The sequence below is a fragment of the Carassius gibelio genome, chromosome A13, assembly GCF_023724105.1.
Source record: "Carassius gibelio isolate Cgi1373 ecotype wild population from Czech Republic chromosome A13, carGib1.2-hapl.c, whole genome shotgun sequence".
NCBI classification, from domain to species: domain Eukaryota; kingdom Metazoa; phylum Chordata; class Actinopteri; order Cypriniformes; family Cyprinidae; genus Carassius; species Carassius gibelio.
The window spans coordinates 9,424,041-9,496,129 of NC_068383.1; the positions used below are offsets into that span (position 1 = coordinate 9,424,041).

The following is a 72,089-nucleotide window of genomic DNA, read 5'->3' on the forward strand; positions in this document are numbered from 1 at the left end:
CCAAAAAAAAAACAATATGCACTAAATGGCACAAAAGCTCTTTTAAATGGGAATAATATTTTTGTCCACATCGTGAACATACTGTATTGCTGGGATGTTATAGGTTCCCAGCATACATTGCAGGATTAATATATTTTGTGGTTCCGGTTATACAGATTTACTTTAAAAAATTTTTGTTTTGTAATTGTAATGGTTTGTTATTTGATGTGTTGTGATGTAAACAAACTATTTGGCTGAAGGAGGCATCTTGCTTTTAGTGAATGTACAAATTCAAAATGAGAAAATAAAATGTTATAGGACATTTATGCATCATATTGCCCTTTGTAGCATTTTCAGTTTACCCAACTCAATTTTGAGTTATGACAAATTCAAAGCAAAGTCAGTTTACAGCATATTTTCTGATTTAATTTCTTCCCTCTTTGTCATTCTCTCTCAGCTTATAAAACAGAAATGTGAGGTTCACCTCAAGTTGAGGTGCTGGAGGCTGTTGGCAGTACACATGTGTTCACTAAATTCTTTTCTTTATGTCTGTGCATGCAGCTCAGATTTTAAACTCTACAGTTTAGCATGGAGCTAACATCCAACAAATCAAAGCATGCTCACTCATACACTCATGCCAAAGAACCTACATGTAAACCTTCTGCTGTTGACATTGAAGTATAAATTACAGTATGGCAAGAAAAACACACTCCTGAAAAAGACACTTTTCCACTACCACAGACGTGTTACAGGATAAAGTAATTTCAGCCCAGAGTTCAGACCAAGGGCACCAGGCCACCTAACAGAACCTGACAGTGCAAAATCAGAGACTGGGGCTCTCCAGCTCCAGTTCTGGAGAGCTAGTGTCCTGTAGTACCAATCCTAATTTAACCCAATTTATTTGCAATCAGTTCCAAAAACATTAATTTCAGGTGTTTTTGGTTGGGTTAGTGCTAAACTCAGAAGGACACTGGCCTTCCAGAATTGGAATTGAGGAGCCCTTGATGTTGAACAGTGGTTCCCAACCACATTCCTGGAGGAATATAAGAATTAAGATTTTGATGCTTTTTCAACTTTAGTTAGTGTCTTGTGTTCATCAATAACTATGCACTGAGCCAGCTAACCAATCAGGGTACAATTCGTGTTTCTGAAGGAGGGGTTTCTCCTTCGCAAAGAGGAAGTAAATAAGTTGTTTGAGATTGCGAGACTGCGAACAGAGGTAATGCAATCTTGTGCTCCGATTTCTAATGATTTTGCCCATTAATAGTTAAATTAAAAAATATACTGCAGGGCTGTCCTAAGAATGGTGCAAGGAGCAACCCCAGCTTGGGACAGCCCTGATATACTTTAATATAAAACAACTCTCAAATGTAATTTCATTTATAGAGCCCAATAGCCCCTGTTACTTTCATTCTATGTGAAACAAGCATGAACTTCTTATTTTTTGACAAAATATTTTCGGGGTAAACTATAGTACCAATCAAAAGTTTTTTTTTTTTTTCGTTTTTTTGAAAGCACGCAACCCGATCTCATGACAATTCGTACTTTTTTGACGATGTGGCTTATTCATATGAATTCGTACGACCACACTCGTACAAATTCATGAGATTTTTGCCAAATCGTACATATTTTACGAGTTGCACAATTCGTGTGAATTTGTACGAATGACCTACACCTAACCCCGCCCCTAAACCTAACCGTCACTGGAATTTAGACAAATCGTATAAAATCGTACGAATGAGGTCATACAAATTCGTACGAATAAGCCACCTCGTAAAATACGTACGAATTGGTCGTGAGATAGTATTGAAGCATGTCTATTATGCTCACCAGGACTGCCAATTATTTAATAAATATACAGGAAAAACTGATATATTATTGCAAACTAACTCTTATCTTAATATATTTTAAAAGCTAATTTATTCCTGTGATGGCAAAGCTGAATTTTCACCAGTCATTACTCCAGTCTTCAGTGTCACATGATCCTTCAGAAATCATTCAAGAAACTTCTCAATACTTTTCTTATTGTTATCAATGTTGAAATCAGTTGTGTTGCTTAATTTTGTTTTCATCTTTACTGGTTGTTTGTCAATGCTTTACTTACAGCCTTATCCTCCAGAAAGATCCGGTAATCCAAGGTGAATAGTTTTGAAAAGAAATGGAGGAATTTTTTATGTGGGTGTGTCTTTCTTTTCCTTGGGAAATTGAAGCCCTGAGACCCGGGATGAGTTAGAACAGGTTAATCTTTAAGAGAGATGATACACATCGTTACTCTGACTGAGTCAAAACAAAACCTACATTATGTTATCAGTCACGTCAACTCCATGAGGATTTGTCTCTAGCTCTGTGGATTTCACTGTCATGCATGATGTCAGCAGGTGACAGATGAGGTGCGAGCTTGTGTTTTCGGGTCTTCTTTTAAATATAAAAAAGAAATGAAGACATCACAAATGTAAAACTGTAAACCTCATAGGTACAAAAGTCTTTAATAAATACTTGTTGGGAAAATCAGACAGATTTAACAAATGAAATGCCAGATTCAGTACGACCATCAGTGCATGCAGAACAAATCAAAGCCAGTAATGTGATGGACTTTCTTTCATGTTATGGTAGTGTTTCAATTCCTTTATATTATAATAATGAAACTTTCTTAGAGGAGAGACATGATTCAGAATGTAAATCTGATTTACTGTCACATTTCACTAAATAAAACACGAAAATGAAAAAACAAATTGTTCCCTTCATTCAGCCACAGCAACATGCACTGATAAAATTTTTCTCACCTTCCAAAAAACCGTAATTGCATTTTATTTGACCCCAATCAAATATGACAGAACAGGAAAAATACCCCAGCCACCCCAAACAAGGGAGGATTTCACATAACATAAATCTTTACTCATATTGTTCTTTTGGAAAATGGTATTATAGTAATATAGTACCATTTAAAAAAATATATAATCTGATATTCAACACAATACTCAGAAGATACACTTTGAACTCAAGTGTTTTCTGTCTTTGACGTGGGTCAATACTCTGGTCCATTTGTGGTTCATTTTGAATTGTAGCATAATGACAAGCAATGGTGCAATGAAAACATTAAGAAAATAAAAATCTTCCAAAGACTTCCAACTTAACACCCCGACAGTCTGGGACACTAATATAAACACAATTATATCAGGACTGACACTGGCTTGAAAATGCAAGTGTTGGACTTTTCTAAAGGAAAAGAAAAGTGCCACTCAAACATGTAGCATAGTTCTTTGAAGTCTTTGAGTCTTTCTACTGTGAAGTACTGTAGACCTTCAGAAGAAGTCAGCTTTTGATCAGTGGCAAAACATTCTTTCAGCAAGGTCAACGTGTCCAATCCTTAGTCGACATTCATTAGGAAAGTCATAAAAACAACACAGATAATCTATTCTAACATGAAAATAGATCTATCATTTAAAGTATTTCTTATTATGTCCCCACAGATAGACTACCAACCTGTGGCCATTCTCCATATTTATATATAAAACATTTTCTGACTAACATAAATAAAAGGAATGACATTGTTGAAAAAGAGAGCGACTGAAGGAGAGAATAAGAAAAAGTAATAATTCTATGACAATGATAAAAAAAGGTGTCACATAATTTACTAAACTCAAATATACACAGCTATGTCTATTTACATATGTACATACGAATATTTTTCAATTTAATTAATTATCTCTCAGTGATTGAAGAACTAAAATCATTGTTCCTGTGTTTTGGGACAACACAATAGTGTGTTGACTGAAGTGGCCCTTGATTCTTTACATCATGACTATTCTGTTTATATGGCTAGCATGTGAAAAAAACTAAAGCAATCATTTATAACCATCAAGAGCAGAATACTCTTACTGTCTGGACTGAGTACAAATTCCCAAAGAAGGTAAATTTCAATATAAAAAAGTAAGCTTTTTATACTTAACAGTTTACCCAAAACTGTTTACTCACCCATATGTATCTGTTCATATATCTGTTTAACAAAAATGAATGAGGACTGAGGCTGTCGAGCTCTGTAATTATGAAATATGTTTTGAAAATCTGACGTCATACAACAGATTTGTGAGAAGGACAATCTTCAGTCTTTATTCACATAATATCTTCCTATCTGCCCTTGATCTCCTTGATGAGAGCGCTAGAGATTGTCTGATTCATGAACAAATGATTCACTTTTTCAATTAATCAGTTGATCCAGTTTAACTCCGAATGGGCTGGTTTTCAAACTCAATGACAATGGTTAAAAGCCCAACAGCAGGTAAGATATTAGTGAATAATAATTATGCAAGTTTTGGTCTGTTCATCACACAAAGCTAACATATGGCTCCAGATGACTTGTGATATAACTTAGCAATTTTATGATACTCTTATGATACTTTTCATCCCTTATGAAGCTTGAAATCTCCAAAGTTTTGTCTGACTTCCTACACTTTTATGTAACTTTGTGTTACACAAAAGAAAAAAACTCATACAGGTTTGGAATGACATGAGGGTGAGTATTAAATGATAACAGAATCTTCCTTTGGGTGAACTATTCATTTAAGAGCAACATTATAAAAATAAAAAAAACACAAGGTAAGCGCTATCATGACGGTTGAGTGAGGCACTTGTGTATATATACTGTACCTCTGGAAGATTTAACGGCTTCTAACACTTAACTTTGGGCAGGTCTGGACATAATCAAAAACACCTTAAAGCTGCCTATCGTTGATTCCTCCTCAGCCCCAAGGGTCAAAGGTCTCGCCACAGTTCACAAACATAATCTTAAAGTTCAGCTTTGTGTAAAAATGTCCTTCTTTTCAAGGAAAGTGAGTGCAAGCGTAAAAAAAAAAAAAGGATTTTGAAAACCATTCTTTGAATTTCGCATTTGCTGCATTTTCGTGACACAAATCTCTGTTTCATTTGACTACACAATGAAAAAAGAATGAAAAGCCCGGCAGCTTTCAGATCAGACAGCAAAAAAATACTTATCCAAAATATTTTTCCAGTTCGTCTGCTATTTTCATACGTAATGATCTTTTGTGTGCTCGCTTAATCGCTCGTTCACATTGTTCTTGCAGCGGTTGTCTTTGCTGCTGTAGTGTGTCCTCTTTGGCTGATTTTGGGCTGTAGTGGGAATAGTGTACACTGTGTCCACTTTAGTGTATGCAAGAGATGAGCACTTATGCAGAACCACCCCTTTTTCGCTCTCTTCATCTCCCTCTTCCTCTTCTTCCTCTCGCTCAGCTCCGTCTCCAATCCGATCCAGAGGGTAAAACAGGTTCTTGTTCTCCTGCAGCGGGTCTGTGTTGTCTTTGTAAGGTGTGTGAGTGCTCAGTAGTGTCCCGCGCTGGTTGTTGATGCTCTCCTCCATCTGCGTGTCCTCTCTTTGTCTAGCTTTCCTGTGTCTTCTGAACCACCACACGCAGACGATGACACATGAGAGCCATAATACCACAAACAGCACACACAGCAATGGGATGAGGTAACCTGTAGAGAGAGACACACACGAAAAAAACATATTCACTACCATTCAAACATTTTGTGTAAACAAGATTTTTTAATTTTTAATTTTAAGAAATTAATATTTTATCAAAAATAAAAAGTAAAAAATTATGTATAGCAGTTTCCCTAAAAAAAAAAAAAAAAAAAAAAAAGATAAATGAATTAAGCAGCAACTGTTTTCAACACGATAATAAAAAAAATCATATATAATATAATATAAGCAATTTTAGATTGATTTCTGAAGGATCATGAGACACTGAAGCCTGGAGGAAAGGCTGCTGAAAATTCAGCTTTGCCAAATTAATTTTTTTAAATAAATTAAAATAGAAAACATCTTACCAACCTCAAACTTTTTTTATTATTATTGTTATTATACTATATACATTTAAATAATTTTACGACTAAACTATAGTTTAAATAATAATTATTATGTTAATCGTTAATGTTATGATGTCTAAAAGAGACACATCTGACTCACCAACTTGAGGACGCGGGTCCTGAGATTCAACTCTGACCTCTCTCACAGCCAACAGCAATGTGCTGTTGTGAGGTTTGGACAGAACATCAATGATGGAGTGGACTACATCCTGTATCTGAGCTCGTCCCTCAACAACGGTGTTTTGCTCATATGACTGCGAAAATCAAAAAGAAAAAGAGCAAATGAAAATTTACAAAGACTCAAGCCCTTTCTTAGATGTATAGTCCTGTTGTTTTACTTACATTTACATAATTATCTCACTTACAACAACAACAGAGTCAATGTAATGATATTTGGCCCTTAAAATTTGGCCCAGTACACAATGGTGGAATATTAGTCAAATAAAAAAAAAGCTAAGAGCCAAATTGGAAGAGACACAGCACACACAACCTCACTACTGAAACAGGCAGACACAGGAATAAAAATTACGACATCCAGGAACATTTAAACCACAAAAATAAAACAGATAAAACAAACATTTCATCATGTAGCGAGCAATGAGAAAGTCCCTGTCCTATTAGGATAACTAACAAGGGAAAATCTCATTTGAATCTGGAAATACAGTTTTGTGAACTAATAATATTACTTTTTTATTCACTTTGGTTTTATAAGAAAGCATACTTAAATAAAAAACCTGAAAAAAGGAAAAGTACAGTCAGAGAAAAGGGAAGGAGGAATGATGGAGACATACTGGAATGACAAAGATAGAAAGAGAGCATAAAATAGGAGGAAAGGAATTTAGATTGAGGAAGGAAAAAAGAAATGAAAGAACTTAGACCTGACTGGGCAAGTTATTCACCTTTCCCTTAAATTTCATTGACAGCCACATGTAATTTGTCTTTGGTAATAAGGTATAACCACCCTGGAGTTCATGGGGGACATCCCAATGCTGGGCTTCAGAACAAAGCACAGTCTTTTGAGAGCTCACACCATAAAAGGTTCCTGCTTCTTTTCCAGAAAACTCTCAATGTTATAACATAAATCTTAACAGCATTACAACATCACAGAAAGAGAAGAACTAAGATTCTGGCCATTAAGGGCTTAAGGTAGTAGAAGACCAGACATTTCCCCAAGAGTCTGCATTACTTCAGCAGTGGTCTCAGAGAGAGTGAAGGAGATAAAGAGAGAAAGACCAGAGTGTGTAGAGCAGGACAGGTGAGGTATGTTAAAGGTTAAAATTGAATTTCTGATGTGAAAAAAAACATTTAGATTATCAGATTATCACATTTTTACAAACATTATTTGTAAGCTGTTTGACTATGATTTAAAGTTTTTTAAAGAAGTGCAAACTGGAAGAAGGACATGGAAATGTTATAAAGGAGAGACAAGACAGAAAGAAAGAAATAAACACTTCAAAGTGAAGGAAAACAGATGTTTTCAGGAAGAGCATGTTGTTGGATGAAAAAAATTCAGTATTTTGATGCACACTGTTTTACACTGCAATTAGGTTATTTTAGAGTAAATCCTTTTATGAGATCCGCAGACATAAATGTCACCACAGTTGTGTTTGTCAGCATGAAACTTGCGGACTTGGTTTTCTTGAAGGCCCAACTTTTTTAAGTAAAACGTTTTCATTTGTTGCCATTTAAAAACAGCATCTAATAAAAAAAATTATGATCTGACAAGAAAACTCGGGTGACAAGAAGTGTTTTTATGTTATATGTCAAGATTTGTTCCTTTTTTTCTTAGCGGCTCTGAGACTGAACATGAGTACTGGTACTGAGCAGATGAGGTAATCTTAATGACTGATGATTAAAGAAAGTTAGCTCACCATAGCAACCTCCACTGCATTTCGGCTGGAAGGTGATTGGTCACAAAGAATGTAAAGGGTGTGGTCCTTGGCCAGGGTTCGTGTGATTGGCAGATATGTTAGCTGCCTGCAGACACCTTCAGCAGTAGTGCCCTGTTAAACAAGTCCAAAACACTTTGATTGGAAAAATCAATTGTATCTGAAATAAAGAGCTTCATCTATCTGTCTTTCTGTACCTGCGGGACACTGTCAGAGTCAAATACAAGCGTGACACGAGCACAGTTGTTATCTAGGTAGCCATTGTTGGGAAGGCACCGGGTGCTGAAGGGCTGTAGATGTTCACGAGTGGAGCAAACACCCAGATGATGGCATGGTGGATGAAGGCAAGACAGGAAATTATGCTCTACACACTCCTGTCCTAGTGGACACACGGGGCGCTGTTGCTCATCAGAGTCGGACTGCAACAAGCAGGGCTGACGACCACAATGCACCTGTTGTGACAATTAAACAAATCTTAAATTTAAATTTATATCTACATAGAGCTAAATAATAAATAAAAATAATAATGAAAAAAAAATAATAATAATTGTAACATAAGTTGCGGGTTCGAGTCTCAATACAAGTGTATACAAGTGTACAAGTGTAATAATACAAATATATATATATATATATATATATATATATATATATATACATATATATATATATATATATAATGTTATGTTTGTGAGATTAAACAAAATTGAACAAAATTATTTCATTAATGAATTTTCACCTTTTCAACTTATTTTACACTGCATGTGACTGCAATTGGTAGTACAGTAGTACAGTAGCACAGTGTGAGGTAGATTGCTGGACTCACTTTAGTACATCTGATGTTTCCGTTCATGCACTGACAGCTGTTGCACTCATCCTCCCAGCGATCACCATGATGAACCTGCAACCCAGAGCGATCGCATGCCTTTCCAAAGCCAATAACTAAAGATGAAGAGAAACATAGTGAAAGAAAGAGAGATCAGATCATGAACATTTCAAGTGTTTAAACGTTGGAGGTTATTATTATTATTAATACTTCTGTTCAGCAGGGATTCATTGACTTGATCAAAGGTAGTGAAGACATTTATAATGTTTAAAATAAATGCTGTTCTTTTAAACTTTCTATCAATCAAAAAATCCTAAATAACAATATTTTGGTTTGTACAATATTGATTTAGAACAAGCACAAAATCAGCGTATTAGAATAATTTCTGAAGGATCATGTAACACTGAAGACTGATCTCAGCTTTGCCACCATATAAATAAATTACATATTAATATAGAAAGAGTCATTTAAAATTGTAAAAAATATTTCACAGTATTACTGTTTTCGCTGTATTTTTGATCAAATAAATGCAGTGATATGGAGCAGGGACCTCCATTATATACTGTACATAACTGAATGTTGCAATGTAAGCCCATCCTACAATAATCTGCATCAAATAATAAAATGCCATCCCATCAATTTTCAATAAATAAATAATCATAACATTTTACTTAATGCATTTTAATTTGGAAGGGACAATGAAACATTTAGGTGCATACATTTCGCTGTTTTTGTTTGTTTGTTTCAATGCATATTTAAAAAAAATAATAATAATTCCCACACAAAAGTTGTCAGATCCCATGCAGTACCACTTCAGGCCCCTGTTGAAGCCACTGAAACAGGCAATTTAGTCTAGTCCAGTTTTGTTTGGCCAAAGTTAAGGTGGACTCACATGACAGTAGACAGAAAATATTTCCAACACTTCATTTCTCATAATGCAAAGGAGAAGGGTGGTCTGTCAGTGGCAACTCACACTCCTGGCAGCGTGGTCCAGCTCGTCCCATGGGGCAAAGACAGTGAAATCCATTAATCTCATCCACACATGTGGCTCCATACGAACAGGGAGAGGACTGACACTCATCTATGTCTAAGATCGAGTGAGTGAAAGAAGCAGAGTGTAAGTCTGAATGTACCAAAAGCAGCATCGGATCTATTCTTCTGTATTGTGACATACATCTGAGTGAAATGGCTCATTGAAAAAGAAAAGAAATGCACAACGAGGAGTTCAGTTCGTTGGTTTTTGATTGAATTGAGGAAGATATGAATGCAGTTATGTCACCAGAGAGAAGTCTGTGATTCCACAGGAAGATTAATATTTGATAAAAAATTATGTGCTAAAAACTTTTTTGAATTGAATTGAATTGTGAATTGTTCACAAATTTAATTTTCATTTAAATGCATTTATAACACAGATTGAATTCCTCTTCATGCTTTAAAGTTGAAATGTGTAATTTTTGCTCGACTAGTTGCACTAAATAAAATGTGTGTTCAAACAGGTTTTCCAAACATTCCACTTGTAGATTAATATTTAATATTAATATTTTTTATATAAATGTAATCTGAATCAGATTCAGAGATATCTGCATTTTTATTTACTCACTAATGCGACAGTCAGGTCCTGCAAATCCAGGTGCACACTCACAGCGAAACCAGTTGATCCCGTCCACACACTGACCCCCATTATAACTACAGAAAGAGAGAGACAGAGAGACAGCATCTGAGGAGTACAAACTTGATCTTACCAGGTTACCAAGATGCATTAACTAGCACCTTTACTTGCCCACATTAGATGTTTGGGTTTAGAGACATTTATATTCTATACTCAGATTCAAAAGGTCAGCCAAAGTTTTGCGAGTGAGTTGTTTACGGGTACTTCTGTACTTCACGTATGTTATCTGTTGCATCACTTACCATGGATGAGGGTTGCAGTCATCGACATCTGAAAACAGAATGAAAACATCTCATGAAGGCAGAACTACCAGATGAAATATCAGAACTCGACCTGTCAGGGCAAATCACGGCCAGCACACCCCGAAGCCCAATCGCAGGTTTACACGTGGGAGTATTCACATTTACTCATCCACAAGGTTTAGTTGGCAGATATTTTGGGAATAGTGGGAGAGTTAGAAGAAATTCATAAGTGGGCGTGGCCTTACCTTGAGCACAGGTAGGCCCCTCCCATCCATCTTTACAGATGCAGGTAAAGACGCTGCCCCCTCCAATACAAGTCCCGCCATTTAGACATGGACCAGATTCACAGGAGCTGTTCATGGCTATCGAGAGAGAGACAGAGATAGTCAGAAAAATATAAATGTCTAAATGAGGCCAACAAGGAGGTGTTCCGGTTTCTATCTCACCTGTGTTACAGGTACTGCCACCCCAACCAGAGGAACACGCACATCGGAATGAGTCTCCATGATCATAGCATGTTCCTCCATTAGCGCATGTACTGGAATCACACTGACTGTCTCCTGTAACAACAAATTTACTTTGGGTACTAATACATACATTTAGATGCCTGAAATGACAACTAAAACATAAATTCCCTTACGTGAGTTACACATCTTTCCTTTCCAGTTGTCAGTGCAGCGACAGTAGAAATCATTCAGCAGATCGATGCACATGCCTCCATTCAAACAAGGCTCACTGTTACACTCGTTCACCTCTGAAGAGAAGATTATACATCAATCGCGGTTCTATGTGATATACTATATGCTAGACCCTGAACTAAAGCAGACTCAGATCAGCATTGTCAGATCTTGCTAGAAAACTGTACTGAGGAAAGAAGCTAGAGGTTGGTAAATTTAAGCAAGACTGCATTTATTTGAACAAAACCGTAAAAATGTGAAATACTTAAAATATCATTATTTTTGTGGAAATAAATCTCTATCTAGGGACTAAATGTGTTTAGAGCTCCACTACTATTAAGAGACAACAGCTAAGTTAAGCATGTAGAGCTGATATTTTTACCCAGCTCACAGAGTTGCCCATCAAAGCCATCAAGACAGACACAGCGAAAGGAGTTAATGTCATCAATGCATGTTCCTCCATTCTGACAAGGAGATGATGCACAGTCATTTATATCTGAGTGAGAAATTAGAAAGAAACCCCCGTTAATTGATGCTTTGTGTACTGTACATACTGCTTATAAAGCTTTAATCATGGCTTGTGTTTGGATGTGTGTACTATTACTCACTCTCATGACAGTATGTCCCAGTGAATCCTGGTTGGCAGGCACAGGTGAAGTTTCCTCCCTCCTGACTGATGCAGCGCCCATGAGGACCACACACATTTGATAGGATGTGCCAAACTGCTTTTGCTGTGCCATTAGTTGTCACAGCAATAGTACAACTGTCAATCACTAATGAGGAAAAAGAACACCATCCAAAACAAAATTAACCAAATATTGGCATCATAGTGTAATATCAGCAACTATATCTAGTGCATTCCTTGCGAATCACACAGCGCTGTGCTCTACTAATTGAAACACAATGCAGGACTTCAGTGAGGTAATTTGTTTACCTTGGCAGGTGCTGATTTTGCAGTGGTCTCGCAGCTGACTACATGTCTTCCCCTCATATTCATCGGCGCAGGCGCAGTAAAAATCTACCTGCATAGAGTGACACTGGCCTTTATTCTGACACGGGTTTGGACTGCATAGATCCACTTGCACCTTAAGAGAGAGTAAGAGACAGAGAAATTAGGAAATGAGCTCTTGAGGAAAAGAAAGGTCTTTGTGTGCTTTGTATGTAATTATTGACCTCACCTCGCAGTTGGTTCCGGTGTATCCGTATAGACACTCACACTCATAACCATTGGCCAACGGGCGGCAGCGTCCACCATTTTGGCAAGGGGAGCTGGCACACCTGCTTTGCTGCACTTCGCAGTGTCTTCCCATGAAGCCCGGCTGGCACTGGCACATGTAACCATGACGACCATCCTAACAAAAACACAGGTGGAGATGATTTGCAGGTGTGCAAGGCAGAAGCCCAAGAAAGCTTTTAAAAGTCAGGGAGCAATTAACTAAGAAATGATAACTTCAATTTAAATTCCATTACATGGTGTTTTCTTAAAGGGATAGTTCACCCAAAACTGAACTAAGAAATGACTTTTTTCCAAAAATTGGTATTTTGAAGAATACTGATAATCAAACCATTCTGGCCTTTGTTTTATAGACAAAAAAAAATATCACCCGAGACATTTCTCAGAAGAAAATAAGTCATACGGACAGATATGCTTAATTATTTACAGAACAACACCCATTTAATTTATTTTTATCTTATCTAATATTATTGATTCTTTGAGAAAAGAAGAAACATGCACATCTTGCAATCCTTAATCTCCATAAAAAGTATGACTTTTGAGTTTAAGTTGTTTATGGTTGATTTCACTGAGTTCTGCTATTATATATATATATATAAAAAACACAATTGTGCACTGTTTTGAGTGCTGGTAGTGGAGGATGCCGTGCAACTGATTCCACCCAGATTTTCTAAATAGACATGCCAAATAAAACAGGCATATGCCTACCTGACAGGTTCCTCCATTCTGACACTGACCATAACAGCTGTTGACATCTGTAAAATAATCAACACAATCAGCACAACATTCTGGTCCAAACTGTGTAAAAACACAAAGAAAAAGAAGAAAACAAGATCAAAACGGCTTTTGGACATGCAAGAGCAGGCAGATTAGCAGAATACACAATTAAGAGAAAACTTGTTGTAAGAGACAAATCAATTTTGGGAAATACATCTTTACGGTCACTGCTTCTCAAAAACGACCGCATGTTTCTGTTATCTGCATTAATCATGAAGACTGTTGGTCAGTTTTTCTATGCAATTAAAGGAAGCTTTCAAGCTTCAAAAAGACAAAAAAAGTACAATGAAAGCATAAAAGTGGCCTTCTGAAGCTACATGATAACTTGGTGTGATAAACAGAGCAAAATGTAACAGACCAGAATGCTTTTCTTGGAACATTTACCAGAACTAATCTTTTATTTGAGTCGATCTTTTCTAAGAATGAATTGATCCAGTTAACAAAACTGGCCGTAATGAATAATGACTTACAATTTAGCCTTTTTAATAGTACGGGGGAAGACAACATTTTATATGGGTTTGGATCATTTTTTGGGTGCACTATTGCTTTAAAGGGGTTTCTGCTTCAAGAAAAACAAAGCAGCTTCAATCAGCATTAGAAAAGAGGAAGAAGAGCAAACGTTTGCTGCTTTGCAGAAAAAGAGTGGGAAATGTATAAGGGATAAATACTTTGTAGACTTCATAGAGTTTGTATACTGACTGATAATACAGTTCGGTCCCACCCAGCCCGGGTAGCAGTTGCAATGATATCCACCAATTAGATTTTTACAAGCATAAGCGTTTAGACAAGGTCTCCTTGTACACTCATTCACATCTGTTTGAGAGAGAAAAGAAGGATGAGGGGAGAAAGAGACAGCATGACAGATCAAGCTCCACCACCAAGCTCAAGATCTCGGTTATGTCAAACCACATAAAAACTCAGATTCCCATGATGCATTGTGGGATATTCAGATACTTTATACTAAAAGCATTACATTTCATTTCCCGTGTGTGTGTTGTTACTACAGTATCAGTTATATCACACCTCCAAAACACATACCAGAAGTTCATAAAATGAAGGTCTTCTAAACATTCATGTTCTCTCATAAACGCATTGAGTCCCCCAAAACAGTAGGAGGGCAACAAGGGGGACTTCCAAGGAGGCCTCAAGATGACTTAAAATGATTTTATATAAGACATAAGCATTAAAATAAGGCAACTAAAAATAAACTATTTAAATGTTTAAATGTTTATTTTTTTTTATAGAACCGGGGGTTCTTAGAAAATGGGGTTAATTTTGAAAGTGCGATTTCTAGACCTGGAAAAGTCTTAAAGTTAAAGAATATAATACAGTCTTTCATGGGTATTTTTTTATAATAATTATAATACATTTATATTATCATATTTATGTATATATAATATATAGTTTATATAATAACATTGAATATTACTAGTAGTGTAGTATGTTTTTAATTAAATTATAAAAATAAAGACCACAATATATAACAACTGTAAATTACCAAAGTTTTCTTATTTGATCATTATAATAATTAAATGTGCAGTATAACTTTGAAACATGCAGAACATTGGACTATATCCCATTTATTTGCAGTATTTTAATTTTACATTCAATACCATTAATTATTAGCTTTTTTAACATTTAACAACTAATAAATCATGTGTAGGTCCCTTGCAAACTCCCATTTGGTAAACCCTGACAAAATGTTTAATGTGTATACGTAGGTGACTACAGTAGGTATAAAAAGCGGATAAAAGTTGTGTGTGGCGTTGTATGCTACAGTATATGGGACTGATGTTATGCAACAGATGAAATCGAACTCTCTTCTCAATCCTGCACAGGTAACCCTGCCTGCTCCACACCTGAGACCGGAGTGCAACCTGGGAAACCCGACCCGCCCTCTATAACCAGACACCACGGCTACAATTCCACAATGCGCTTGTTTACAGGTTATTAAGCATTTCCTGTAGCACTATCAGTGGAGTAAAATACTTCCACCACACCCCTTTTGGAAGTCTTTCTCCACCCCATAATCACTCTAATATAGTCCCGCAAAAAGATAAATTTAGCCCCCGTCTTGGCAGTTGCTAGGCCCGTTGATATATATATATATATATATATATATAGCTTTACTTAAATCACCTGGGTCCGGTTGCAGATAATATTCAGCTATCTGCCATGACCACACAACCTTGGACGAAATTCCATATCACACACATACAGTACATACCCACAAACTCAGGTTAAATAAACATACAAGCACGCAATGCCAACATATATACATAGTTGCAGGCATATCACATGCTCATGCGCTCACAAAAATCAATCAAAGTGCATAAATGCACTGTAAAACAATCAACTGTGAGTAATTTGTGGTGTAAGATGTAAGCGTGACATTCAGTTACACACCTCATTACATTAAACAAGCAATATGTACACTCAGAAAACTGCTGATATTTGAGAGGTGCCATCCAGCCCCCTATTTTGACATGTACGATCCAGTTAAACGTAGTACTGTTTTGTGGCCCCCAGTAGATTTCAGTAAAAAAAATCTATCATATGAATTCATGCACACACTAAGTCTCACCTATCTGGCAGGTCTTGCCAGTCCACTGTGGCGGGCATATGCATTCAAAGTCATTCTCCAGATCAAAGCAGGTCCCCCCATGAGTGCACGGGTTTGGCATGCACTCATCTATGTCTGAAATGTGCATACACAAACAAAAAACATATAGAAAATTAAAATAAATATGCATAATATATACATTTATTGTACAGTTTGCCTCATCTAGATTCAATAAAATGTGATTGACTTCTGACCTTTAGCACATGTTGGGCCATCCCATCCTGGGGGACAGTGGCACTCAAACCCTGATGCCAGCTCATGACATGTCCCAGCATTTGCACATGGGTTTGACATGCATGCATGCTCGGCTGTAAGGTACAAACACACACCCATTTTGCTATACCTTTTTAAACTCAAATCACAGGTTGGGATAAGCATTTCTTTTCTATATATTATTTTTTACCATTCCTACATTTCTATATTAAGATTATTCTATTAAAAATGAGAATTACATAACAACTTATGTCAGAGTTTTTGTAAGCTTTCTTACCGATTTGACAGTTTTTCCCGGAGTAACCCTCTGGGCAGGAGCAGAAATATTCATCTGGCTCTGTATTCAGACACGTGCCTCCATTTACACAGGGCTTGTGTGTGCCACAGTAATTTAAATCTGTGCAGAAACAAAACAAAATCAGTCTTTTCTAGCAAGAAAGCATATGGCAGATAAGTTGTAACACTCCATTCAAGAGCAGAAAAATGTGTGTGGATGTCAGTGAATGTCTAAAGTGAAAGGGAACAGACCACAACTGCATTCATTTACTATCTTAAAATATTTAACGACACCAGGAATCTCATATAAAAGGGTTATTTTGTGAATGTGTAAGTTTGCAAATTTGTTTGGGCTAACTAAGATTTTTATGTTCATCAATATTGCGTTCAATTAAAGTAATTAAATTAAAGTAAAAACAGTAATATTGTGAAAAATTATTACAATTTAAAATAACTACCTTCTATTCTAATATATTTAAAATGTAGCTTCTTTCATTCCTGAGATGATAACGCTGAATTTCCAGCGGCCATTACTCCAGTCTTCAGTGTCACATGACCCTTCAGAAATCATAATAATATGCTCATTTGGCCCTCAAGCAACATTACTTATTATCATTGGTGTTGATAAAAGAACAACATCTATATGAAATAGAAATGTCCTATAAACATCTTTACGGTCTCTTTTATTCGAACCTTTTAATGCATCCTTGCTGAATAAAAGTACTAACTTATAAAAAAAACTTTTTGATGAACTTTTTAATGTTCTTAATTCAAGATTCAAGATTACAAGAAAAATGTAATCCAATGTCCCCTTTAAATGTAGGCAATCCAACCTACCTTTGTCACACAGAAGTCCTCCCCAGTTCTTCTCACAGGTGCAGGTCCAGGGTTTCACACAGGTGCCATGCACACAGCCCGGGTGCGGCAAACACTCATTGCACAGTGGGCCCTGCCAGCCGTACTTACACCTACAAAACCAACAGAGCATGAACAGGAGTGTGTGTGTGATATTTCTGCACAAGCCTCCCTAAACTGAATCTATACCATTGAACACACAGCATCAAACAGCAGTTAAACCTCTTACATCATGTCATCATAGAATAATTTTCCACTTTCTTTTTTTTTTTTTTAGCATATTAGCATTTATGGCAGTGTCACAAATTGCACATGTACTCTACACCGGTTACTGTAAGAGAGGGAAGTTTGAGTATCACAGAAACAGGAGTGTAAACTTCTTTCCAGTAGCAGACATAGGTCATGACCTATGTCTCTTTCCTAATCTTAGAAAGCAATGAATTCCAGACAGACTGGTGGCCGAAGGTCATTTCCACCTCACATACTTTAAAAGATGGCTGAATAAATACTGAGGAAAAGAAACATAATATAGAGACACACCCATGAGAGAGGTGACCATTCAAAACAGCATACCACCATAATACCCTACTATTTCTTTACTATATTGATTAGTATACTGCATGTAAAATTTCATGTACAGTAATACTGAGTAATACACTTAACAATGTTCACTTTATCAAAGAGCATACTTTTACTATGAACTACCATTTTAAACATTTATTTCTTTACTGATTATTTAATTTAACAGTCAAATTAAAAAAAAAGTTACAAATATTATTTTTTTTAAAGGTGATCACTGGCCAGGTTAAACATGCGAATGTGAAAAGATCATGTGACAAAACATAGTGAGCTCATGTTATAATTGTAAACCGTACGGTACCATAGAGAGTACACTCTCTAATGTGTTTAATGCTTTCATTTTCATTAATAATAACATCCAGTATTTACTGCAGAGTAATCGGTAATAAGCTAATATTCCATTCTATATATAGACATTCATGAGAGAGGCGGAGCTAATATTATCATATTATCCTTCAGTTGTCTGCTCAGCTCATTCAAGACTATTTAAAGCTGCTGTGCATGCCAGAAAATGTGTGTGTGAAACAATTTTACTCTAACGAACAGACTCATTAATCTCGTCGATATGAATGACCTGAGAACAGAAAGAGATATCAACTAACACTTACACACATTCTCCCGGAGATTCACAGATTCCGTGAAGTTCACTGCAGCCTTGCTTACAGAGAGCTGAAAGAAAAAATAAATATCAATGAGCTTTATTATATTTCTTTGCTCTGCCTTGATTTACACATGTAATTTACAGTCACAGACTGATGACAATTAGAATAAGGTGTTCACACATATAATAAGTTTATTGCTGGAGGTCAGGGAAATGTGAAAATGTGATCATAAATGGGATGTTTTACCTGAAAAAATAAAAATAAGAAATATTAAGAATAAGACAATAATAAGATAATATAATAAATAAGAAGTTAAGACTGGCCACATAATATAATATGAATATGAAGTGAATTGATCAGTATTTGATCAATAATAGATCAATAATTGCAATATTTCATTAGCATCTAATGTTACAACCTTACTGTAAAACTATTTATCATTAAATAAAATTACTCATAGTTAAAAAATATTTTGGTCATATTGCCCACCCCATAAGAAGTCACTGCATTCTCCAGTAACAGATAAGAAATCAGTAGTTTTTGCTGGCAAGAAATTCCCAAAAACTGCACGTGATGTTACATGCTACATATTTAATAGTGAAATCACCCACAGTAATATTAAATTCATGGACCACAGTATCTTACACAATGTTGTAGTAAAACATAATATAAAACAAAATGTAAATCTTAAAGTTGGTATGAAACGGAAGTTGTGATCATCTTTTCTTTCCATTTGATTTATATCCAAGTGAAATGAGCTCTTAAACTAGAAACAAAATGTAGGATGGGACTTGATTGGACTGCAAGATCATTTTCATTTGCTAATTGCTGCTATCTTAACTGTGTGTGTTAGCAAACTTGCACACCTTTCTTGCAATCTTGCCCGGTCCAGCCCTCCATGCATTGCTGATTGCCAGACTGATCGCACGTGTAATGGCCAAAGTAATCGTCTCGGGGTCGACACTGTTTGTTGCACTTGTTGCCGTAGTAATTGTGGTCGCAGCGCACTCGCATGCTGTATTGGATGCTGGCTGTTTGGCCCTTGTGCTGAATGAGCTGTCGCTCCTCTCCAGGGTTCATTTCTCCACGATTAACACTTCTCTCGATCAACAGATCATCACCTATGGGAGGTACAGAAACGTTCATTTATATGTATGTGTGCTTGTGTGTGTGTTTGTGTGTGTGTGTGTGTGTGCATATTACAAAGCACGGCCTGTCTTCCTGCTTTAGTGGAACACACACTTGTCCCAGACTGCTTGGGAGCCAGTGAGGAAATAATACAATCAGGAACAGACTTCCAAGGAAAACACACACACATCCAAACTGCCTCTCGAGAAGCAAAGAGAAACGCTGTGACCTTGCGAAGAACTACAGTCACAATGTAGCAGTGTAGGGGAGAGGGGAAGTCTGTTTGTGGGTGTGTGCGGTTGTGTGGGAAAAAGACAAACAGCTTGTTAAAGTGCGAGAGAACACAATATCAACAATGATTCAAATCTAATCTATGCTGTTCATGAAGGTGGGTGTTGGCTTGGGATTCTCACATTGCAGCACTTTCCATTCCAAACAAGAAATTCACACCTGATTAAATTAGCAATAACATCGTCTAGGGATGTGATAGGGATATGGGTAAATGAGGTGGTGACATGATCATCAGAGGCCCAATCACGTACCTGAGGCCAGAGACTCATTTGCATATTACCAATATGAGCGGTAATAAATAAATGACACTAAAATGAATCATTTAAATGCTACAAGTTAATTTAGGTATCAAACTGTACAATATAACTGTACAATAAAATATGTGAAATGAATACACACACACACACACACATTATTAAATGGAAATGTTCAGGACATTTAATGAAGAGAGTCTTCTGCAAATTTTAACATTTATAAAATATATATAAATTGTCAGAGAATCAATTTGAGGACGTCTTAGAGATATGGCAGTGGTATTTCTGACATGTCTTATGTCGACTTTCAGCCAAGGTGCTCTATAAATTGTCCTTGTCTCCCGAATCCTTCCCCACAGCTGAAATCACCCCGCTCGCCCCATCTCAGTCCACTTGCTCTCTTCCTTAAATGGACATATGATTCCAGAAGTGGAACAAAAGCTTTGACATACTTTCCTACTTTCTGACTAAAAAAAGGAATTTGACACACTCTTTCATATCAAATGTGCCATCCCCCTTTTTGCTGTCCTCTCTTTTCCCCCTACAGCAATTATTTACAAAAATACACACCAATCACTCTCTATCTATTAGCTGAAGGAGACACTTAGAGACTGTTACTGGGTAGAGTCACAGTAGTGTGAGTGTGTGTGTGTGGGGGGTGGGTCCTGAAGATAAGCCAGCTCAAGAACACAGTCACACACATGGATAAGAGTCCTAACTATCAAACAGGTAAGCAGATGAACAGCTCTCGCCAGGTCTGGAACGTAATCAGTTGTGTTTATCCGTGAGCTCAATCAACACTAGAACTTCATCCTTGATCTGAGAGGCTTTAGATAAAGAAATATCTCAAGAAACACAGATGATGGCTCCCGTTAGCCTTTAAATCAAAGCATCTTTTCTTAGTTTCTTTTCTTTCCTATTATTTTCTTCCTGTCCCATTCACATCTCTCCATCAGTCTGTCTCCAGTTTGCTCAGTTCCACTGCCTCCATCACAATGGGTGTGATTTGGCCCCCATCGCTACGGCGATAACAGATCAAAAACAATAGACCAAAGAGTCAGACAAGGCCAAATAATTTCCCCTATAATTACACAATGCTCTCTCACCCACTTTTCTAAGTTTTCCTTCATGTTAATGTGCCGCACCTTTCTTAACTTCCCGTTTGCATTTTTTTCCACTTATCCACTTTATTACCATCTAGTGATGTACCAGCCAGCACTACAGCACAAGTGAATCACAATAACGGCCCTTTCTCTGCCCCTTGACAATACGTGAACAATGCAGTTGACCTGCTGGCCAGAAAGAGCTATTTAGAGTCCAAATGTAGAGCTGGAGAGACGGACTTCCTGAAAGGTAAAAAGCCCCGTGGGACCCTCCCCTCAATGGGCCCCTGATACCTGATGCCCTGCAAACGCCAAAACTGGCTTCTTGCATCTAAAGCCAGATTTCGCTTTTTATTACTTGACGGCCTGATCTACATCTGTGAGCTAATTCTAGAAGATAGAGTTGGAAAAAAACCTGTAAAAAAAATAATATAAATTGAAAAGTGTGAGGCAGGTATGACAGCCTGACGATGAATTGATCTCCTGCTGACAATGGATATGTCTGTGGTGTCTAGGAAACAAAAATCATGCACAAATATAAACACAGAAACCACCCGGTGTGATGATGATTTCTTTCAAAGAAGTTAATTTTCATTATTTTAACTATTCAAAATAATTACAACAATAGCATGCAATTATGCAATACCTAAAGATGTGTATTTAATAATAAGAAATATTACACAATATTAAAGATTAAAAAGTAAATCTCTCCATAAAAAGTTCGAAACGAGAAAAAATATACAAATATATATTTTCTAAAACGTATATATATATATATATGTATATATATGCACACTAAACACTATACAGCATTAAATATATAATTTAGAGTTAAATATATACTTAATAATTAATTAAATAAGAATATTTAAGATTACATTTTTTTTTTTAATAGTATTAATTAAATATTGGCAATTATTAATTTAAAAAGCCTATAATAGAAACATAAATGTTCACCTTAAGCTTGCACATTTAAAAAAAAGTGATCTATTAGCAAACAGTCATTCTTGGCACCCTTGCATTCATAATGCATCAGGAACGTACACAGCCTCTCACTGCCTCTTCACCTGCTGATGTCTCACCTTGTCATCTCGGTGATCATCTAAAAAAAATGCAGACTAGATCTTGCTCATGGTCTGTCTTTCTGAGATCTATTCTCCATTTGAAGCAAATGAACATCATGTGCTGAACTTCGAAAAGTCACATGACAACTGTCCGACAGGGCTGTGTATGTGAACAAATCAGTTGCTTGTTAATGTTGTGTGCATTTGTGAGAGTGTATATTCATGCCAGTCTTGTCAGTAGCCCTTTGATTTATGACTGACTGGCAGCGGTGTATTTGTTTGTGTGTGTGTGTGTGTGTGTGTGTGTATTGTGAAGAATAGTAGCATTGCAGCTGTTCAGACAATAATTAGCTCAGAGACATGTGTGGAAAATAACAAGCAACTACAGTAATTAATGTCTTAACGAGGCGATGACCTTCTTTGTTTAGACCCAAACTCTCTCCAGGGATTTTAAACATGACTCACTGAGTATAAACAGTTTCCATTTATATGCTAAAACAACCTACATGGCCCATTAAGGGCACTAGCACACTAGCAACAAACAGCCACACAAGATAATCATACACAAATAAACATAAACTAATCTATACAAACACTGGGATCTACTGTAAAGTGTTTAAAATGAAGCTTTACACAAAATAAATGTGTACATAGACGTTTTACCTCTGTTTCTTCCATTGACAGTAGAATAATAATTCTTTTTTTAAGAAATATACTTAGATTATACAATAAGATATCATTAGACATAATCAATCTACATTTTTGCCTAATAAATTTTTTTTCTACTTGTTTCTGACCAAATTACAAACACACCACAGCAGTAACCCCAGAACAACCTGCTTAGCAATCCTCACATAGCAGTGACATTAACACTCCACATTAGATGTCTTCCCAAAACACATAAAATAAGTTTACTTTAAATTATCCAGTCGAATCTGTGAATCTCCAGTCCAGTCTCAATAATAATAATAACTTTGCTAGTATTATGTGCTTAACTTCTCATTATGAAAACCACATTAGGTGAATTTGACTTTTTGATTATTGTAGTTTTTGAATAGAAGTATCTTTTGCTTACCATACCAAGACTGCATTTATTTGGCAACATCTGGGTAAGACAATACACAGATCAACATTCACACAGTGTGTTAACATGTCCTGCACACTGGGTTTTCATTCTCTTAGAGTGAATTTAGAGTGCTTGCTGGTCAAGAAAGTTTTTAAAATGTTAAAAACTATAAACCAATACTGGTTTAAAAATGTTTGGTCGATATACAATCCTGAGTTTGCAGTTACTGTTGGCATTACAGAAATTCAGTTTTTATCTCGTCAGTGTTTATATGAAACTTTAATTTTTTCATAAGTACATTTAATTTATGTCTGATAATTTTTTATGAGAATTATATATATATATATATATATATATATATATATATATATATATTTAATAATATAGGCCAATTTAGCAAAAATATTGCAACCACAAGCATGAAAGATTGGATGTGTAGAACTTATTACATGACAGGCATCTGAATTCTGCAGAAATCTTTGTAATTATCTGTTCATGCAAATTCTTTTATGGGCCTGTCAGTAACCCTTTTGCAGTTCAAAGACACGTCAAACCACAGGCATCCAACTCTGTCTTAACACTCTTATCGACCACCTGCATTGTTTGTTGTACTAAAAGAAACAGCAGCTCTCTGTGAAAATGTAAAAAGGACGTAGTCTCACTCTGATACACAACAAAAAGGAGTCTAAGAAAGATTTGCAGAGAATTTAACAAATTTCAGAATTTACAGAGAATTTCTCATAAAAGCACAGCATACTTAATGCAGGCTCATGCATCAATCCCTCTACACTGAGTAACTTAAACTGTATGGATCCATTTCATATCTCACTCCAGAAACCCTGTTGTACATCCTAAATGTTTCTCATACAGTCAAATGTAAAATCTGACTTGTGTCACTAGTAGATGTGAACTTGCTCAAGAGAGAGATTGTTGGTACTGATGAGAAATTATAGATCATAGCAGTGTGTGTCAAGTTATTGAGAAATAATTACTCACTGCTGTCTGGGATTGTTTGATTGTCCCAGTCCCAAGCCTCCACGATCAGAGTGTACGCTCGCTAGGAGATAGAGAGAAAGAGCTGGTTAGCTGATATGCACAGACAAATCGTCTTCAGAGGCAAAGTCTATGCTGAAGACAAACACAAAATATCAATAAAACACACACACACAAAACAATGGCAAAAGAAACACAGGCAAAAAAATAAAAAAAATCATATTTTACAGACGCAAAATGAAAGAAATACTTATTACACTACCATTGAAAAGTTAATTTATTGAAGAAAAAAAGCTTAATGACCCTAAATTTTTGAACAGTAGTGTTATATTGAGACAATATACGGGGGCAAAGTATAACATTTGTTAGGCCGGCTATAGAGATAGTCAGAAGTCATGCCTTCAAATAAAAAAGTTTTTTATGTTAACTTCACAAAACCAATGTTAAAAGGGCATCTGGAGGCCTCCTCCAAAAAAAAAAATCTAGGGATTTTGTCAGTTATTCTAGAGTTGGGTTAGTGTGTAGCCAATATCTAACACTGGAAATCTATTTTACGTGCTCATATTGATCCCGTGTGTATATGTGTGTGTGCCTTTTTAATAGCAACATGAGTAACCTGGTTCCCACGGTCTGGTGACTGATTCGCTGATGACCAGATGAATGATGAAATGGTGCAATGATGTTTGTAGGAGCATGTATCAGACCACTGCTGTAGTCAACAATTCATAAATGATCCTGTGATGTTTATGCATGTACTTTTTTCATACAGAGGCATGCTTCAACAGTGTTCTTTAGTTCATTTATTTCATGGGAAAATGGTTTGCTAACTCAAGTCAAATAACAGCATGGGCAGAATGACTTTAAAAGGTTCAAAAGATTCCAGAACCATGCGGCAGTACTTCACAGTGAGTGAAGTGAACTGACTGTAAGACGGGAGAGGTCATGTTTTTTCACTCAAGCGAGGGGATTTGCATGTTTCTTCCCTTTAATCTGACAGAACCTGAGTGCTTTTGATTTACAAACTTTGGCCTGGATGAACATTTCAGGAAATGTCTGAAACATTAGAAGGAAATCTCTGGGACAGGATAGCACACAACAGAGTGTAATAAACTTCTGTGTAATTAAGAACTTTTTTCCTTCAGCTTAAGTCTGCAAATGAAAATGGTTTAAAAACCACACTAACACCATTAATTTCCAACACTTTGGCACAACAAATGCAATTATACTGCTTTTTATAATACAAAGATGTGGAAAACAGTGGAAAATTCTGAAGAGGCAATTTTAGCAGGTCAATGTTTGGATGAAAGGTTGTATTTTTTGGGGGGGGGTGGGGTAGCAGAGTAGCACGGCATGAGAATCATGCGCATGGATTTTGTGTGCTGACACTCATGCATCTTTTCTCTGGAAGCATGAATCAGCACGCTAACATCAGTGAAGCCAAACCACACATACTTGTAGGTGCATGCAGTAAATGGTATAGGAAGGAAATACTCCTGATACAGGCATGGCTTCAATAAACCTCTAAAAAAATTCAAGCCGAATGTTTTGGCATTTCATCGTCTTTTGTATTTGTACTTTTTTTTTATGTATATAGACAGGTTATAACAGATCCGTAAATTATGCAAACCCCTTTAGAAATCATTTAACATGAATAGCAGTAACGGTGGTAGAAACTGAAGGTTGCTCATGAAGAAACTGATGGAGAACTACAAAATACCATCACAATCCAAATATAAACTGATTATTGAACTTAAAGGTGTGTCAGTAATACTGTCTCGGAAATGTCATCACATTTGCTGTCTTGTTGGGTTCTGTCATTCTGTCCATAAGTTTTCAGTTGTTTTCCTTTGCTCTGGATATCTCGCTCTTTGACCTGTTTCTTGTGTCAAATCTGCCTTGAGAAACCAGCTTTCTCTTATATTCTGCTGCTTTGCATCAGTGTAATAAGCTATGTGAATAACGCATTAGTAGCCAGCAAGATAATACCTGACATAATTTCAACATTGTGAGACTTTCACAGGGCTACGCATTTAAAATGGCCAGGCATACGCAAACTATTGAGCCAGATCTCATGTGCCATAAATGTGTCATATAATGAAAAATACAAGGGATATTTGTTCTACTAAAATATTTCAAAGTTCATGCAATTAAGTATGGAGCTCTTTGCAATCCTCATGGAAACTTCAAACAAACTCCATTCTCGAAGACAGACTTCTTGATTTATTGTTCAGTACGGTTGATGATTCACTCTAATTTAGTCACATGCAATGAATATGTTAGATGTACATCACCGTTCAAAAGTTTGGGGTTGGAGAGACGTTTTCTTTTTTCTTTCTTTTTTGTCAACATATGCTCACTAAGATTTTATATTTTTCCATTTTAATGTGTTAAAAATATACTGAAATGTTTTCCTACAATCCTAAATTTTGAAAGATATTACTCCAGTAATTACTCTACCTCTGTGTCATATGATACTTCAGTAATCATTCTAAAGATGCTGATTTGGTGCTCAGGAGACATTTCTTGTTAATATCAATGCTGATAAAAAAAATAATAAAAAAGATCAGCATTTGTTTGCAATAGATATCTTTTGTATCATTATAAATGTCTTTACTGTCACATTTGATCCATTTAATTTGATCAAAATTTGTTCACATATTATCCTAATTGGCTTACATAGAATTTTCTAATAAAATGCAATAAAATTATCTGTGGGTATGCAGTACTGCCATAATAAAGGGAAAGTCCACCCCATTTTTTTTTTTTATTACAGGTAAGATTAAATTAAATTTTTGGATTAACTATTTATTTAATGTATTTAAGTACTTTGATATGAGGCTTGCATCACAAATCCACTAAAAATAATCATTACTGTGGGAAGGAAAATAAAACTAGTTTAACTTATGTTTGATTAAAGTTAACTTAATATTGTATTTTTGTGCAATGTATATGTTATTTTTTCACAAACATTTTCTTTGACAAGAGACAATAATTGGCGGACCCCCTGCAGTCCTGCCACAGACCCCCTAGGGCTTGCCTACTGCTTTATAATATCAAGAATAACATCCAAACCCATTAAATGTTCCGGATGTTGAGGAATCAATGTCAGCAAATTAATGAAAGGCTTTGTGTAGCATTAGTTTCCAGCATGAGCATATTGATGTTAACACCTGGTCAGTGCAGTGGCGCAAGACAAAGTTACTAATCTCCAAAGACAGCCATCAGACACCAACCCAGGGAATAGCAGGAGCAGGAAGGAGTTAGAGGGAAATAAGACACCCACATGCATATACACATGCCAGCAGATACAGTGAAACACACGCACACACTGGCAATGAATAAATTACACCTCCTAAGTGACACAGTTTTTACACCTCAGAGGGCAGTGAGAAGGACGTACATTGTGAGAACCTAGCCTGACTGTGCCTTTTATTATCATATACACTCAGACCAGATTTTAATATACCAGTCCCTATACAGTAGGTGATGATACACAGGGCAACTTTTTGAGCAGTGTTGCTGAGCAATTTTGCCATCAATGGGTAACCAGGTGAGACACAGAGCCCACGACTGATTTAAAGTATCCAGATAAAAATTTGTTGCCCATTCTCAATGGGAAAGTTTTCAAGCAGCATTGCTCCAAAAAGTTGCCCCGTATATCGTCACCTACTGTATAGGGACTGTTATATTAAAATCTGATCTGAGTGTATATGATGATAAAAAGCACAGGATTAAGGTCAAATGCAAATCAATGCACAGTGACACACTTAAACGGAAACTGTTCCACTTAAATGTGATATGTGCAGGCTGGTAACACACCTGTGTAAGTCCCTTCATACCCCATGTGCTTGGGTTTCTGTGGCACAGAATTAACGATGGTTAGCACTAGTGAGTGGATGCAAAACAAAACATAATGCCCCAAAATTCCATCCTTTCCATGATTTTCTGCTCCAGTGAATATGGGTCAGTTTAGGACAAGAATTTCAGACAGACAGACTCTGTTCCATTACCTTATCAAGAAGATTTCAAGAAAACTTTGCACAGATCATATGGACTGCTTGTAATTTTTTTTCAGTGGTGTTTTGAGTCATTTCAGAGCTTGACAGTGTCAAAGACAGTCAAATGGGTTTGGATGAACATCAAGGTGAGTAATTACTGACAGAACCTTTGAGATAATTATTTCTTTAGATGGTCTGGAGTGGTTAGTAAAACTGTCTAGCTACAGTAATATGATAGAAAATCCTACATTGAATCAACTATATTTATTAATCATAATAAGTAACATTTCTGATAAATAATAGAAGAATAATTATCCATTTTGTTTAAGTTGACTGCATGAAAAATAACATGAGTTGCAGGAACATTGAGCTTCTGAAGACTAAATCAGCCCAGATGGAAACATGCTTGCATTAATAGATCTGATATCAACTGTTAACACTCCTGACATCACAGTGCAGTTGAAGAACACAAAGCAGGTTTGCATCAAACACCTGTGATCTAATGTGCAGCCAACTATACAGAATGCTCACAAAAAAAAAGAGGAGAGAGAAACAGTCGTGAAACAAGAGACCCAACACTCATCCAAGATTTAAAGAAAGCAGGATGGGGTTAAAGGGGGACAGGAGAGATTTGAAAATAAAGAAATAAATGGAAAGAGTAGAGGAGATCAAATAAAGTTTTAACATTTAGTCATGCCCTCATAACTGTTTTAGCCGTAAAGAATTAATGAGTCAAGTTTGTCTGTCACTAGAATCCCTGTTACTAGAATCTCTTTTAGTAAAACTTTTAATGTGAAGAAATCGCCCTAGCATCTTGACAGGTCTGCGATTTAAAACGGAGACAGAACTGACAAAGCAAAGGTACAGTAATGTAAGTGTCCTGACCAATTATCTCAATACAGCCAGATACACTGGCAGCTTCAGATAGAGCTAACGTTATCTTTGGTAAAGATACATTGCTATTGTATTATTTCTGTTTGGTTGTAAAAAGATCTCTTTCCTTAAATGTGTATTCAGGATTTAGATTAAAGTCTGAGAACTTATCGTGAAACAGAACATGGACTTGTAGAGCTCTATACTTGTGTGTACTCAGTGGGAGTGGATTCTTATCCAAAAACAAAGGATGGTATGCTGGAAGAGTATCAAAGATCTCACAGCTGTAGGACGTCGGACACAGCAGGACTTATAAGGCTCATAAACATCACCTTCCGTAAACTGCGTCCCTCCCCTGGCACACCCGATTCGCTAAGAAACTATGGACAACAGCAGATGTAAGTGTCTCGCAAATTTCAGATTAGCTGATGTTCTACTAAATAACAATGATGATGCACCAAGTGCAATGATTTAACTGTATCCAACAGTATATTGTCTACCATTCCTTAAATTGCAGAGAAAATAATGGGAGGATTATTCTCACTAGCAAGTGTCTCTCTGTGGTTTGCCAGTTCCAAAAATAACTATTAAACATCACAGCAGGAGGATTTCCTTCCTACTATTGACTGTCTTCACCAGTATTAACACAAGACTGCAAATATTTCTCCCTTCAGACTTCAACCGAGTTACAGCAAGGAAGAATATTCAGAAGTTCCCCAGCTGAATGTGAGACCAGTTTCTCACATGACTCACCTGCAAAGCTTATTAAACAGCACTTATGAATCTATTCATAGGCAGGTGACCAGATAACGTTCTGAGACACAGTCTAGTCCTAAAACTAAACTTAAGTAGGCAACTGTGAAATAGTCTTAAATTGAATAGGGAAACCAAATAGTCCATAGAAAAACACAGATGTTCTTATGCATACCAGAAATGACAGGAAATCAACAAATTTGTGTATGATAGACAGACAGATAGATAGACAGTCCCAAAGCGTCTCATTATATACAGTACAGACCAAACGTTTGGACACACCTTCTCATTCAAAGAGTTTTCTTTATTTTCATGACTATGAAAATTGTAGATACACACTGAAGGCATCAAAACTATGAATTAACACATGTGGAATTATATACATAACAAAAAAATGTGAAACAACTGAAAATATGTCATATTCTAGGTTCTTCAAAGTAGCCACCTTTTGCTTTGATTACTGCTTTGCACACTCTTGGCATTCTCCTGATGAGCTTCAAGTGGTAGTCGCCTGAAATGGTCTTCCAACAGTCTTGAAGGAGTTCCCCGAGAGATGTTTAGCACTTGTTGGCCCTTTTGCCTTCTGTCTGCGGTCCAGCTCACCCCTAAACCATCTCGATTGGGTTCAGGTCCGGTGACTGTGGAGGCCAGGTCATCTGGCACAGCACCCCATCACTCCCCTTTCTTGGTCAAATAGCCCTTGATGCCTTCAGTGTGACTCTACAATTTTCATAGTCATGAAAATAAAGAAAACTCTTTGAATGAGAAGGTGTATCCAAACTTTTGGTCTGTACTGTATGTACATGATTTCATCTTCAACTGAGCAATTATTGTGTGTTTAAAACAAAGCCGTTTTAAAAGATGTGTATATAACAGAAGAACACAGGCCACTCTCACCACAACATTACTGTTATCACCATGGCCTAAATCTGACTCAAATGCAGTGATTCCACGTTTTTCACTACTTACAAAACATATTTACCAGGTCAAATAAAAACAACAACAAACTCACACTCAGGTAAGCACTGTGTGGTTTGAGTCAAATGTTGTACCCACAGTAATGCCCCTTGCGTTATCTTACAAACTATCTGTTCTGGTCTATTTAGCAACAATGCTGCTATCTGAAACATGATCGTGTAGACAACTCCCACTGCCTCTCTCTTTCTCTTCTCCATCTTTCTGGTTGTGATATCACTCCATGAGCATGCCAGTTCTAGTCAAGAGATCTGTCTTGTGTAAATTGTGCCTTTCTTGAAAAAAAAGGGGAAAAAAGCAATCTTACTTTTGCCCAAAACAGCATGAGCTCATGCAACTGTTGCCCTTCACTGGTGACCATATATAAAGATTATTTCACTAAGAAAATAAAAATTTGCTTTAATGATCAAAGTTTAATGATTGATGATGTTCATGAATGATTCATGAATGATTCCTTACTACAGTAACATCAATTGTAGCAACTGTTTAGTTGTAAGTGTTGTAGACTTGCTGCTGAATAAAAAAAAACTTAAACCAGCATTGGCAGGTCCACTTTTCAGCTACACCATCATAGACAGACAGATAATACATACAGTAGGCTATAGCTAAAGTGAAATATTCAGAATGGATTGATAGATATGTTGTTGGTTGGTGTTTTAAACACTATGCCAGCTTACTTGGATATTTTCATGGAAAGAAACAAGTTACTATATATTAATGAGAATGTGAATAATATGAGAGAATACTATAAAAGGTTCATTTAAAGTTTGAGTTAGATATATATTTAGTCATGGGCGCCTGCACTAGAAAAATAAATAATCGATAATGCTCAATCAGGGTTTTCCTGCTCATTTGCATGACACGTCAACGTCAATATCACGTAATCGTGTGGGTCAGTAACCGGTCGGGACTCGAAGTGTGTACACAGAGAAAAACACTCTCACTCAGACGCACACGAAGGGTGAACCAACTCCAGGGTATGTCAAGTCTTCTGGTACCCCACCGTCAGCAGAAATGAGAAAAAGGTGTTTATTATATTCAAAATCTGGATATTTATCTTACGAAAAACCCATGGTTTCGCTACAGGGGGACTTTATTCACCCCCGGAGCCGTGTGAGGGACGTTTTATTACAGATGTGCGCACTTTATTTCACGTCTTCTGAACAGTTGACAATAAACACTTGCTTACCCCAACAAACACTCGCTTGTAAGACTTGAAAGAGCAATGACCATATTTAATATAATTTCAATTGGATTATTCTGAAAGAATAAAGTCACACACGTCTAGGATGCTTCGAGGGTGAGTATATCCTTCTATAGAAGATTCATTGTTGGGTTAAATAACCATTTAGGAACTCTCAAAAAACTCCCATCACTGAATCTGTCTACATTGTGAAAGGAATTTCTTACTTACATCACACTTTCATTGGCACTTTATGTTTTATGATGAGAGAGTTCATGATTGCAGAATTCAGTTAGTCAAGGAGCGCGCGCACTCGACAAAACACCGGCATTTCAACTCATTCATTTCATTACTTTATTCCCTTTATTTTACGTTACCTCCAAAAAAAGATAGGGGCCATGCACAAAAGATAGCCTAATTAGTATGTATGCAGGTAGGCTACATCTAATTTAAATAGACTAATTAATGACTAATTTTATGCTATGTTGCTTGTTGTTATTATAGTACATATAGGGAAACAAAAATCCTTTTTTTCTGTCCAACTAACATAATCAGACAGTTAAAATTTGATATTTCAACAAAGTATTTTTTAAAACAAATGTAACATTAGCCTAATCACTTTATTTTTTTTATTTGTCTGAATTTGTAATAGTCTAAATATATAGGCTACATTTATATAAAATAGCAAAATATATGTAAATCTAATTTCATTTTGAGGTGGCAGACGGGGTGGTTCGCCCAGGGCGCCATAAAAGAACCGCCACTGACCGGTGGATAGATGAATGACTAGTACTGATCGTCTTCCTTCTAAACTCCGCAATACATGGTCGTATTGCAGCCCCTTGAAGTAAAACACACAAGGTCCTATAAATACGACACCATCAGTTAAACGTGTAATTGTATACCCTGCGCGCGCGAGAGACACGCACCAGCCGCCGCTATCTCAGCCGAACGCGCGCCGTAACCGGAGATGCTCTACTCATCATCTCTGCGATTAACACCAATGACCACCATGATACCGACCTCTCCTCTTCCCATCGAGTCAAACATTTGCTTTGCAATAGCGTAGGCTACCAGTTGCTGTTGTTAAGACCAAATGCATGTTCACGTGTGCGTTTTCAATCTGCTGGAAACGTTTTGGAACAAGGTGGTTTCAAGCTGGTCTAAACCGGTCGTTAAGATCTAGCAATACCATCTTGGACCAACAACAAACCTGATCTTAAGGTGGTCAAGCTGGCTTTAAGTGGAAATATCAACCAGTTTGGACTCTTAATCATAATTTTAGACCAGATAGCATTTCCACAGATCTTAAGGTGGATAATACGTCATATAGCATTAAATCCTTATCATAAGCTGGGCTTCATATTATTTATTATTTTGTTACTCCCCAAATGTCAAATAAAAGTGACACCCAGCAGTGTTAAGCTCTGACACCATTGAACTTAATTATTGAAGACAATTCGAGTTCAAAAACTTATACAATCTAGCAGATATTTTTTCACAGTGTAGACTAAATAGACCTAATATAGAAAACGTCCACAAAAGGTGTTTGTTTGTTGTTGAAGAGCTGATGAAAGAGAGTATCGGTGAACACCTACCGGCCAGGCGAACTGAAAGGGGATGATAACGGTCCCGAGGTCATTGGCCCTGTTTGGGTTTCCACTGAATCCTTTTAACTGAAACGTATTCCCTCCGATCACGCTCGAGCTCCCAGTGCCGTAAGTACAAAACCCAGATGTGGTGACCTCCACCTGGTATTCCTTTAGACACACTCTCAAGTACGTGTCACATTCGTCCCGGTCGCACAGACCGTCTCGTGCGCTCCGTGCGCCGTCACAGCAGTTTCCATTAGCGAGCTCACCCCTGTTATTCTCCACGCTGATCAACTGTAACTCAAAATAACCCGACGACTGGCATACCTAAAAATAACATAAACAGCAGTTAAATTATGAAATGCAAACATATTGGCTTTGTAAGACTTAACAGAATCATTTGTCAGCCTTCCAAAAAAATAAAAAAAATAATACAAGACAGAACATGCAGCTCAACACAATATAGCGGATACAGTGCACTGACGTACATTTGTTTAAGGAGTGATCTTTTTATGGTTATTACAAGGGTATTGTTATTACAAGGGTTATACAAGGGTATTGCAAATATACCAGTCAAATGCACTCGCACAAATATGAATCTGTTTGTGCATTAATGAAATATGCACTTTGCTTTAGGAATAATTTAGACAATGCTTTAAAAGTTTCTGTGTAGATGCATTACAGTGCACGCGAACTGGCTTTAAAACGCCTTTAAAGTTCAAGGATCAAGATCACATGATTCTACTGACAGCAGGGTAATTTTATTAGGACAAGAATCCCAAAATCTAATTTGACAAAAATGAATGAGTTCAGTTTAAAACGGTTGTTTAATATATTGTCTTTTCAACCAGTGAATGAAAGGTTGGACTTAAAAAGGCATAAGGAAGTTTAACTCACCTCAGTCCAAAACGTCACAATTAAGAACACTACTGAGAAACAAGCTCCAAAATAGTTATGCATGACTCCTATGAAGTTAGTACGACATGGTTAAAAAAAGAAAACACATATATGCATTATTATCCACAAAAATCCAGCCATTCAAAATGATTCCTTTCTCCGCAAGACGTCCAGAAGATGAGATGGAAGTAATCCACTCACTCCTCCAGCGTGCTGCTCTCACTATATCAGTCAACTACTAGCCGTCTGAACGGGCTTGATCGACAGTTCAATAAACCATTGGCAAGTCATCAGCTCTAGTAGAACATCTGCCTCAGCCAATAGCATTGTCAGAGGGCGGGGCCTTCTTATTAATTATATATCTCACAGGCTTATTGAATTAGTTCGTAGAGTAAGTATGAAAAAAATATTTTAAAGCGTCTAAAAAGTACTATTATTATTTAATAATTGTAATCTTTCACAACAGGAATGATTTTCCATTCTAGAATATTTGACAGTTGAATGATTATTTAATTACTGGTAGAAGTAGGTTGACATTCTGCAAGCGATCATTAAACACTAAGTTATTTATGTATTTTTTTAATTAAATTGTATTTATTTCATCTTGCTATTATTATTTTGGTAGCATTTTGCCCTGTTAGTACTCTTTCACAGTCCAAATCATGTCAAGGCATGAGTGAATGTTTGCAGGTAACAGATACAGAGCGCCCTCTAGTGATCGATTACTGGAAAATATGAGTTAAACGTACTGCACAGGAATGTGTTTTTAATCTAATAACAACTTGCGATGAATTTTGAAGTGATCATCAAAATTTGAAGAGATTATTACAGGCCATTAGTGTGTCTCTGTGTGTGTGTGTGTGTGTGTGTGTGTGTGTGTGTGTGTGTGTGTGTGTGTGTATGGTGACTCAGCCATGATGCCAGCTAAACTTTTGTTCTTTAGTACACAGACAGAATCTAAAAGAGTTTGTTAGTAATAGACTAAACCAGATGATATCACACATTTACTGTATAGCTGTGTCACGTCCTGATTTTCTGTCTGTTTTACTCCCGCTCTCTCATTTATTTGGAAATGGGTGACGCTGAAGTCCTAATCTTGCCGTCAGACTCCATCCTGCGTTCCTCTAGTGCCGGTCCATAGCCAGAATAAAGAGAGGAAGTCAGCATGAAAGCTGCATGCAGATGAATTAGATGTTAACAATGCTTGCAGCACTCTGAGGATGTGACACACTGCGGCTGTGATAGAAAGAAAGGCACCTGCATTCTGTTGAGCTCACAGAACATGCACAGACCGAGGACGGGGTGGGAAACTTTGAAACAGTTCTTTTTTCCAGTGAATTTATATAATATCTACACCACAGAAGCACACATTATTTGTCTAAGGGTATGACTAATTGAAGTGTTGTTGATATTGTCATCATCGGCACTGTAGCTTTATTATGAAAGCTGAGGTTTGGCCCACAGTCAAAAATACAACTGTAGTTTTGATACAGTCTTGTTGATTGATCTGTTTGGCTGCAGGATTATATAAAAGATAACAGCTCATATAAGAGATTATCTCACATATAAAATAACATTCATTCATGCAGCTGCAAAAAGCATACAGAATCTTATTTAATATGTGAATTTCTAAGGTCTTTAAATTAATAAAATGCTAAAAAGAAACCTAAGTACACAATTTACATGCCTTCAGACATCAGATTGATAGTACATACTTTTTTAGGAATTAAATGGCCTTATGTCATTCCTAAAATGCCAGTCTTCAGGTTGTGGTACAGTCTTTAATAGTTTTTATAAAGCAAAAATAAGAATAACTTTTATATTGTTAGTTATATTTCATGAACAATTACTGGACTGAAGCAAGTCATCTTTTTCTTGATTATCATCTTTTGAATATCCTCTTTTTTTCTTCTTTTTTTTTAAAGAAAAATGTGCAAATCAAATCATCATCAAACATGATACAAGAGCAACAGAATCTCTCAGTCATCAGAGTATTGCATTGCATTGTGTGTTTTGCCCCTCACAATCAAACTACAGAGTGTTAATCATAATACAACATATTATTGGGAAACTGGACAACTGTTAATTATGTATTTTATGATATTGTATCAATAGATATGTATTTTATTTAAGTAGTCTTCTAGGTGGCTCAATGATTTATGTTACAAGCTATCAGGATTTCATCATTTTGGGCCATATAAATAATTGGACCAGCAAAACAATTGCATTTTCTCAGTTTGGACTAAATTTGGAATAAAACTGTTGTTGTTTTTTGCCTCAAATGTAAGGTGAATATACTCACTATATCATACTTTATAAGCCATAAAAGCCTGATGTATCAAATATATTATAATAATAACATGTTTTCTATCTTTTCTAAAGGTTTAATAAACTGTTGCATTTCAAAAATAATAATAATAGTAGATAAAAAAAAAATTTCTACATTTTTTTTTTTTGCATGTCATGCTTTACAGGGTTGATCATATCTTTAGCCACCGTAAATGCATTCTCTCTCCTTCTACTTGAAGACGCAGAGAGAAACAAGTGCAGAAGAGTTAGCGAGCAGGTGTGTCATTGGGAGGTGTGAAATTCTGCCTCAGGTTTATAAATGTCAGTGATGGAGTATGAGAGTGCTTAACCTCTGACCTCAAGTCAGACTTCTATTACAGCTAATGCAGATTCCCTCTGTGTGTCTCTTTTAGGGTCACTGAAGGGGTGCGACGTGCCAATGGTTTGACTTGCATAATATAATCTTCAGAAGAGGCAGCTTGCAGCTCACCTCAGCTTGCCCTGTTCTGAATGATCACTGAAAACTGATTGTAGTTCCTTAAAATGGTGACTGCACTGAAACTGTTTAGATCCATTTGGTTACTCTCATACTTTGTTTTACATTTTGTATTTAATCACAGCCTGTGGGTTATGCTCTCATGAAAAAAGCAGGCATAGGAATTACACAGTAGATATTAAATATAACTCTAACATAAGAAAAACAGGAAATTAAATGCAATATAATATAGAGGAAAATACTGAGGAAAAAACTATTGGTTTAATAAATGTAGAGATGTGTTATTTAAAAGTGTACAGTTTATGTAGTTTACAAATATACAGTTTTCAGATACTGTGTATAAATATGTAAGTTATAATGGACAATGTATAGTTATTAAAGTTTTAATTGTTCAGGCTTGATATTGCCTGTGGGGGGGGGGGGTCTCGTGCCTGGCTGTTCTGGTTGGTTTTCTGTAGTGTTGACCAAGGGGCAACAGTTGAAAGAGAGAATGGGCTGGGTTTAAGGGGTCCAGAGTGATTTTCCTAGCCCTTTTTTCTCACTCTGGAGGTGTAAAGATCTTGGAGGTTGGGCATGAGGGAACCAATAATCTTCTCAGAAGTGCTGACTGTTTGTTGTAGTCTCTGTATGTCTGATTTGGTAGCTGAACAAAGCCAGACAGTTTTGGATGAACACAAGATGGACTCGATGGCTATGTAGAACTGTTTCAGCAGCTTATGTGGCAGGTTGAAATTCCTCAGGGGGAGAAGGAAGTACAACATCTGCTGGGTCTTTTTAGCAGTGGAGTCTATGAGTGTCCCTTTTCAGGTTCTGAGAGAGGTACATGATGGTAGTGTCACCTTTAAATTTCAGGAGCCTGACAGAGGAGTCCTTTGCAGTGCATTCTTTTGTATATAGGGAGAAGAGCAGTGGAGAGAGCACACATCCCTGAGGGGCACCAGTCCTGGATGTAAGTTTACCCAGCCTCACTAGCTGCTGCCTGTCTGTCAGGAAGCTGGTGATCCACTGACAGTTTGGGTTGGGCATGGAGAGCTGGGTCAGTTTGTCAGAGAGAAGGTCAGGCATGATGGTATTGAAGGCCGAACTGAAGTCCCAGGTCCATCCAGATTTTGCACTATATAATGCAGTCCCATGTTGACTGCATCATCCACAGCCCTGTTTGCTCTGTTCCCAAACTGAAGAGGATCCTGCAAGGTTCCAGTGATGTCTTTCAGACAGGCCAACACCAGTCTCTCAAACGACTTCATGACCACATGTGAGAGTGACAGGTCTGTAGTCATTAAGTCCAGTGATTTGGGATTTTTTTGGGACTGGAATGATAGTGAAGAGTTTGAAGCTGCAGGGAACTTCACACAGCTGCAGAGATCTGTTGAAGAACTGTGTAAAGATGGAGGCCAGTTGGCCAGCACAGACTTTTAAACAGACAGGTGAACCACCATCAATTTCAGTAAGCGAAATGGTAAAAAATCCACTAATAAAGTCTGATACCGCTAAGCATAATAACTTAATTTTATTTTGATGGTTATTACTGCGACAAGCAAAATTGCAAACACTGAATATTTTTTCACAAGATCCAGCCTGAGATTGTAAAACACTGGTAATTAGACAGCAATCTGACCCCACCACATAGGCCAGTTTTTGAAGCCCAGCTGTGGTTTTAATCCAGGCTTCTGGGAATAGAAGCCATGGCAGAGGATAGGTTTGTGGCCCATGAGTGTTAACCGCAGGCGGGTATGTGCGTGCCTAGCAGTGGGTGGGTATGTAGAGGATGGAGCTGTTATCAGCTCAGTCAGCTGTGCCAATCATTCATTGCATTAGTGTGCTGTAAGAGAGGGAGGAGTACACACACAAACACACACACACAAACACAATGAGACATTGTGTTGCTAATATACAGTACTGAATAGAAGGAGATAGGCAGGGCTGGTTGAACATGGATTAAGTGTTTCTCAGAGAAATCCCTAAGGACCCCTTGTGTATGACTGTGACCTTCTACACATGAGAATATTCTCTAATGTGTATGTTTGTTATATGGGTATTATATTTTATATAATAAAATATTATATACATAAAACAGCCCTTGAATTTGACTAGGACTTTTCAATGTTTTTGTTGCTTTGCTGTCTGTGTTTGTGCATTCAAGACAGGTCTGTGCATTCATGGTGGAGATTTCACCCACTAGTGGCTTCAGGAAACTACTAAGAGGTTCATAGGATGACTTAAAGGTATTTACATTAATAAATGATCATCATTTTATTAAAATAATATAACTTAATACGCAATTCAGTAGCTAAAAACACATGAAATTCACGTTTTCAAACATTCTGTGGAGTCAAAACTGTGACCTAAAGGTGACCAATTATGCTCCTTTTTACAAGATGTAAAATAAGTCTCTGATGTCCCCAGAATGTGTACATGAAATCTTAGCTTAAAATACCCCACAGATAATTTTTTATAGCTTATGAAATTACCACTTTTAGGGTATGAGCCAAAATATGCCGCTTTTGTGTTTGTCCCTTTTTAATGCAAATGAGCTCCTGCTCCCGCCTCATTTTCGAAAGAGGCCAGAGCATCAAGATCTCATGCTCAGGCATACCTCCAACAACAAAACAGTATCACAAAATCTGTTTGTACTGTGCAGTTAACACGCATTTATGAATTACACAAAGATAAGCACTGCACCATAAAAATAACAAAGCTGATTGCATGTTGCCTTCACATGCTATCACATTATGAGCTAAATAAATTTTGACTTTACTTCAAAAATGAAATTTAACCACCATGTCTTCAGTTGTCTATGGAGACTCCTATGTTCGTTGGTGCATCCCAACACACGACACTTGTAATGGCTCTTTGCCACTGACATTGTATCTCCAGCAGCCACAGCAAGAAAACAGTAATGGCGGACTGCTGCTTCTCACTCAGGGCTGTGTCTAAGCCAGTGGTTCCCAACCACATTCCTGGAGGCCCCCCAACATTGCACATTTTGTATTTCTCCTTTGTCTGACACACCCAGTTCAGGTCTTGGAATCTCTACTAATGAGCTGATGATCTGAATCAGGTGTGTTTGATTATGCAGACACTCATTCAATACATTTGCTCAAACAACTGATTCATTCATGATTGAAAACAAATAATTTAGTCATTTATTTTTACTCAAGAGATTTGTCATAAAACACAAATGCTGCCTCCGATTATGCCTGCTTCCATACTATATAGTAGCCCATGCAAAAAACATTATAAAAACGGGTTATCTGAATTCATAATATTTGAAAAAAGTAGGTGAAAACTATCCCAATGAACTTCTGATTTTGGATGCTACTAGATTTAATTGTAAAGAAACAACTGGCTGTTCTTATGAGTTAGTCATTTAATTATTTGCTTAAACAACAACACTGATTAAAACACTAGGAGCACCACTCTTCTGTGTTGATCTGAGATGCAAATTCTGCTTTGGATTCTCTTGAAAAAAAAAGTACTTGACAAAATTGTGTCTAATATTTTATTTATCAAAATATCTTTTGGTTTATTGAGCTGCTTTATATATATATATATATATATATATATATATATATATATATATATATATATATATATATATATATATATATATAAATCCAGCTTAATCTCATTTAATTTTAGCCTATTTAATTTAAATGTGATCCATAAGGAAGATTTTTAGAAAAATGTAGGAGCACGAAGGTCCACCAATAACCTAATTGTCAGATTGTGCAAAAAAAGTATAAATGAGATTGTATAAACTAATACTTTTCATACTTGTAAAATTAATAGGAACTAGCATGAGATGTTGCAATATCACATTCAAAATGTTGCTGTTGGTTCAAATATCAGTGATATTTGTAACAACAGCACTCTTGCTCGTGTAAAATAGCTGAAATATCTCATTAATTAGTTGTTTTTCTCTTCAGCCTTACCATGTATTCAAAAGCATGCACTTTCACTTTTTACCTGATGCTTGAACTTGTTTTTTCCTTCTTGTTAAGACTTGTTAAGTTTCTTTTTTAATTAATTCTTTTACATTTCTCTGTGTTCTCAGGTTTTGTTTTCGAACAGGAACAAGAGAACTGTTGGAAATATTCTTAGGCGGGTAAGGATCCTGTGCAATTGTGCTTCACACATAGAGGTACTTTTGTGTATGAGGTAACATTTCCCGTGATAGAGAGGGAATGAGAGAAAAAAGTGAAGAGAAAAGGGTTGAGAGACTTCATTGTGGTGAAATCTGTCAAAGTTAGGTTCTACTGCATGATGCGGGGAATGGAGGGGAATTCCGCAGACATTCCATTCTGTTCCAAACACTTCACAGCTCAGTTTAGCACAGGAAAAACACACAGAGTCAAGGTCATATCACTCTCCCTCTTCCATGGTAAATCTCAGCCTGCAATCCCTTGCCAAATCGCATTCCTAGTTTTTTTGCATGAATGATACTAATTCCTGAACCTTGACATGTTGAAGGGCAAACATTTATAAGTGGGGCAATAATCCTTTCATGTACATTATTCTGGTATTCATTTCCCAGGAAAGGGAGACCGAGAGCATCAGAGAGGAAGAAAGTCTGGCTTCTACATGTCAAGAAGACTACAAAGTGTACACTCACATTTGTCCTAATGCCAAAAGCAATGCCTGGGCAGATCTTATCATTCAAAGCAGAAGAGAGGAAAACTCTAGTCAAAAAAGAGAAGATGAGAATGGCTCTTATCTTTGTTTAGTGTAAGCACAGAACACTCCAGAGTTCTCCGAGGGCTCTTTGTGACACAACTCTTGAGTTCTGGATTTGGTTCTAAATGGAGTCAACTTCGTTGACAGTTAAGAGTTTAAAGAGCCTGATCTGTTTCAGACCTTTGGCGCTGCTCAGATTCACAATGGTTTTGTATTTCAGAAGCTCCCGGGAGCATTTTGTCTCTTGGAAAACATGCTGTGATAGATAATTTTCAAATTTTTCACATTTGAAGTGCTAATGTTGTAACTTAGTGGCTCCATGCGAAAAGAACGCTGTGATGTCATGATTGAAATAACCTGTTACCTTGCTAACTTCATTGCAACAATTCATAAATGGTTAATATAAGTGATCCATAAAGAAATTATTAAAAGAACCTGGCATGGAAGAACTTTTTTAAGCTCAGACCTGAATTCCTGTGAATAGTGTGAACCAGGGGCCTGTTTCACAAAGGAGGTTAAGTGAAAACTCTGAGTATGTTAACCCTGAAATGAGGGAAACTCCAGGTTTTCTGTTTCAGAATGGGAGGTTTGTCAAACCCGAGAAAGCAGGGTAAGTCAAGCCCGTTTCTGAAAGAGAGCTAACTTATACTCAGAGACAGTTAACATGGTAACTTACTCTATGAACCTAACCTGGTCAGGAGTAGGTTTTCTTCGGTAAACCCAGAGTTTCTTTCGGTCTCTTCCCCCTTTTTAAACACTTCACTGATGCACGCTGAAAAAATGCTCTTCTTACTAAGTGTTTTTTTTTTCTTTCTTTTTTTTTCCCAAGTACAAATAAATCAAAAACAAACAAAAAAAAATAAAGATTGATTTTTCTATTAAAATTATATAAGATACTTAGTCTTGTTTCCTGGGGGGAGATTTTGAAAATTATGTGCCAGTGTGGTAAAAAAATAATCTTAATGCAAATGGAAAACAAGATTATTTGGAGTGTCAATTACTAAGTGCAAATCTACTGTAGCTCCTCCCTCCATCGACACGTAAGGTTAAATATGACACATGTGAATAACGGCTCAATGGTGTAGGCAGTAATGTTTTGGGCAGGGAAAACTAGCTTGTAAAGCAATTTGATTGGGTTAGAGTCCGGCTTTTGCCAACCTCATTCTTCTCACTTTTCCCATCACGTCAAATTAGCATTTATTTTCAATAAATGAACAAAATGTTCTAAAAGTGGGAGTAAAGTGCCCAACGAGTGTTTAATAATGATGCAGCTATTTATAATTGTAATAAATATAATCATTTACAATCTGTTATTATTGCATCCTGTTAATGTATAACAATACTGAGGTGCACATGGGCCTAGTACTGTATGTATCTGCCAGTATAAAGTATAACTAGCATCTAATTATTATTTACACTTAGCCTGTTGAAGAACTGCTACTTTTACATGGTAAATAGAACATACCACGATTTTCACTGTAAATTTTTTCTGTAAATAGCATCTAGAGCTACTTGCACTTAGCCTACTGTAAATAGGATCTATCGCTAAGAAAGTATGTTAATTCCACTTAGTGTAAATAGCCACTGCCGTATTTTTCTTACTCCATTGGCAGATCATTTGTAAAATAAGAAAAATGCACTTAAAATATTATTATTAATTTTATTCTTTTCTATATATTTTTTGCCCATGAGATACCATAAAATGATTAGCTATTATTTCTTTAATCTAATGGTCTGCCAGATTTCACCTGTGATATTATAACACTAAGAAGAATTATATTTGTATTGAGTCTGAAGTATGCAAACGGCTTTATGGCTGGAGCTGTTGCCATGGTGAATCGTAATAGTAATGGCTTTTTATAGTTGTGGTACACGTGCTTATTGAGGTTATTGAGCTTACTGTTCTGTAACCGAAAACTCAGAGTTTCCTATCTCAGGGTAAGTCAACTCAGAGTTCAAGTTTAAACTCAGAGTTGGTTGAACCTCCTTAGTGAAACGGGCCCCAGGCCTCCTCTCCCAACATCACCAACTAATCTCCCTGATGCTCTTGTGTTTGAATGGTAGTAAACCCACAGCTGTGTTCCAACATGCAGTGAAAAGCCTTCCCAGAAGTGTGGAAGCTGTTATGGCAGCAAAATGATGTTTCAGGATAATGGCTTTGAATTCAAATATTCAGCAAGCACGAATAGGTGTGGTGTCAGGAGTCCACATAATTTTGTTTAGTGTATACTGGAAAACCTATTGATGTTTTAATATAAATATCGTTAAATGCATTAAAAATGCATTATGCATTAATCCGGAAGATATAATATGATGTGTCTTGCTTTAATCACACTTTTTTAAAAACACTCTGTAGCTGTGACTGCTTAAAATTAGGCCATTTTGTTTCTACATATCTTGTCCTATTAAACTTTTATTTTCTGTGCACTTATATTCATGTAAAACTATTTATATATTTCTATTCAGTTTTTATTTTAAGAGCCACATTTACCATTGGACATCAATGAAAAATGTCAACATAAATGTCTTTATAATGTCTTTAAATAAACATAAAATATTTATATGGAAATATTGCAATTTTATTATTTTTATTTAATGTTTTTTAAAGATTTAACCATTTTTAAACAGAAATTGCTAGTAAACTTCACAAATAATTAAAAAAAAACAGTAGTACACCAAATTAAATATGGAATATTGAATGACTAAAATATCTTTTTTTTTTTTTTTTTAAATATACTCCAATAATCTTTTATTTACAGTATTTTTTTCTGTGTAAAAAAAAAGCAAAATAATTAAAATGACAGGCCGAATAGAAGTATTGTCAATTCTATAAATGCATAGATGCATTTTATTTACCAATGCGAACACATGGAACAAACTGCAGGCCAACTAATTTATCATTATAATTCATATATTCAAGTAATATAATATTTATATTGTGATAGATTATAACAAAATAATTTATAGTTTTAGTCAATGCACATCCTTTGAAGTATAAACATCAATGAGAACAACTTTTCAGTTTTCTTGATAATTTGATAAGCCTTATTTTGTCATCTTAACCAAGCATTATTACATGCTTACTGTCATTTTATTATTTGAACTTAGTTCAGTTTTTCCCTGTTGCCAATCTATTAGAACAGCCCTGTGCAAACTAGCATTTGAGAACCAATAATAGCTATACCCTTCACAACCACTTGAGGGAGCACAGAATTAGCTTTTGAAAAGGCTAATTAAAAAAAAAAACCGGTGGAAGCAGATTCACGTTTAAGATTTTCAAATATTTCAAACAAACGAACTTCATATGTTCATGTTAAACTTTGACTTTAATTGATTGCAATTTCACTGTCAGCGGGATATTAAGTCATTTTGACATTTTTTTCGCTAAAGGTAGTTCTGTGTGGGGAAAATACTGATTCCAAATACGTAATTTCAAATAGGGAAAATATAGTTAAGGACTTTCTTCTGCCACATGTAGCCTAATTAAGAAGTGTCCCTCCTGCTTTCAGACAAATCTGATTTAAGATTGATTTATCACACCTGTAGCTTTGAAATGTTCTTTTGAAATTTTGAAAAATAATATTACTCTTGATATCTCATCCTACATTCATCTGATTAAAATCTAAATTTAGCACGTACAGTATATTCTGTACAGCATACCAGTACAGCTGTTAAAGTACAAGTCCCTGGTGGTTAATTCTAATGATCTTTGAGCAGAAATATTTCATTATGTGTCTATTTTCCAGTTTCTCTTTGATGGTGACCCATTTTCTGAGAACTGACTGAGGGATATGAAGATCCTATGTGTCTTCTACAAACAGTAGTCTGTGTTTTTATAACAGTAACCATAATTTGGGAGGTCTCACGCACATGTGCCCTTTTGGAATTAATTAAGAAATTTCTTCCTAATTAGTCTTTAATTGCCCTCCTTTACACAGAGCTCTTCTGTAGGGACTCTCGTGCAGTTTAATTGGACTGGCCTTAACAAGCTTTCTCATCATTAATCCCTCATGGGTTTAATGAGCACTGGGCCTTAGCCTATTTGAATATGAAAAGATTATAATTTATGTAGATTTCTAAACCAGACTCTTTTGGGACAAAAAGAGAACCTCACAAAAGACGAGTTATATGTACGAGTTTATATAAGATCGATTTGATAGTGGAAATGCTGAGAGAGAGAGAGAGAGAGAGAGAGAGAGAGAGAGAGAGAGAGAGAGAGAGGGAGGGGAAATCTATTCCTCCATTTGACCAACAGGTGTAGCTGTACTCAAACAGTTTTAGTGTTCCTGTCAATTTCTATTCATCCAAATCAGGAATCAATCAAATCTAATGATCCCTCTGTGTGACCTCACTCACATGATATTATATAAGAAAGAAAAATAGCAAATAATAAAAATATCAATCTGGAAAATGTTAATCATGCATTATGTTATGCTAATCTGCTATTATAATGATCTTAGATGTAAAAATGTATATACACTATTTCTCAGAGTTCAAAAATATGCATTTCAATACACGGACCACAAAAAATCTATACATAAAAAAAACTTGTAATGGGAGTTTAGTGTAGATTAGTACAATCTCCCACTTTAGGAGTCTTGAAGAAAGCTTCATGTGATTCATGGACGTCAGGGTTAAAAATGGAGCTGAACCCTTCCCCACTACTGGGATGTTTTCCTCCCCTTATGGGCTCAGACGGGTTTTTCGAAGAAACGACAAGAATTTTTGCCCAGTTTGCAGGCTCTTGTTGTTTTTGGGGAGTGCTGGAGTCTCGAGACCTTTGTATTTAACTGCAGTTTCTGAGTGGTGTAGCTAGCTCTCGCTGACTCCCTTTGATTCTCCGAGTTTAGTGTAGTTTACCATCCCACTATTGCGTTCTCTAAGTAGGGTGGATGTGTTGTTTAAAAGTAAGGAGGTAGGTTTCGTCTCTTCTACCTCCAACACCTCAGTACACTACATGCATTATTATAAATCTCTGATCTTTTACACAAATTTGCCGAGTTGGGGACGCTAAATTTCCAGCAATTCCATCGACTTGATTGCACACATACTAATTTAACTGAACTGAGCTGGATGATGACATCATTGAATTCAACGATGAACTGCCTTTTTGCATTATTGACACTATTGTCCACTATTTAATGCTGTTCAGTAGCTTTGTCACAATCGGTTTTGTTAAAAGCGCTATATGAATAAAGGTGACTTGACTTTAAACCTGCCACTGCAAGCTTTCTTATGCCACTTTACTTTCTAAAAGTAATTTAAAGTTTTAAATATCCCTGTCCCTTATGATTAACTGTTTGCTATAGCATTCCTGATCTGCATGTCACTTGAGATAAATGAAAGAGAGACAGTTCTGAGAATGGATACATTTAATTCATGGTTCTGTTGTAATATATATATATATATACACACAACCTCAACCTCAAGTTCAACCTCAATTCACTATTTTTAAAGGAAATTGGTGAATCAAACAAACATTTAGCATAAACTGTAAAATCTAGAGTAGCAGAGATGGCAAGTGAAATCTCAGGAAAAGGAACAAAACAAAAGACATAGGTCATCTCACAACATGACATTTTTCATGCAGTCACATCAAAAATGGCAGAAGAGAAAGTGGCTGCAATTTCAAAAACAACAGAAATCATCTATTTCTTATTTTTATTTTTTTAATTACTTGTTTGACCAGCACATATCCAGCAATAAGGTTTGAAAGCTATTAATTAATAGACTAATTTAGCCTTTTCTTTGATGCAATTAACATAAATAAAGATAATGCTGTAACAATGTAGTATGACAAGGCAAAGAATGTGACCATTAGCATTAGAAATACATTTTGAAATCACACTATAGAATTTGTTTATTAAAATGATTTATTTTGCCTTGCATTAGTGTCCATTTGTGATAGACCCATGTGCAGTCACAATGTAATGTTTGTTTTGGTAATGTTTGTTGGCAAATCACAAATAGTCACTGATGAGTAATTTTTCCAGCCCTTAAATGAAAACCCAGTAAAGAGGGGTTGAGAAAATGTGGTCTGGATTGTGTGCAGGAGGGTCATTTTATCAGAGACATTGTAAAAGGACACAGTTCCTGCTTCTTGGTCAAGAAACACTCCAATTTTAGAGACCAAGCTAATGTTGGTCTCTTGGCCATTATTCAATACACAAAGATTAGCTGTTGGAAAGTTAAATTTCCAGGATCTGTTGTTAGAGCCAAAGATAAATGTTCCTCCACCTTTATTAATATAGTCATATGAGAATGCAATAGAGCAACCTGTTCCCCCCCACTGAACTTCAAAATAACAGCGTCCAGAAAGCCTTTCATTACACAGCACCTGGTACGTACGTTTATATTTATACGTTAAATTCAATGAATCTGAGCTTTGCTGAACATCACGCCTTGACACAGACTTGTTATTATTTACAGAGAGCTGAGTACAGGCGGATGAGCGATTCAGATTCAGGTCAGAGAAATCTGTTGATAAAAAGAAAATGGGATTAAACAAATGTACTTCAGTAGTGGATTTTCTTCACTCCTGACATGCAGCTACAAAGTGACTTACATATAAGGAATTCTTCTCTGGTCTTGGGTTTAGATGGCAAATCTAAAAAAAAAAAAAAAAAACTTAAGCATATGTGGATGTATTAAGTGTACCATTTCAAAATAAAAATGGGAAAAAATATATTGAACTTACATGCTGCGATCTTTTCATTTTTCACCATTATATGGATAGTTGGAACTATTAAGACACAAATTGTTTACTGTAAATATTTTACCAAAATTGGAGGTTATTAACAACGATAAAAAAAATAATAATTACCTATGAATTACCATTCATTACCTATTAACAGATCCACATTAAAGATAATAGCTTGGCGAACAAAAATCCTTAAAAGCTAACTCACCTTTCTCTGATATCCACGCAATGTCTTGTTCACTGAGGTCATCCAGCTGGCTTTTGAGCTCACTGACAACTGTTTCTATTTCCTCAAATGTCAGATGTTGGCTGATGGAGATGCCACCCAAATTTGAACATTGGTATCGGGAAACGGTTAAGAAATTCTGCAATTGGAAGAAGCTACAATAAATCATAAAACATTTCACAATAACGCTTTTGATTCAGAGAACACAGGTGCTGTTCTGTGTGTCTAAAATTGTTGTGATGAGTCCAAAAACAAAAACATAGACAAAAAGAACAAAACAAAAGACAAAAACATAAATAAAATAGCAAATCTGGCCCTTGTGTTATGCCCTCTTAATATTATTCCCTTTATATTAACAAACAAATGACATAGACCCTAAAATCAAGCATCACATTTGGTTTCTGACCATGCAGTCAAACCAAGAGTGAAAACAGCCTTTAAAAAACCAAACTTCCTCTGCTGCAGATAATCAGAGTTCTGTTACCTGAATCACATAGATGTCATCTTCTATCAGAGAAAGCTGCCCCAGTTCAGCATGCTTCTTCCTTAGATCACTGATCTCCTGCTCCAATGTTAGAATGAGGTCCTCAACTCTGCTTACTTCTGATTTCTCCTGAGCTCTGATCATGTCTGTTATCTTGACTCGTCTTTTCTCCATTGAGCTGATCAGCTCTGTGAACGCCTTCTCGTTGTGCTCCACGGCTGCTTCTGCAGAGTGCTGTTAGATGACAGAGCAGACTTTTATTAAAACATCCCTTTGCTTCGGCTCTTACTATAACCCACAGACAAAACAAACTATTGAATTACACCTGAAAACAAGTTAAGAGTAAGATAAAAAAATATTTAAAAAGTAGCAGCAAACATTACAGAACATATAAGAAAGCAAACCACTTGTTTGAAATAATGTATTGTATGATAACTCATATTTTTTCAAACTTTACTCGAAGGATAACCTTTTTTCAAGGCATGTTTATCATACTATAATTCTATACCACAGTTTACTTATCTTTGTATAACTGTACATTCTTATCCTATAATATAATTATAACAATACCTTATGAGAGTCCACAGCTTCTCTTAATTCCTGCACCTTCATCTCTCGCTGATGTATTTCTCCTTGTAGGCCATCTTGATTTTCCTGCAACCGCCCCTGTGAATAAATTTGTGCTGTTTATTTATTATGCTTCTGCAATAATGTTTATGGAAACTGTTCCCAAGTAGTGAAAAATAAATAAACCAGCCTACTAGGAAACAAAGGTTGAGTTCTATAATGCATGTTCTTGAAGAACAAAATTACAAATAAAAATACATAAACGTCTGAGGAGGAACTAATCTTAGAGGCATGGAATAGCATGTAAACTACCTATCCACAAACCAAGGGGTTTAAATGAGCAAAACAAATTTTTTACTTAGTCTACTATCAAGTGTCAATAATAAATTTTTTTTTTAATTTGCAACAATTACGATATGTCCAGTACTTTAGCATCAGAGGTGGAAGACAACTTAAGTGGAGAACACACACTTTTGTATTAGTATAATATTATGCCTGACCTGTATTTTTTGTCTTTCTGCTGCAGGTGAAGTCATGTTATGGTTCTGGTGGTTGATCAAAGCGCACTGAACACATATTAACTGCTGATCTTGGGAACAATACAGCTCAAGTGGTTTATGATGTTGGGAGCAGATCTGGTCCAGTAGAAGTGGAGAGGCATTGGCTAGTTTGTGCCATTTTAATGCAGGAGATGTATAATGAGTTTTGATGTGAGATTCACAGTAAGAAGCCAAACACACCAGACAAGACTTGATGGCTTTTAGTTTGGTCTCAGTGCAGATGTCACACTCAACGTCTCCAGACACAGCAAAACTCAGGACAGGAGAGGCTGTTCCTGCTTCTGGTTCTTTTCTCTTCATTCTCTCCACAACTTCAGCCAGCACAGTGTTTCTGCTGAGAACTGGTCTTGGGCTGAACGTCTGCCTGCACTGGGGGCAGCTGTAAACGCCTTTCTGGTCATCCCTATCCCAACACTCATTAATACAGTCCATACAGAAACTGTGGCCGCATGATGTACTAACTGGATTCTTCAGAAGGTGAAGACAGATTGGACAGTTTAATGGATTTTGTTCATCAGAAGATTCTGCCATTTTGCTGCTGTGAAAAAACTGTAGAAAACACTAAGTGATGTTACTGGAAAATATTGAATCACGTAAACTAAAATTCAAATCTCACTCAACAGCTTACAAAAATAAAGAGAACACTTAAATATAAGATTGTAATTTGGTTTACTCAATGTTGCTTATCTTGGCGTGCATGAAGTAATTTTGATGATGTCATGAATTTAGACAATTTTTATCAGATGCAAGTGTACAGGAATTAATACACTGACTAGCCTATTCCATTTTTAGAGCTGAAACTTTTTAGTGAGGGAAATGAATGAATGCACCTTTAAATTCAAGAAATTTCCAGATTAGTAGTTAAAACCCTGTTTTTCAGTGCCTGCTGAAAATAAAATAAAATAAAACCTCAGTAGACATTGTAATGGTTTTAATGGTTATAATGGGAATTGTATTGGTTTTAATGGACACTGTAATGGTCCCTGTGGGTCTTCACTTGTAATTTGATGTTGCCTTCTATTGGTAGCATAATACAATGGGTTAATGATCAACAGTTGATGGTTTGTAATGGTATCTGTAGTGAAACCCGTATGTTATGGTTTCCATTTTATTTTATTTTTTTATTATTTTATTCCCCAGCAGGGTTTTTCTTAAAACTTCATTTTTGTTTTAATTCATCTTTTCACATGTGATGACACGATTCATTCGTCGTCAGTCTCAAAGTAACGTTAACCTCATTTCTCTTTCTTGTTTCTCTAACAAACATGAAGCGATCTCATTTTTATGCATCATAAGGTTGTTTACCTGATCACTTGAACTTCCGGTTGGTTTCTCTAAGTTATACTCATTAAACGTGTCTCTTCACTTATTTGGTAAAATAGGTGATGCAACTGTAGATTATAGTAACACACCGAGAAATAAAAAGCGCCAAAACCTTCAACTTTGAACCGAATACGTCATAGGCATAAGACACGTAGAAGAATCCAAGAGGTTCTAAAAATGCATCGGTTAGCTAATATGGTTTAGCGTTTTAAAGAGTCATATTGCTATTCATAATAAGAACAGACCCAGGCATACTATTAACAGTTTAAGAATCATTTTAATAGTGGAAACCGTGGATGAAATGCATAGGCTAGTTGTTTACAAATAACTTAGCATAATCTTCAGCAACGAGGCTAGTCGAATTCAGACACTATCGTGACAAGACTACCCGTTATTTAGTCAATGTTATAAAGATAAATAGACCATACTTTGCTGCGTATTATTACAGAACTATTAAATACACTGTTGCTTGGACACACTTACCATCTCTTGCACGCAGTTGTAATGCAAAGAGAGGTCAGCTTCACTTTTGTTTCCTGAAAAGATACCCAACTACGTCTCAGCTACGTATTAGATGGTGACACTGGAGTGGACTTTCAAATATGTCCAGTCCCACTCCCGAAAAAAAAATCCTGTCCCGTTCCCGCCCACTCCCGGGTTGTATTATTTGAATCGTTTAAATCATGCTTTTACCCGAAAATATTAAATAAAAGGAACAGACAAACTCATTGAGAACTAGCCTTTAAAGGGTTAGTTCACCCAAAAATCTAAATTATGTCCATAATGACTCTAAATGTCCTTCCAAACCCGTGATACCTCCGTTTATCTTGGGAACACAGTTTAAGATATTTTAGATTAGGTCAGAGAGCTCTCAATCCCTCCATTGAAACTGTGCACAGTATACTGTCCGTGTCCAGAAAGGTAAGAAAAACATCATCAGTAGTCCATGTGACATCAGAGGGTCAGTTAGAATTTTTTTGAAGCATCAAAAATACATTTTGGTCCAAAAATAGCAAAAACTACGACTTTATTCAGCATTGTCTTCTCTTCCGTGTCTGTTGTGAGTACGTTCACTGCACTGCAGTTTAGTGATATCTGATTCTCGAACAAATCATTTGATGTAACCGGATGTTCTTGAACCAGTTCACCAAATCGAACTGAATCGCTTGAAACTGTTCGCGTCTCTAAAAAGCATTAATCCACAAACGACTTAAAGCTGCAGTAGGGAACTTTTGACGCTCTAGCGGTTAATAAACATAACTGCTTGCGTCTTGTGGAAGAACATTGTAGCCGGAGCTACTTCTCTCTGTTTATGTCTATGAAGAATCACAAGGTACTGGGTTACTCCGCCGCGGTACCCCCGAAGCAATCTAAAATAGTCTGAATATAAACACTTATTATAGGTGTACGCTAGTGATTCAGGACAAGCTAAAAACACGGTTTGGAAAATGGATTCATGGTGTACTCGCTTATTATGTTCATTTTTCTACATTTTGAACACAAACAAAGTTACGGACCGCAGCTCTGACTGGTTGTTTTTTACCGGGAGCGCATGACTTTCTGCAAATGGCAATAGGACCACTGGGAGGAGCCAGAGGAGCTTGACTTTTTTCACAGATTATCTGTCTCATATTCTACTGTCAGGACATAATGACAGGTTTAACAAATATGTAAAAAATATATTTTTACAAAAGTTCCCCACTGCAGCTTTAAGCTGTTCATTTTTTTGATGTGGCTGACACTTTTTTTTAAAGTAATGTTAGGCAGCACAACAGCTCATGTGCTGGTTGTCGCCTAATTAGGACCTGAAGTAGATAAATATCACGTGTGCTTTTTAAAACAGTATGCCACAGCAATGGGAAACTCTGTATAGTAATATTCAGATGTGTGCTGCACATTTTACGGAGGATGAGGACTGTTTCCTGAGAGAGTAGCCTGCAATACCGGTGTTTTGACAAATAATGCTGGCTCACAGCCTGTACGTATGTTTTCATATTTAAAGGATTTGCCACTGATGATTCAAATGCGAGTTTTGGGGAGTGTAGAGTAGCGCTTGTTGTTTGTCATTTCTCCAATTAAAAATGCAGACATGGTTTTATGTTTACGCATTGTGATGCAATGCAATGTGTAAAAAGATCGTATAAGTCATTATAATCAGGGTTTTATTATTGGTCTTGTATCGTTTCACTGGTACATGGCATCACAGTATGTTAAGGGGCATAACATTTCTGTCATACACTAGGTATTCGGCCAATCACAATGCACTGGATAGCTGGCCAATCAGTGTACAGCTCGCTTTTCAGAATGATGAGCTTTGTAAAAATCGACATGTATCAGAAAGGCAGGACATATAGGAGAAATTTTAATGTACAGTATGTGGAAAATGTTTTTTCTTTTTTTTAACCTTAAACTGTAAAATTCAGAAAACACATTTCATCGCACTATATACACAAAATAATGTTCTTTTTAAGCAGTGTCTTTTTTTTAGAAATATTAACACATCCACGTTTTACAGCAGAAAATGCACCTTGTATACAAAATGCATTTGAACCTCAACCAACTTGAATTGTCACATATTTTTTATCGATTTATTTCTTACTTTAGAAAAAAATCAGGAATCCAGAAACACATGGAACACTTTACTTGTTTTACAAGAAAAAACACTTCTGATTTCCCTAATGGGAAATAAACACTTTTAACGCTATTCAGATTGACCTGAGTCAGTTACAGACTGGTTAACCCCTTTCCACCTTTTCCAGTAGGAACTCATATTTGACTCAAGTGTGTATTAGTATTAGATACATTCCTAAACGGACTAGCAAAAATCCTCTCATTAGCAAAACCAATCAATATTCCCCCTCTCTCAGCTCATTTTCTCACGATCTCAAGAAATCCTCTTTCTCCCACATGCTTCAACAGATTAACCCACAATGTCTCTCATCAGGCCTGATCTCTGATCAATGCTGTTCTCACACGAGTGATAGTGAAAGGTTAAAGTAATAGGTTCCAGAGCAGTGAGAAAGAGCTAATAAGAATGCCAGAAGTGTGAAGAGGTGATGACCGTGTTCATTTCACTCAGGGTCTGTGTGGATATTCATCGAAGCTTCAGACTTCAGATTTCCAACTAAAGGATGCAGAACTGCAAATACCATTAGGATCAGAGGCCAAATATTTAAATACAGAGAAACTGTGTAGTATCTGTATCAACATGTAAAAAAAAACATGTAACAAAAAAATGTCTGTTGATCCCTTCCTCTCAGAGAATTTACTAGGCTTGAAGGCTAGCAAATAGCCCCCTATCACATCCAGTAAAATGCAGATGACCTTAAGAACTTCAACTTGCAGCAGTCTTTACCCTGCAGAGATGAGAACAAAGTCCCTTCTAGGGTCTCATCCAGTGCTCATGTTTCTATCCCAGCCAAAACATAACCGCATGGGAGCACATGAACCTAAAAACAGATGCTCAACTCTGTCTTTGCTTATTTCCCAGAAAGCTTTACCCACTGGCAGTGAAGATTGCCTTTTTTGGTCAGACAGATTATAACCAACAGACAAAAGGAATACAAATATATAGTGATCACACTAAAAAATAGAAATGGAAGACACAATGTGTAATAAATATTTCTTTATTACTTTACCCATAAATACTGTTAAGGTTTACAGAACACTGCTTTTTATCACTATTACTGTTTCAAGACCAAACCAAATGACTAAATAACACTGGCTCAAATGGAGAAGAATTCACCAAGACATCAACAAGTACTTATCAATTGTTGAGGCCAATACAGTATTTGGTCAATATTTTAATCAGAACAGCTTCGAGGTTGCCTTTCAAATTGAGATAAATAATTACAGTATTTTTAATTCTAACATTTTACCCTGTAACCTGTACTTTTATTTATTAGGTTTGGCACCTTTATCAGACAGGGAATGGTTTGGTTTTGCATCAGTAATATCTGTTGGGTGTATCATGGCATGACTGATAGAAGAAACCCTTCAAATACAATTCTATCAAATCTACTCATATGTTTTGGTGTGGGAGAGAACAAAGACAAGCAAAAATCCTCTCATTAGCAAAGTAACAAAGTAGTGCAATAAAAAAATATATATATTTTTATTTTTATTAATAGACCAATACCTAACTATCTAAACAATATTAATCAGTCTATTATTCCTCTGACATCAGTCAAAATATATATATATATATATTTATAATTTTATATAATTGTATTTTTTAACCCTTTGCAGAATCTCTGAAAATACGAGTAATTTTCAAAAAATAAGAAAGATCATACTCTATGCATGTTATTTAGTACTGTCCTGAGTAATATATTGTACATAAAAGATATTAACATTTAGTCCACAAGACAAAAAAAAAAATGCTGAAATTATTAAAATAACCCCACTCAGAAGTTTCAATACTGTGTTCTGTTACCTGATGATCTTGACTGTCTTTCTGTTTTGTGATGGTTGTGCATGAGTCCCTTGTTTGTTCTGAACAGTTAAACTGAGCAGCGTTCTTCAGAAAAATCTTTAAGGTCCTGCAGATTCTTCAGTTTTCCAGCATCTTTGCATATTTGAACCCTTTCCAGCAGTGACTGTATGATTTTGAGATACATCTTTTCAGACTGAGGACATTTGAGGGACTCAAACACAACTATTTAAAAAGATTCAAACATTCACTGATGCTCCAGAAGGAAACAAGATGCATTAAGAGCTGGGGGTGAAAACTTTTGAACATGATGAAGATGGCCAAATTTGTCTTATTTTGTTTAAATAAAAAAAAAATTCCATTTAGTTCTGCCCTTCGTAAGCAACAGAAGATACTTTTATGTTTCCCGGTACACAAATTAAGTACAATTTACATCTTGTTTCCTTATCTTTTATGTACAATATCTTACTCAGGACAGTACTAAATAAAAAATAACATGCATTTAGTATGATCTCTCTTATTCTTTTTTTAAATTACTCATATTTTCACAGATTCTGCAAGGGGTGCCCAAACTTTCATTTTGTAAATGTTCAAAAAATGTAACATTGATAAGGTCAAGGTTATATTTTAAAAGCATTTATCTGGAATACATTTTTCAAGGATTCTCATTTGGATTTATTTCCAAGTCTCCAAAATCACAACAAAAAATGCAAATATCAAATAAAAAAATATATTAATATATATATTAATATAATAATATATATTCTAATCGGAGTACCATTTAAACATTATACTGAAATAATAATATTAATAAAAAACATAATTATTTAATAAATTAGGTAATTCAATAATAATAATAAAGGCACTAACAACACAGCCAAGCAGCAGAACAAAATTTAACACTGTTACCAATTCGACTGTACACCTGTAATCCACTCTAACTGAATACTAAACACATAAAGCTACATCTGATTTAATGAATAACACTTTGGTTCTGAAAATCATCACAATACTATTCCAGGTCTGTATACTGCCATATCTAAAGGCACGTGTACATGCACACTGAGCCTTGTGTGAGCTAATTGCTTTAGATGTGTAAGGATCATATGTCATCATTAGCCTAAAACACACAGTAATGCAGTTAGCTAGCAGACTTACACACTCCAGAGAGAGAATCATCACTCTCAATCATCACACACACATCCATTTACTCTCATACTCCTGTTTGTGTGCTGTGAGTTTAAATGGGCTTTAAGTTACTTAGTGCATATGCGCTCAGAACACACACATATGGAAAAGGAATAATATGGGATCTTTGTTCTTGTTCAGTTGTTGTTCTCCATCTTTAGTGTGTAAAATTCACTATGTTCCTTTTCATCTTGCAACCATAAGCATGAACACTAGAAGTAATGAGATTGAGGTTGCATGTGTGTTTTGGGGTCAGAATAAGCAGCTAGGTAAGTATGTGTTTCCTCTCCATTGGTGCTGCCAAAGGCACACTGGATTCAGAAGCCATCATCATCATCTACCTCATAGCCATTATCTATGCACAGGAGAGAAATGCAGAAAGGTTAGGACAAAACTTAATGCTCTTTTCTAAACTAAATAAACTCAAAACACTACCAACATAGACACAAAGAGCATAAAATGAACTGTTACTGTCAAAAGTACCCAAAGTTTTAAACCAGGAGACTGTGAGGATTATATATGAATATATTCTTAAATATTCATAATGTGGCATTTTTTAATAAACATTTGCTAATGATCTGTTAAGCACATAAAACAGCAAAGGTAATGTTCCTGATTAAAAACAACATTAATATGAAGTGTAAGGGAGAAAATCTAACTTTTTATTTTTTATATATATTTATATTGAGAGACTGGGTCAGAAAATGTTGAAAGCCACTAAAGCAATTTTGTTATTATTAATTAAAACTAAAAAAATTTTGTTAATTAGAATTAAGGTGAAATAAATAAATAAAAATTTAATAACTTTTAACAAAAAAAAAACACTTGAATGAAAACTAGAAATGTTGTGTAGGCAACTAACTGATATTAAATAAAAATAGAAAGAAAAAAAACGGCACATAACATTACTAACATTAAACTTTACATGTAAACTGACAATATAAAAATAATTAAAACTGAAAAATTTTAATTGCCAATTGAAAATATTAAAATATTATACTAGTGTATAAATAATAATAAAATACCACTGGTCTAAAAGGAATACATCTTTATACAGTACATTGGAATACATTGTTCCTAAAGTTAAAGGACAGACTTTATTGCATCACTTACCAGTGCCGCCCATTAACTGCATGGCACTGTCACAATGTTCGTCCTCCTCATCCTCCTCCTCTTCTTCTTCTACAGTGTCTTCGTACGCCACTGGTCCACGCTCCACAACAGCAGTATTCTGGGTTGGAGCAGCAGGAGTGGCCACTGGGGCACCAATCCCTTTCTGAAGGTAGAGAAGAAGAGACAGAGTCAACACGAGATTACATTCCCAGCTCATTTTGTGTCCATTATCCAAAGTGATTTCAAGTGAAACAGGATATTTCAGTGAGGGATAAAAATGTAGGGTTGAATTAATTGATTGAATAATGAAAGTGGCTGGCTTTGGAGATTGAAAAAGCCGAAAAGGAAAGTGTTTTTAGAGCCAGAGCAATTATAGAGTAATTTCTTACTGAAGCTTTATAATTATTGCATAAAGTTATATAATTAAGGTGACTTGACTTGAGAGCAAAATATTTAAGTGATTTAAAAAAAATTACGAATGGGTTTCCTTGTTAGAAAACAAGCATTAATGAATTTTGCACAATGAGATAAAATACATGTATTAATAAAGCCAAGAGTCCATTTGGATTTGGTGACTTCAACTCAGAAAACACCCTTTACTAACTCTGACTGTGTGCTGTTATTATCATGCTGCTAAAAATGAGGATAATGCTTATCATCACAAGTTAGCTTCAGAGTTAACAGATAACCTTATTAGTGAATTTATAAACCGTTCATTTTCCTGAAGGACAAGGGAAATACCATCAATCATAAAGCTTCATTTCCCATTGCCTAGTTACCTGATTATTGACTCTTGGAGGTAGTACTTTTGCTCTGGTTTCAAAAGAACATTGATTATGTATTCACACAGAAGTTTAAAAGTGGTAGAAGGAAGACCAGAGACCAAGATAAGACAAGACAGAGGAGAAAAGATCAAGGGACTCTGACATACACAAAGATGAAGCATCATGGAAGACACAGCCGGAGGGAGTGACAGAGCCACTGAAGAACTCCAGCTGTCTACAGGCCAGAACACCAGCAAGGCATCAGTGGGAATCAAGAGAAAAGAGCATGTGTCATCAAGGCCTCCTCAGAGTCCAGGAATCAGCTGCCCACTTTTCTGCTGCAGTCCGTGGCGATACATAGCTTACGATATGCTATCTCAAACCGGTGCCTTTGAGTATCAGCTCAGAGTTACACTGCTGATCTAGAAGCAGCTCGGTGGATCAAAATAATTCTCTTCATTTAGACATGAAAAGGAAAGACCTGTTTCTAGGTCAACTTAATGCAGTTTTCCTGCACCAGAGATAAACTAAGTGAAGCTCTGGGCCAGAGGGCCATTTGAGGGTTAAGGAAAAGTGGTTTAATATATCCAAAGGCCTGCCAAGGATGTACTTGTAGGTGATTTAAATTCAAATTCTTAGGGGGCTGCACACATACAGGGGGCTGTAATATTGGAGACAGAAAGACAGAGATGGTGAAAAAGACATATAGACCAGAACATTAAGAGAAACATGGCTTATTTTTCAAAAGCTGCTCAGGAATTATTATTATTTTTTTTTTAATCTTAATCAAAAGTTGACACAGAAACACAAGGTCAAAATTTAAGTACTATCCAGTCCTTTAAACTCAATATTTACCTCAGCTCTGTTCGTTTCAATTCACTACACTGCTTAAATCACTAACTTGTTATAATGCAAATCTTGACACATTATTTAAATTAATTCCCAAAAATGTAGGTAATTTAAATTCTATCAACCCAGAAAAGCATGAGTGTACGGACCCACAGAGAGACTAAACCACACCGCTTCACAATGAAGTGTCACTCTTTATATTTAGTAAAAATGTATTCACTGAACAAAAATTAATGAATAACAACACCATTTGTGACTCTAGCACATTTTCATAGGAGGAGATAGACATGGACAAGTCCCGTCTTGAATTCCAGTCTACTTCAAATCTTTCACTGTAAAATTCCCAGAGGAATAAACATGGCAGCTCGAGTGACAACAGGAGGGGGAGATCGAGAGACAGACAGAGAAAGAGGGGGCAGGACAAGCACAGAAGAATCCAGAGACAGTTAACATCTCAGTATTTGCAAGTCAACATGCAGTGGCACAGTTCCAATAATGAGTTTACTCATTATTCCAACGAATGTTAAATATGTTAATGACGTATGGATACGATGCACAAAACCCGCAGCATAAATAAACTCTAATCAGAATCATATGATTCTCCAGATAATACATCTGAATATGGAGAAGAGATTCAGCTCCCATGGGAGCAGTTGTTTTTATATAACCACAAGCCATCCCAAATCTACTCAAACGCACATATTAAACTCAACTCAAACCTCACTCTCACAGACAGACAGACTCCTTCATATTCTCAGTCAGTAAGACATTTGTGATTGACAGTTATTCACAGCACAGTATGCGAGTGTCCTATTGATGCTACAGTGCATTCTGGGATGGGGAGCGGTGTGGTACTTGGCATGAAAACAAGCAGCCAGAGCCAAAACACAGTGATAAAATTATATTCCCGAGAAACAGTCTGTTCCACACACACTGATTCACATGTGCGTCAAGGGCTGATAAACAGTTCACACCACTGAGTGGGTCAATTATTCAAACACAACAATAATGATTAGGGGTGGGAATCAGGGACCTGCTGAAGCAACATATTGATATCTGGGTCACAGAAGAGAAATATTGTGATTCTTTGTGGCAGTTATTCAAAACTGTGATATATTGTGATCCACTACTCATTTTTTTCCCCCATCTGAATTTAGTGTATGTAGGATGTAGTTTGAACAAAAAGATTCAGTGTTTCTTCAATAGTTCCAATTTGGATGATTTGATTTGAGATTTGAGAATATAACTAAAATACTATGAGACAAAATAATATAAAATATCTATTTTATAGAAGAAAAAAATTCCTCTCACCATAAATAATGATGACCTCATTCAAGAGTCTTTGGTTTGTGGTTGTGATGACTCCATTGCTTTCTCACATAACATTATAAATGGAATTATAAAGGAAGATGAAAACTTCCTCTCGTTTTTCAGCCTTGAGAAAAACCCAACTATCTTTGATCTCAGACAGCTTACCTCTAACCTCTTCATCTCTCTGTCTCTCTCTCTCTCTAGAGATACAGGTTTTCTGCACGTAAGCTGATTAAGTAAGAGACTTCAAGCCGACAGCAGAAAGATCCTCTGAGGAAATGAGAGGGAAGCAAGAGAATGGAACAAAATGGGAAGAGATTCTATAACATCTGTCTGAAAGAGCGAGAGGGGGAGACTGTTTAATTACCAGATGTGTGATGGTGTGAGATGGCGATTTCTGGCTCTCCAGGTGTGAATGTCTAACATGGAATGGTCTATGGATACAGAGGAAGTGTTGAAACAACAAAGGAGCCGGGGAACCGCAAAAAAAAAGATTGTAATCTATCGCAGGTTCTTACAAAGCCTTACCTCTAACTCTTTTGAAATCCTTTTCATTTCAGCAAAAATTAACACTGTCTAATACAAACCCTCACACTCTTTGTAGTCTCCATGGTTCTGGATAAATGCTGAGCTGTGGGTATTTGAGAGGACAAGAAAATGACCAGAAAAGGTGGGAGGAGAGCGAGGGAGAGAGGGTTAAAACAGTGGGGGGAATTATACAGGCTATTGCTGGATGACAGAGTGAGAGAATGTGAGAAACTTATTAAATTTAAGGTCAAGAAGCATGGTGGGATGAACAGACCAGCAGATGGGTAGATGATCAGGTAATTGCGGGATGTCAGGAATATGCTACAGAAGAGAGGCTGAGGCATGTCTGTGTGTGTGTGTGTGTGTGTGTGTGTGTGTGTGTGTGTGTGTAACAGTACACAATACCTCAGTGTGTCACAGAGGGTGGGCTGAAAGGTATACAATGGCTTTACTGTCAACAGAACAGCATGCACACACACACACACACACACACTGAACTGCACTAATTTGAGTTTCTGTGATAAATTCAGGTTCAGCTGAAATAGGACTGGGCACCTCTTAAGAGAGTCAAAAAAAAAAAAAGGTTTAGGTTTGTGCTATATTGAATAATATCAGTGTATTTTCAGTTACTCTGTTTCTCAGTGCAAAAATAAGCAACACTGTGAATCACATTGATTATTTGGCCATTATATTTCCAAATCATTGTGGAGTTCTGTAAATAATTACAATGTCAAATTCAGTGAACTCTAATTTAATGATTAGTTTGTCAAAAATGAAAGCCTCTGCAATTTATTAAATGTTTAATATATAATTTGTATATAATTCACCATGTATTTAATTCGCACACTATTTCCAGATGAATGACATTCAATATTTTTTATACATTACATTGGAATTTATTTTTATTTTTTTTCAGAATTTTTCGGAACAATGTTAAATATACCTTTTATATGTTAAATATCACCCGTACCTAAAAACAATGTTCAATTTATTGTGTGGTAAGCCTTTTTTTTTTTTTTTTTTTGCTATATTGCCAACCTGGAGAAAGAATGAGTCTATAAGAGAATGAATAAAAGCTGAAAAAAGGAAGGGAGGGTCATCTTTTGATCTGTAAACAACAAGTCACTAAATAATAGAGACACTCGTTCAGGTAGACTCCATTCAGCAAACAGACTGTAGGCTGTTATAAGTGAGAAAAAAAGAGAAAAACTGGGAAAGAGAGAGTGAAATAGCCATGGTAACCGTGTAATGGCTTTTAGAAAGGATGTTCAGATTGCTCACCTTTCCATTCAGAAAGAAAAAAACAAACACAAAACCTACTTTCAGAATGAATGATTCAACAGACCTATCCTGTTCACTTCAAGAATCCATTCAACAAGAAAAACACTACACACAGATAAACCTGGCCACTCAAAGAGCGAGACTTGAGAGAGGTGCTTATTGTTCCGTGATATTGGCCTCAGTGTGTCAGAGACAAACTGAAGGTGGAGCACATTTTCTGTGCAGGGCCACCAAGAGCCTCTCCTTAAAGAGAGAATATATCCACGACTAATGACAACCTAGAAAAGCCTTCAGCCAAAGACTAATAGCATGAATGGAAATGAGTACACAGTATTACAAAACACATATTTTCCAAAAAGGAGGGTACCAAGGAGTGGGCCGCAGTGGGGCCTCACTTTAAATATGTGCTCTAACATTTAATGTGTTCCATACCAGCATTTAGAGAACAAGTATAGAGCAGAACAGGGTTATTCTGACTGACCATATGCATGGGACTTTCTCTCTCTGACACACATACACACCCATGGTTAATTTAGCCCAGGCTGGCCTATTCTTAACAGACCTGCCCTGTATCTAAGTTCACAAAAGGGTAAAGCACATAAAAAAGAGAGAGATACAAACAGAAGAACCTTTCACACTTGCAGACAACCCAGAAAGCTCAAGGGATTTTCCATCTGAGGGTCATGAGCGAGGTCCTCATTAGCTTTCCCAAGAAAACTGATTTAACTCTGCATGACAAAAAAAAAAAAAAAAAAACATCACACATATGAGAATTGATTGATGTTTTGATGAGGATTTCAATACATCTTCATGACTGCTGCTACGGAAAGTGTTGTGAAGTTTAGAAACAGATGATAATACCATGATACTTGGATATGCACTGTGGTCCTGAACAATTAAACTGTTTATACACCACAGTTTTATCATGGTACTCCAAGGTACAGTACTTCTGGTCTCGCTAGGCCAGACCTTCAGACTGTCAGTGTAGGTCTGAAATCTATGGCAGCTTTCATTGGCCAAGGTCTGCCCATGAGGCCAACTGACCAACATGTTAAACAACCAATCACAGTTCGTTTATACTCACGTTTCGCGGCATGGAAATGTCGCCACAATAACAGACCGGTGTGTAAAACTCTCGTATTTGATAGATTCTATGCCGTGAACTTTAAATATTTCACATACTTTTGGAAATCCAGTGTTTAGATGATCCTGTAAGCGTTCGTCATTTCTTCTTTCATGAGGGGGTTTGGCACCACAGTATCTTTGTTTCCAGGTAGAACGTTAAAAAACACAGATTTTTCTGTGGGAGGGGCAACATAGGTTGACAAAAAAGTTATAGAAACCAAATCAAACAACAAAATATCTAGTCACTCACTGCAGTTGCGGCTGGTTAGGAAAAAAAACTTTTTATATGAAAGAGATTTTTTCACATCATTCTTGGACAGCATGTGGGGTTAGACTGTAATGGTGGGATTTTTCTAGGAAAGATTGCAAGTTATAAAGGATTTTTAGAACAGAATGTAATTAAAGGTGTGTGTGGGGAAAAAATCCAAAAAAGCAGGGAGTGAGAGAAAAACAGAAATAAATCAAGACAGAAAAAACCTTTCTCCTACAGTTCCATACCTCTTGCCAAAGCTGCTGATAGTTTTGCCAATCTTGGGTGAAGTCAGTTGGGGTTTCCGTTGGCGTGCCGCGGGGGTTCTTTTGGCTCTGGCGGAAGCTTCTTCAGTCTGGCGAGTGGGACTTTTTAGGCTGGATTTGTTCAAGTTTTTCAGAACATCATAGTTTATTTTAGTGGAGATGTGTTTCTGCTCCAACATCTTTTCAATGGCTTCGTCTACAGTGCTGGCATTGATGGGCTCACGCCTCCGTGCATTCTTTTTAGGCTTTAAGATATAAGAAAGTAAACGTATACATTTGTAACCTGACCACTGCACCTGCATTTATGAAGTGCTTTGTTACCTTCTGCTCTTTACATTTACTTCTTCTCCTTTTCTGAAGGAAAAAAACAGCTTTAACAAAAGTGTTCCAAACTTGACTTGATGAACCTGTCCAGGGTAAAATGAAAAATGAGTCATTTCAATCTCTTCCACCTTTCTTTTCTTTGAGGTAGTCTGCATTTTGAAGCATCCACAGTTCAGTCTTCACCTTAACTTCCTTCTCATTAAGGATATACTAAGATAAAAAAGAGAAACACAATATATAATCCCTCACGTCATGAAAGAGCTGAAGAGACAGTAAACTGCAACATATCTCATTCCACTCTATTCTTAAGCAATCCCATTATTCATTATCATTATTCAACTTTAAAAAACCACAATGATGCTCATTCTCTCAGTGGACAAGACTTCAAACATGAGTCCATGTAACTCTCTTGTTTTCAAAGAAAATTATCATGTCATTACTATAATGAGGTCAAAACTCACCCGATCGACCTCATCCTCGTCGATACCGCTCAGGTCTAACTCACCGTTTTGTGTCTCCACATCTGATGGAGAAAAACCAAGTCTGCTCCTAAATATCTTAGATTTTATTCGTAGACATGCGAATATTACAAGACTGAATAAATTTGTGTACAGATACTTCCCTGTTTAATTATCATATGATCATATTATAATTGATTTTTAGAATCACAAAACAAAATAAAGCACTTAAAATAAAAGTGCTCAAAAAATTCAGTTAAATTATTAAACAAAACATTTGTGTTGTGAATCTTATTCGCTGCCTTGGCGAAAGAAAAAGAGCCTTGCATGATGTTTTCTCCATATAATTAAAGTGTATTCAAAGTTTCACTTTCCTAAGGAGAAACACGTGCTGATTATGTGTAATGAAATATTTATATTTATGCTGCCATTCAAAAACCATTTCTATGAGCTAGTTGATTCATTTAGGTTAGTGGATTTATACAGAAAATCCAACTGCAGTCTAAACTAAAAACCATCACATAAAATGTCCTTCAGTAAAATCACATGGCAAAATAAACTTGAATACGTGTGTGTGTTTCTCTGTGGTTCTGCCCTGTAGCAAATGTTACTGGAGAGTCCACTGGGGATGCTGGGATCATTATAACAGTGGTTCTACAGTAGCAACTTTCAGGATTATTCTCCCACTGCCTTTCATCTTTTCCCTCTTACTAGGTCCAGTTCCTCCCTTCCCCCAACTTTACTCTTTCTTTCTGCCTGAAGATTGTTGGCAACGCTTCAGAAGTTTGTTTTATAGAGCATCCCTTTATCATGTGTTGTATTGGGAAAGGGGTTATGGGGAAAAAGTACAGAATTTCAGTTTTTCTCGCTTTTGAACTGGGGGCCCTCAATGACAGCAGGTCCCATTAGTCAAGAAACCTGACCTCCTCTTGTTGATCACATCTGAACACGCAGAGACAAAACACATTTAAAACAACACACACAGAGTCTTCCAGTACCACACATTAAAACACACTGTGCCACGAGTCACATGTGTGTGATTTGGTGAGAGCGTGAATAGCAGATTAGTTACAACGGGCAAAATAAAACCACACCAGTGGAAGACCACCATGTGCAGTTGTATTCAGAAAAAGAGTAGCTGAATAAGGAGACGCAAAACTGTAATAAAACCAACAGTGCAGTCTCTGTCTTTCCCATTAGGCCTAACATTCTGTTCATGTTCAAATGTTGTAGTTTTTGTACCTTCTGTTTTCATTTACCTAGGACATTGCCAGGAAATGCATTAACTAAAAATAGCATTTAAAGTGTTCACATGCGCAGCCACACTACAGACGTATGCATATGCATGAGTGTTCAACAGCATGCTGCATGTCAGTCAGACAGCACTTAGGGACCTTATACTGTTAAATATACCTGTAGAAAAACTGGTAGTGTTACTTTTTGTTCAGTATCCAATTGGTAATGAGTACTGCCACTCAAAGGGCAAGTTTTTATTTTAGCTTGCAATTACAATTAATGTGGACTGAAGAATTCAAAGTTCAATAAGGATGCAAAAACACCAAAAATGTATTCTATACAACTCACGCACTATATTTCAAGTCTTTCAATTGAGACTGTCTTAATTACTGTAAATCATATCTGAAATTATCAAGTTTTTTTCAGCAACTGTTCACTGTAAAAAAAGGCATGAATCTTCAAAATGTAAAATTTTGAGTTGCACAGAAAAAACTGAATTCACACCATGAGTTAACGATCATTTTTATTTAAGAGTGAACTGTCCCTTTAACCTCACCTGAAAATCACAGAGGCAAAAAAAAAAACCTGAGAAGCAAAAAATGTGTAAGTTCAACAAAATTACAGAGAGAAACAGATGACAGACTCCATCGAACACTAATCATTCTCCCTCTTCATCTATTCCCGTTCTTCAAATCTAAAAAACTTCTCCGTCCTGAGGCTAAATTTCTGAATGATGTTGTCCGCCTAGACATTAGCGTTTCCGCGTGCGTTCAGAAAGAGTTCAAAGGCCCCCTCATCTCCATAGGTTTCAATGACATCAACACCTGTTCAGCGTCAAGCCTTTTGTCTTACTAAAGACGCACTGATATTTCCAGATATCACTAGATGGACACCTCTTTCTTTCTCTCCCTGGACAATTCAGCACATGCAGAAACTCACAAAACGTAATCATCTGATAATGTCACTCAAACTGACCGGCAGGTCAAAGGAACAAGCATTAAATCCCAGGGAAAGGAAAAGACATACAATAGAGATGCAATGATAAGGAAAGAGAGGCGAAGAGGCGGAGAGGGCAGACAGGCCCATTAAAAACTGACCCCTTCTTACCCCTGTGACTTCCCCAGGGAAACCCCAGCCCACTCACACACCTGCTACAACTGTCTATATATCGCCCAGAGGCTGGAAAGAGAGAATGAGAGAGAAAATGTCAAGAGAAAATATGTGCAAGGTTTTTTTTTTTTTTTTTACACTCTGCTGTATATAAACAGAGCAAAAATGGGGGAGGGTTAGACAATTTTCATACAGTAAAAAATGATAATTTAAAAGCAACAGCAGGAAGGAAAAGAGATAAAAAGATCTGAACAGGCTTTATTCATGAGATTTCCCATTCTCACAAGTTTAGTTGCCCATCAGGTGTTAAATCTAGACAGAAAAACAGCCTCACGGGGGTCCGCACACAGGTTTTTCTGTCAGTGTATGTTAACGGAACAGTGAACTTGTCTATCACATAGATCGGGCCTCCCACAGTCAATTGTTTCTTTCCTCTCCACACGTCTGTCAGTCAGTCACACATTTATGATGTCATATTTCACACAGATAGCAGCGCCTCGTCAGATGACATCACATCACTATCAGTGCTTCACAGTGCATTTCATTAGGAGAAAACAAAGCAATAAATGAGTGACGAGGATTAAAATGATGAGGAGAATAAATCACACAGCAGGAAAAATGAAGAAACATAAACAAATGTAAACATTATAAATCATAAATGTGTCATGTTGAAAACTTCACTAAAACTATAGTATTTATGACTATATGCACAGTACCACTCACAAAATATTTCTTATTAATATCAATGTTCAACAGATGTCCTGCTTAAAATTTTTGTGCAAACCATTTACATAATACAAAATACATTTCGATATGATATTTTCGATACGATATCATTAAAAGGAAGAAAAAGACCTCACCCTGACCTAGTAGAAATGCAAAGATTCACAAATGGACACAGCACCTCAAAACTATGTGATCTGTGACATTATACTAAACACTGTGTTTATGAACATAGTTATAAAGAGTAACAAAGGCACATCTGTGTGCTTTATAAAGGCCTTATGAATGTAAATTACCATCACTTTTGGCCCATCTGTCCTTTACAAACCCCCAACAGCTGTCCATAGGATGTGTTCAAAGCAAGCGAGAAGAATAAATGTCACTCACACACTTAGTCTGTCTTTCATTCTCCTTTGAAAGGCACCTCTCCCTCTCCTCCTCTCATCTATTTATCTCCTCCCACTTTATCCCTCTTTCCTAGTGTAAATGAACAAGTCTTTTCTCTCATCCTGCTCTGAAGATCCAAAGAGATTCTGACAGATGAGAAGATAAGGGCATGATCCATCCACTTTTTTATGTTACAGGCAAACAGTGAACAGTAACATTATGCAAAGGGAATAAAAATTAGATAGAAATAAATTTGCCTGACTGCCTGATCAATAATAAAAAAAAAATTCTGGCATCCCCTACTGTGTGGTCACCCAGGGGGAGAACAGTGAGTGACCATCTGGAGACTCACTGCGGCATTGTTAAGACCACAGGACCTCCACCCCCTCAGAGAATGACACGGCATTACACAGCAGCACCAGATTTCTCTCTCTCAAAAAAAAAAAACAGACAGGATGAGGAGAGGATTGAGACCTTCAAACACCAGTACACAACTTGATCTCTCTCTCACACAATTTCAGTTGAGTATCCTTTATTGGCATGGCAAAAACTGTGTGTTTATATTGCCAACATATTTCAAGTATAGCAAAACTGTGACAAATTAAAGTATTCAACATAATTTTATAGTATATGTAGAAAATAAATTATAATACATTTGACACTCCTTTGTCATGCTAACATGCTAAAGCTAGCATGGGAATTGATTAATTAAAATACAATTTAATAATTTAAATATGTAATATTAAACTGCCCTAAATACGGCATTTTTAATATAGCCTATCATGCATTGTGTTATGTGGCTGTACGTGAATGTAAAAAATCGGAAAAGTTGTTAAGCCAAAAGTGCACGATAAATGTAGTTATGTTCTCCACCCAAAAAAAAGTTTGACTTAATGGCCTAAATGAGTCATCAGTAATTCTAATCCCTCTTCCGTGACGGCTACACGTCATAGACTAATACATTTGCATAATGTCTGTCTTTGTTCTATGCTGGCCATCTGCAAACAACATATTCAACACTGTGTCCTACGCTGTGAAAGTAAATTTCGAAAGATAGGGTGCAAAGTATCGAATTCAACACAGGATTCACAAATACTTGGCTTAGTACCCAATTAATTTGGACCACCTCGCTCCACTGAATCACAACCTGTAAGAATGATAAACAACAGATGTTTATGCTTTTTATTGAGCTTTCAAAATCCAGAACTGGCAATGGGCATATTGTTTCCGACACACGCTGTACATGGTAGACCATCTGACCAATCAGAACACAGTTCCATAGCTCACGGAAAGGAGGGGTGTAGAGAGACTGAATCTTATGCTGCGTTCTAGTTAGGTTGTTGAGCCCGTAAATCACGACTTCAAACTTGGGTTAGCTGGAATGCAGCATTAGAACTTCTGGTAATGAATTGTTTGAGAATCGTTGGAAAATGAGTTGGTAATTAAATGCATATTTTGAGAAAACTAAAGCATTTATTTTACCTTAAATGCACGGAAACCTACAATATGGTAGTAGAAGACTCCCGAAGCAATATCAGTAACCTTAAAAATGGCATAATAGGGCCACTTTAATTAAACTAGTTACTGTGATATTTCACCCAAAAAATTTTATTCTGTGATCATTTATTTACCTCATGTCAGTACAAACCTGTATGACTGACTTTCTTGTGTAGAAATGTCTTAGATTTTCATCTACACAATGGAAATCAATGGACACCAAAAGTATTTCGTTTTCAACACATAGACATATCTTATTTTGTGTGGTGGAGAATTCCAGTTTGGAACAACATTAGTAAATAAAGACAATTTGTATTTTTGTGTGAACTATCCTTTTAAGGTAAAGTTCTCTCTCTCTCTCTCTCTCTCTCTCTGATGCAACATATACTTTCACATCACACAAATATTTTACATTTTTAAATAAGAACATCCAGATTCCTCGAAGATCTGCAGCAATATGTAATTTATTTTCCTCAGTGTTCTCATTTCATCTCAGTGATTTTATATGGGCACTGACAGGCTACAGTGTTCAAGCGGGTCTCACGGGCAATCAACTCGGACACAGATACCCGTAGTGGGTGGATGAAAGACAGTGTGCTAGTGACAAGGTGCTGTGTTCAATTAGTGCTTCAAGGAGTGGAAGGGGCCTTCCTCTTCTTCCGCCCCATACAAATCATCCACAATTACCACAACCAATCAAAAACATGACAACGTGCTCGCACAGCCAATCACACAATCTAACAACCTGCCAGCACTCTATCCTCAGGAGTTTACCAGCTGCAGCTCTTCTGCCTGCAATTTTTTTTTAAATATTATCTCACACAAATTCTCTTATATAGTGTAAACACAACAACCACAAAAGTTAATGTAACAAACTATTTCAGATAATTAAGCAATTTCCTGAGTTGTTTTATTCCGAGGCTGGAAAACTCTCGTTATATTGTAGGTGTGGAATAGATTGATTATTTTTTTAAGAAGTCACTCCAGTTTCACTCCTCTTCCTCTATTTATGTCATAACAGTAAAATTGTATGAATCTAGAATCTAAGTTAATTAAAAATGGATTCATGTGAATGTCTAGAAAAGGAATCATATCATATATTTATGTCATAACAGCACAACTGTATGAAGGAGCGGTGAATCTAGAGCGAAAATGGATTAATGTGAATGTTTAGAAGAGAAGTCACTCCAGTTTCACTCCTCTACTTCTATTTATGGCATGACAGCACACGTGTGAAAGAATTCAAATGTGATTACAGTGCCATTTTTCATCTACTCATGTTGTAATAGCACAAATGTATGACTGAACAATGAATATGAAATGGAGTGTCTCACTCCAGTTCCACTCCTCTTCTTTAACACATTACTAAACAGAAAGAATGTGTGAAGAGCAAATGTGGAATGAACATAGATGGAAAGAAAGTGGATTAAATGA

The 72,089-nt window shown here is 36.4% G+C and overlaps 3 protein-coding genes across 5 annotated transcripts in view; all 3 read right to left on the minus strand.

The window, feature by feature from the left end:
- Nucleotides 1-2,432: 2,432 nt before the first annotated feature.
- LOC128026053 (protein jagged-2) lies at nucleotides 2,433-34,720 on the minus strand. Of its 2 annotated transcripts, XM_052612774.1 has the most exons (26): nucleotides 34,492-34,720; nucleotides 33,601-33,921; nucleotides 24,224-24,284; nucleotides 19,188-19,442; nucleotides 18,328-18,388; nucleotides 17,123-17,253; nucleotides 16,287-16,406; nucleotides 15,991-16,104; nucleotides 15,758-15,871; nucleotides 13,873-13,986; nucleotides 13,105-13,151; nucleotides 12,341-12,514; nucleotides 12,097-12,247; nucleotides 11,771-11,935; nucleotides 11,545-11,658; nucleotides 11,126-11,239; nucleotides 10,932-11,045; nucleotides 10,731-10,847; nucleotides 10,486-10,513; nucleotides 10,175-10,260; nucleotides 9,548-9,661; nucleotides 8,575-8,690; nucleotides 7,949-8,203; nucleotides 7,734-7,865; nucleotides 5,963-6,116; nucleotides 2,433-5,469 (listed from the first exon to the last, which is right to left on the minus strand). In XM_052612774.1, the coding sequence occupies exons 1-26, from the start codon at nucleotides 34,552-34,554 to the stop codon at nucleotides 5,003-5,005; spliced, it is 3,702 nt and encodes a 1,233-aa protein (XP_052468734.1). In that variant the 5' UTR covers nucleotides 34,555-34,720; the 3' UTR covers nucleotides 2,433-5,002. The 2 variants fall into 2 exon arrangements, with proteins under 2 accessions (XP_052468734.1, XP_052468735.1); XM_052612775.1 differs by lacking the exon at nucleotides 13,873-13,986 and having other exon boundaries at nucleotides 34,492-34,719.
- Nucleotides 34,721-47,604: 12,884 nt separating this feature from the next.
- LOC128026077 (E3 ubiquitin/ISG15 ligase TRIM25) lies at nucleotides 47,605-52,461 on the minus strand. 2 transcript variants are annotated; one of them, XM_052612801.1, is made up of 8 exons: nucleotides 52,297-52,461; nucleotides 50,431-51,039; nucleotides 49,934-50,029; nucleotides 49,364-49,597; nucleotides 48,862-49,018; nucleotides 48,651-48,695; nucleotides 48,519-48,560; nucleotides 47,605-48,430 (listed from the first exon to the last, which is right to left on the minus strand). In XM_052612801.1, the coding sequence occupies exons 1-8, from the start codon at nucleotides 52,297-52,299 to the stop codon at nucleotides 47,874-47,876; spliced, it is 1,743 nt and encodes a 580-aa protein (XP_052468761.1). In that variant the 5' UTR covers nucleotides 52,300-52,461; the 3' UTR covers nucleotides 47,605-47,873. The 2 variants fall into 2 exon arrangements, with proteins under 2 accessions (XP_052468761.1, XP_052468762.1); XM_052612802.1 differs by lacking the exon at nucleotides 52,297-52,461 and adding an exon at nucleotides 51,796-52,243.
- Nucleotides 52,462-57,665: 5,204 nt separating this feature from the next.
- LOC128026581 (transcription factor IIIB 90 kDa subunit-like) overlaps nucleotides 57,666-72,089 on the minus strand; it is an 18,062-nt gene continuing 3,638 nt past the window's right edge. The window contains 6 exon segments of the mRNA XM_052613841.1: nucleotides 57,666-57,788; nucleotides 58,547-58,709; nucleotides 64,249-64,318; nucleotides 64,903-65,269; nucleotides 65,373-65,454; nucleotides 65,706-65,767. Of these exon segments, the coding sequence (XP_052469801.1) occupies nucleotides 57,751-57,788; nucleotides 58,547-58,709; nucleotides 64,249-64,318; nucleotides 64,903-65,269; nucleotides 65,373-65,454; nucleotides 65,706-65,767 (782 nt within the window). The 3' untranslated portion in view covers nucleotides 57,666-57,750.

Coding starts and splice junctions, on each gene's coding strand:
- LOC128026077 (XM_052612801.1), bottom strand. Junction 50,030..50,430: donor CAGAAAGACAAAAAATACAG/GTCAGGCATAAT, acceptor ATTTATTCACAG/GGGCGGTTGCAGGAAAATCA. Junction 48,561..48,650: donor AAATGAAAAGATCGCAGCAT/GTAAGTTCAATA, acceptor TTTTTTTTTTAG/ATTTGCCATCTAAACCCAAG.
- LOC128026053 (XM_052612774.1), bottom strand. CDS start 34,554: ATGCATAACTATTTTGGAGCTTGTTTCTCAGTAGTGTTCTTAATTGTG. Junction 11,936..12,096: donor CAAAATCAGCACCTGCCAAG/GTAAACAAATTA, acceptor TTTCCTCATTAG/TGATTGACAGTTGTACTATT. Junction 11,046..11,125: donor AGGAAAGATGTGTAACTCAC/GTAAGGGAATTT, acceptor TTGTTGTTACAG/GAGACAGTCAGTGTGATTCC.